Here is a 69,896-nt window from a genome sequence, read left to right as displayed (position 1 = left end):
TGAAAACACTCAGAATCTGTTTAGCTTAATGCAAGAACTTCCAGCTCGTCCCAGGGGAAAGGACTTGAAGGGCTTGACAGTTCAACATTCCAGATTTCATTCTGACCTGGTTACTGGGAGGTGAAGGAACAAGCACTGGGAGAATTGACTGTGCTTGTGTATTTAATTATATCATCAAAAGTAAGCTGCTGATTGGTAGCGCGCTTATTTATTTATTGTTTCTTTCCTGAAATTATTCATCACGGTGTGTAATGAAGGCTGTGACAGTATTTAGATCGTCTGGTGGAACTGAGCTCCAGATGTAGCCTGGCCAGATGGATGGGCGGTGCTGATGGCGTGGTGTGGGGACACGTTGGAGAGGTGGTGCTGCAAATATGACAAAGCTCTTTATAAAACACGCCAGGGCATCTTCAAACTATGAAGAGTGCAAAGATGACATAGTACAATGACCACTAAATTATGAATAACCCCAGCAGTGTAACAGCAAGCAGGGGTTTCATGCTTTCTACAGACTAATGCGGAGATTCAGGTTCTTGTATCTGATTTTTATTCTCACGCTGATGAAAAATGATATCTTCTGGTGAGATCTCACGTGTTCACAACTCAGTTTAAATAACACGTTGGGTAACTAAAAGTATCGCACGAGCGATCAGACTCAAAAAAGCCAATCAGGGGTCAGTCTCTTTAATGCATTTAAAAGGAGGAAACTTTGAGGGCGTTTCCTTCTGCTGAAAGTGAAAAGTTTCTCAAAGTCTGAGAGGCGTGCTTTGTGACATCACGCTTCAGCCAGAGGCTATGTGGAAAGCCTGTATTCACATACAGTGCGGATAGTCTGTCAATGATGCAGAAGATTATAGTTAAATTTTCGAAACTAAAAAATATTTAGTTTAATATTTTAGAATATACAACAAATTATCGTTCAAAGGACGTATATCTGCGTTTGAATTACGCCAGGAGAAGATCATTAAAGGTATTTCTATGAGTCTGTGTTGAGTTATTTGAACGCAACACTCGCAAATATGAGTTAAGGCCACATGCTCTTCGCAACCAAGTCTGAAAGTCAAAGTTTGCCCGGGTCGAGAAGTCCTTGGCTGTTTTAATCTGTGTAATGTATAAGAACCTGCCAGTGTGGTAATGGATGCCTGCCACGGTGGTGCTAAATTATTCACAGTCTGGGGAACCAGAGAGGCAGCAGGATCGGATAGACTAGGCTGTGTCATCGGGAGCCTCTGCCAACCTGGCTCCTCTTTCGGACCGTCCAGGCCGGCTTCGTGAGTTTTATCCAGGCAGCCACATGAGAAGACCGTGAAACAGCCCGAGGACTGGCGTTCACAGTGGATGGGACAAAGCCAAGGCCGTTGGGTCGACCGGTCAACCAGCAGGCCTTAGATACAGTTTGGAGCACGCAGGACCAAATCCATCCATAAAGTCATCCAAACATATCCATCCACGGTTTAATACACACTCAGTACTACTACTCAAAATGCTGCGCTGTCCTCGGTGCTGAAATGATTGAAACGGTCTTTGTGCTGCATAATAATTGCTACATTGCAGCCTGCTGTAAGCCTTTCACTCTGCTTGTCACCTATGACCTCATCGTTGGCAATGGTGGGGAGCTCGGAGGTATCCTGCATGAACTTAACACTGGATTTATAGAAATAACATAGGCTGTAAATGTCGGTGTGATAATACACATCTATATCTCAGGGGAAAGGAAATTACAAGACTCCAAATATCAAGGATGCCGTCGATAAATAGCCTTTTAATTAAAGAATTGTGGGGCTTTTTGGTTTTGCTTATTCTTAGACGCTTGCGCACAGAGTCCACGATTCTGCAACCTGTAAGTTGAGCAGAAGAGAGGGTGGGTGGGAGGAGGGAGACTGAAAGAGGAGGAGGGGAGAGGGAGGAAGCGGGAGAGGGGAATGCCGGGAGGCGCTGCTGATGTTAACTGTTCAGTCTGGTGAAGGAGAGCAAAGGAGCCGTGTAGCTGTCCGTGCCCCAACTTTTATGTCAGGGGCCACACTGCTAGCGAGGTGCTTGCAGGGAGGATGATGATGACCATGAACGGCAAGCAGCACTTCTCCATGCACCCGGCTCTGCACGAGCCCAAGTATCCCGGCCTGCACTCAGGCTCGGAGGGCATGCGCAGAGTCTGTCTGCCCGCCCCACAGGTACGTTCAGGTCAGGGGAGAATGACTGGAGTATACTGGGTGAGAGAAAGGGGAAAATATCACACTGGAAATGTCTGTAAAGTTGATTTGACAGGACTTTGTTCTATCCGCTATCTCTCCCTCTCTCTTCTGTCTGTACCCCCCTCCCCCTCCCAACCCCATCCTCCCCATCTCATCCACATGTCTATTCAAGCAATGCTCTTGCTTTCATATTAATTTTTATGACCTGCGCTTTGAGGAGGGTTCTCTTCTCTCCTCGGCGCTGCTTGCCTTTGGAAAATGTTTTTTAGATCCTGAGAGCTGCCTGACAGAATTCCCCACTGACTCCAGTATGCGCACTCTTGCTTGCAGCTGCAGGGCAATATATTCGGAGGCTTTGATGAGAGCCTGCTGGCACGGGCAGAGGCTCTGGCGGCTGCTGACAGCATTGTCTCTCACGGCAAAAGTCACCCGTTCAAACCAGACGTGACTTACCATACCATGAACAGTGTCCCCTGCACCTCAGCTTCATCTTCTTCCTCTACTACCGTGCCCATCTCCCACGTTCCTTCCACCATCGCCTCTCATCACCACCACCACCTCGGACAGACCCTGGAGGCCGGAGACCTCCTGGACCACCTCTCCACCAGCCTGGCTGTGACCGGGATGGGTGCCCCAGAGCCTCCAGGGATGACCACGCCGGCGCACCACCACCAGCACCCTCATCACCACCTGCAGACTATGGGGCAGCTGCACCAGGCGATGGCCACTATGGCCCACCCTCACTCCCTGTCCGTTCACGGCGGTATGGCTTGTGTCAACGACGTAGAGTCGGATCCCAGGGAGCTGGAAGCCTTCGCCGAGCGGTTCAAACAGAGGAGGATCAAACTCGGGGTGACCCAGGCGGACGTCGGGTCAGCTCTGGCCAACCTCAAGATCCCAGGAGTGGGGTCTTTGAGCCAGAGCACCATCTGCAGGTTCGAGTCCCTCACCTTGTCCCACAACAACATGATCGCGCTCAAGCCGGTTCTCCAGGCCTGGCTGGAGGAAGCCGAGGCTGCCTACCGGGAGAAAAGCAGCAAGCCGGACCTTTTCAACGGGAACGAGAGGAAAAGAAAGCGCACGTCCATCGCCGCGCCGGAGAAGCGCTCTTTGGAAGCGTACTTTGCCATTCAGCCCCGACCCTCCTCGGAAAAAATTGCGGCGATCGCCGAAAAACTGGACCTGAAAAAGAACGTGGTTCGAGTGTGGTTTTGCAACCAGCGGCAAAAACAGAAACGAATGAAATACTCTGCGGTGCACTGAGTTACACAGATCATGAATAAAATAGCCTACTACATTTTTGATCGAGTGATTAATAATAGCCTAAGTAACCTAACTAACAGGGATTTTGCAACGTGTCTCATTTTGGATTGCTCCCAGAAAGACTTTTACTTCATCCCCATTTCGTGTCACGCACTCTTCATTGTTGCACTTTTTCGATTTTGTTATTAATACGGGACTGATAAATGTGTTATAGATCTGTAAGGAGGATGACTTTGATGTTGTTTGTCTTGTATCTTGCACACTCTAAATGTGGATTTTTAGGAAATTCACCCTGACAATTTGTCACATTCAGGGATTATTAACTCACTTTTTATAAACCATTACTTGGAGTTCATGGAGGCTGAATTTATGGGCTGTTTAAATGTTAAACTGATGTTATCTGAAGAGACAGACAGAGTCTTCAGGAATTCGAGAAGAAAAGAAAAAATACGATTTTGTAAGATAATTGGTTGAGACCTGAGTTTGTCCTCCACATCACTGGCTCATATACACTGAACTATATGTCGTTTTCACCGCTTTCTTTTTCACCTCTTTTCTTTTTGAAAACTTCAGTGGAATGTGTCCTCAGTGTGTTCACCTTTTTAAATCACTATTTTTTCTCGGTATTTTTCTTTTTTGCGAACTAATCAGCTCTCTTCGTGAACTGTGTGAAGGTAATTTACGCACAAGCAACAGTGACTCTTTCACAAGGTATATGACACTGTGAGTCTGGCTATCTTTAATTATTTAGAAATGAAAATGACACCGTCTTATATATATATGAGGCACAGACGTGTGGCTTTGGCTGCTGCTATATTTTAATATTTTGATGTGAACGTGTTTTGGACCATTACAGGTGAGCTGTATATTTATCATATTGGTGAGATATATCCAGTATACAGGCCTCCATCACCTGATCTAACTATTTATTTTTTCTCACTCTTGATTTCATTTGGAAAAAACATGTGTGAATTTTAAACTTAATAAATTATCAGTTATTTTTTAAAATCCCACTGGGGCGACTTTATTTCTGTGACTTATGAAGCTGCATTCATTTACTCTTGAAGTTACAGCGCGAGAGCCGTTACCGTGACGAACAAATCGCAGGCCGAACCAATGGGCCATAACTTCATTGTAAACAGTTTGTTTTTATGGGACCTCGCGAGACTGTGTTATTTATAAATCCCCAGACCTCTGCTGGAATTAAATATGTATCGTTGTATATGATAGCCGACAAGGACCAAAGAAAGAGACGGGCCTCCGTTTCTACAGCGATGTTCACACCGCAGAGCGCTGACTGTGTACACGCTACTTATGGCCCCTTTCTCTAATTAGCACGGTTTTAATTATGGATGCCCTCATGTCACCGTGCATGGGCTTTGAAATTATTAAGTAATGACGATGCAATATTAATTATATATTGGTATAAAACGAAGTAATGTGGAAGAGTTGGAAGTAGAAGCCTGACTGGGAACTCTGGGAACTCTAGGGAGACATTGGCTGTACCACAGTTTAACGCAGGAAAGATGGGAATGGTTTTTATGATTTTCTTTTCTGTTTATCTAAGTAAGTATTTAATTTTATTTTTTGCTATTTACATATTTTGTGTAGTTTAAAACAAATATTTTAATATTTTGATATAATTATTTGGGGGAAGCGCGGAATAGCCTATCGCACCCAGCGATTATTATTATTATTATTATTATTATTATTATTATTATTAATATTATTATTATTATTATTATTATTATTGTTGTTGTTGTTGTTGTTGTTGTTGTCATATTTCTATATGGAAAATATCCCAGTGCTTTTAAAAATAGGCCCAACCAGTTTGTTTTAGTTTTAACAATAGTATTATTAAATTAAATTAAAATAAAATACATTTGTTAATAGTTTCGGATCAATTTACAAATACACGGAAACGTTTTGGGGTTTGTTGATGAGAAGTGAATACTCACAGTGTAATTTACGGGGAACAAAAAGAACTTGAGAGAAGACGGTAAAATAAAATGCAAATTCTCGCCCAGTTGATTTTTGACCTGTAAACGTTAATTTCATTTAATTAAGTGTTATTTTATTGGCCTGTAAGAAAACATTTCACTTTAATTGTTATTAAAAATACTCCATTAGCGTGAAACTCTTTTCAAGACCAGAGCCAAATTTCTCTCTAACGGCCGGCACGTTTGTGGCATAAAAATGAAGATAAAACAAGAGCTTGGCGGTGTGAATAATTCATTTTTGGAATACCTGCATTGATATCATAACGTTGTCCCTATGCGGTAAGTTGAGCTGAAGGCTTGTGCGTTAGCGACATGTGGCGACTGAGGGCACCTCAATTATTCAGCAGCAGCTGAAAGGTATATTGCGTTTTCTCGTGCAATAACAGAGACGTGATCAGGGGCAAATTCATGCGTCATCTGCAAGGCTATATATATGTGTGTGTGTGCGTGTGTGTGTGTGTGTGTGTGTGTGTGTAAACTCACAGCTAAAATAGTGACGGGTGAAGGACTTGAGACTAGTAATAATAATGATGATGATGATGATGATGATAACAGTGGTAAAAAGAAACAGGGCTAACACTGCGATAAAGGGAGCAGAGCTCTGTGAAGATATAGTGAAGATGTTTTCATGCTGGGATGACTATTTTCAGAGGTGGCTGTACTTAAGTAAAATTTTCAGGTTTTTGTACTTTACCTGTGTATTTATTTTTGTGACAGCTCTTTACTTTTACTCACTACATTTCTAAACAAATATATGTCCTTTCTACTGCTTACATATTCAAAACAGGCTCGTTACTTTGGTTTAACACATTTGAGTGGAGTTATTAGTTCACGTCACTGTGGGTCTTCAAACATCAAACTGATCTGAGTCTAAACAGTAACACATGACAGGCAGTCCCGTTTGTGTGTTAGTTACCACGGAATGAAAGGTGCAAGGCCGTGTGCGTGTGCCATAGTTAAAGGGGTTAAAGGTTGTTTTCGTTTTGTTTTTTGGCACCGGAAGAACTGCAAGTGTACATAAGTTGCATTATCGTGATACTTCAGCATCTTCAGCACTTCAGCCCTAGGAAGAGGAGCCAGCATAAACATACAAACATTTTTTAAGCGGCAGGTCATTTCAAATCCAACGTTTCCATCAGCTTAACAAACATTAGTAGTTTGTCTCACAGTGTGTTGCTAGCTAAAAGTCCAGCTGCTGTATTTTACAGGGAGGGAAAAGAAAAAGAGCTAACTTCACTCAGAGATGGAGAAAGATAAGAAAGACAGGACAGGAGAGGAAGAGAGGTTAGGTTCAAAGGTAAGGCTGCACATTTAAAGCGTACATTAAGTCCTCATGATTTTAAATCCGATGTATGTTTTTATGTTATGTTTTTTCATATTGTGAAACGTGCTGTAAAACAAATTGAGGCAGACTGGATGGAAATCCGCTGCAGGTTAGTGCAGGGTAAACAGGTTAGTTTGCTGTACTGTGATGAATTTAAAGTAAAGAACAGCGTGAGACTGGTGCACAGCTGCTGTGGGTTAATGCTCAGAGAAACGTTACTCTAAGTGCCTCAGAGATGAGTTTGAAGTTGATGATTAGATTCATTGACTGAATTCCACCTTCATACCAACTGTATACTGTCTAATATAAAGACAGCATATAGTACAGTTTACTGTCAGTGTAGAGGATGGAACTCAGCCAGGGCAATTCATGAAACATCTGTATGACATCTGGTTGAATATATATATATATATATATATATATATATATATATATATATATATATATATATATATTAAAAATTGTTTTTATTGTTTGTTTGCCTAAGCCTAGGCTGCTGCCCTGGCGACCCGGCCTCGGATAAAGCGGATGAGGATGGATGGATTGTTTGTTTGTATTGTTTAAGTGAATATATTTACGAGAATCCAAATTTAGACTCATATAAAGTTTGTAATTCCATCTACTAATATAAATTAATTATTACATTAATATAATATAAATAGGTTCAGTTAGCTTTGCACAAAAACAGGTGGTAGAAACTTCAACTTTTACCTGAGTACTTTTCTAACATTAGTATATGTACTTCTACTTAAGTACAAACTGTCTGACTATTTTTGACAGAATGAAGATGAAAGCTCTGTTTAATTGCTCAAGAATAGGTGCACATATATGTACCCCCTCTCTCTTTGTCTCTCAGTTTGCTTTAAAATACGCACTCTCACAGGGTGGCTGTCATCCGTGGGAGCACACTAAGGGAATGTGAAGGGAGGGTAAAGCCAAGACACCCCAAACTCAATAATTCATCCCATGCCAGTAGCAACAAATGAGAATGTGACCAGAGCGAGGGAAGACAGCTACCTCTGGGCTCTCTATTAGTCACCTTCTATTATCATCAGAAGCCAAACCGCTGCTACACACACACACACAGAAATATACACACACCTGTGTGCAGCACAGACCTGGATACACATGCTCACAGGCACACAATGAGATTGTGTTACTCTCTAGAAACTTGAAGCCAAGATGATGGATGAATGTCTTTTAAAGGTACAGCAGGTGATGCTCTCTGCAGTTTCTGTCGCTTTTTCCATGGTTGGATCCACATTCTTTCTGTTTCGCTAATGCTACATTCTTTCAAATAACTCATTGCATTAGTGCAGTTCTGAAGTCCTTTTGTAATTAATTGTTTATTTACAGGGTAAGAAAAATCTACAGATTTTATAGTATAATATACTAAAGTCCATTTTTTGTTATAAAGCAAATTAAAGTATTTGCATTTCTGCAGTACTGTGCAAAGGTTTTTTGGCACTTCAGATTTAGATTCTTATTCATTCCATTAGGGACACAACTGACAGTCATGTATCATTGCAGTATTTTTAGCAACAACAATAAGAGTCCTGCAACAGATGTAATGTCCTCCACAGAGACCTTATCTCAACATTATGGAGTCAGTCTGAAATCACATAAAGAGACAAGACACTGAAGTGATGTAAATCCACAGACACATGGCAGTCATGTTGTGTGTGTGTGTTTACTGTACTTCATATAAAAGTAATAGATAAATAAACAGAAAATAAATCATTAATAATGGGGATAATCTTTTAATTCCACTGCCTGATGTGAGAGTGCTGCCTTTATTTTCTCTTTTTTGAGAATGTTTTGTACTGCTGGTCAGGCAGTTTGTGAGAATGGCTGACAGGTTTCCAAAATAACGGAATAATAATATTAATGGAGACAAAGTTATAGAGGGTAGGCTGAAACTAAAATGAACTTGCTTATAGCACTTCCTGTAATTATAGTAGTCTCTTGTTCCAAAGGAACTCAAATCAGTAATTTGACTTTAAAATACAAATATTCTGAAGCACCAGCAAACTGTCATTGCTTCCACAGAGAAAATTAGAAATGTAGGATAGAAAGAAATTTAGACTCTAACACCCTGTGCTTGAGGCCAATCGTATGCAGATACGATTCAGTTGTGGAAACATGTCTGAATAGTCTGTGTAGAAATGGCAACACTGGAGGCTGCAGGCGAGAGATCCTTCCTGCCTGATGACAGATGAGAAGCAATTAAGAAAAAAAAAAGAAATAGCAAAAATTAAAAAACATTTCTAGCAATTTCATTTCTTTCACAGAAGAGCACATTCATGTTCCAGCTCCAAAAATAGAAATAGAAATGTAGGGGTGTATATTAGAGGCACTCACAGAAACTCACTTATATGCACTTGCTAAATTCATTCAGCGGGTCTGAAGAACAGTATTATATACCCCATTCATTATTCAAATCCTCTCCATTATCAAAGTGCCCAGAGAAATAAAACTAACCCAGCCAGAAATAATTCACTGTGGCGTGATTTTTTTTTCCTCTACAAAGCACTTAGCTGGTCAGAAGATGAGCTACACACAAACCCAGATTAGAGTGTAAGAACGCATAATCACAATAAGGTCTTCTGAACATAATCAAACTCCATAACTCCACTCACATGTGGCTGTAGTGTGGCAAGACAAAGGAAAGGAAACGGGAGAAAAGGACTTGTGGGAGGCATAAGTTAAGAAACAGACTAAGGAAAGAGAAGATGGAGGAACAAAAGACAGAACATACTCAGAGAAAATGAAATTAGGATAAAATGAACGGTAAGAGGAAAATAAGGTAAAAAGAAAAAAATGGAATCAGCAGAGAGAGTAAAGGAAGGTTGGCAATGTGCAAATGAAAAAGGAATGTAAAGAGAAATAATGTAAAGCGAAAGTGAGGAAGAGCAAGAGTGAAAAGTCAGGAACGAGCAAAAATATGAGAGAAGGAAGGAAAAAATCCCTAATGGCTGACATGTCTGTTACCCTGACTGTCTGGATTTAGTTCTTTTCATTTCAAGGTTGATCACGTCAAGGTAAGCGCGTCCCTGCTGGCCACGGACAGTTTGACACTAAACACCTGTGACAGCAGGAGCACCAAGAGGGTCCACTATGAACAGGAGGACGGGAGGCGGGGCATGAGGAGCGTATACCAGCCAGCAGAGTACTGTAAATGCAAAAATAAAGCTAGGGGGAAGCTATAGTATGTGACTGACCTAGAGCTATAAAAAAGAAGAAATGAGTAGAAGCATGCACTACATTATCTATTTATTTGATTAATGATGCAGCTAATTAATATTCCTCAGATGTACAACCTCTCAAATGCTGCAAAAGTGTATTTTAAAGTTGATAACTGTGAAACCAAAATGAATCATTTGCAGTGTATGAATGATAATCATGCCACAATTAAAGTATACATGCCATAGATAGATAGAGAAGTGAAAAGCAGCTCAGAGTTGACATGCTCCATCATCCACATATTGTGTATTAACAGAGGGCACATGGGAAACTAACAATGGCAGTGCCACTGCCGATGTACTGTCTTCTCTCTGTTTCTCACCACAGGGCTGTGCCTTTGAAGACAGACATGAAAACTGAGCCAGGCCACTGCGGGGCCCCTGAAGGAGGTCCCCTAGCAGATGCAGCCACCCGCCCTCCCCCTGTCTGCTCCCACCGGCCCCAGGCCCTGAAGACAGCCCTGAGGCTAATCGACCAGGAACACAATAAAGAAGCAGCAGAGGCAGGCAGTGCTGAGCATGTATGTCTGTGTGTGTACAGATGAAGGGGAAGAACATAAAACGACATCCATCAAGCCCCTCTAAAGACAAGTAATGATCCAGAATCAGCATGGTTGTCGCACACTTAAAGAGTTTTATGTTTACACGAGCCTGGTCAATGAACAAAGAAGTCCTATTGTTCGCTATGAAGCAGAGAGGATTCTTTGAATGACAGCACGGTATCTCCTACATCCCATCAGATCTGCCAGGAAAAAAGCCGGTTTGTATCGTAGCAGAATAACAGGTTATGTTGCCTTAGGCTAAATCAAGCTTATTTGCATGCCTGCAATGATTCCCACATGGAGTTTTTAATTTGTAGTCCTGATAATGTTTTCTTTAACCCAAACTAATAATAGTCAATAGGCTTAAAAATCGTATTTTATTCTTTGATGACGATATAATAGCAGTATCACAGATTGCTTAAAAATATGGATTTTCCAATATTTCCGAACCTTTTTTATTGTGATTTTTTTACAGTATGAAATATTGTAATAAAGATTTATGTAAAGCTTCTACAGAAACATGATAAATCTGGAGAGAGAGTAAGTAAATAGATAAGCCATTAATAAAGATGAATAGTCTTAGACTAATAACCAGAGTTGGTTAGAAAAAGGCAATATATTGGAAAAAAAGAGAGAAATATCTAGACATTTAATTCATTTTTCCAATTTAAGGCATTTTTCATGAGATAATATGAAATAAAAAATAAACTTAAAAAACAAACCATACAACTAATGGCCACATACAAGCCTCAGCTCTGTGGCTACATATGTTTTAAGTTTATTTGGTTAGTTTGTTTGTAGTATCCAAATCTAACATAAAATATAGAACACATTACACAATGATTGTTGAAGGGAATTAATGCAAATGAAATCAAACACATTCAAAAATATTTTTAAAGCTTGCTCTAACATATATACACACATGTTTACAAAAAATAGCCCTAATATTAAACAATGTATGCATGGATTTTTAAAGACAATTATATACCTCATAAAGCAAATCCTGGTTATTTAATACTTACGAATCAACACCTCTTGAATGTGGATCTGTTGTTTACAGTGGATAAAATATACTAATTTCCTACTCAAGTTCTGCATCTCACATGGATTTGAAACTTTACCTTTTGGTCCAGGGGCAGTCTCCATATAAAAAAATCCACTACTTTACAAAAACATTTAACATAAAAGAGAATAAATCACCAACAGAATTGTCCAGAATGCAGTGGAGTGAATTTAGCCTTTTCTTACTTTACATAAATACTTAAACTGGGCTCCTCTTGACCTGCAAAAACATGAAATAATATTTAAATAATATAATGCTTTCAAAATTTAGTAATTTTAAGTGTCGCATTAAAATGGTAAAATACTGTAGAAAGGATTGCATTCTTGGCAGCATTTTCTGTTTCTAGTAAAATACTAAAATACACCCATAATGTTTTTTTTTCTTGTTTTTTGCTTTATAATGGAAAGCAGTAATTTAACTGGTTTCTCACAGCACTTTGTCAAACATTTTTTGTTATTTATGTAACACTGCGATTGCTGGACTTGTGCTTATGCGTCTTGTACTTAATCAAAAATGGTATTTATTCCACTAAAGGTTAGTTGGGTTAGTTTATATCTTATAAGAAAGTTATCACGCAGTGTATTGCCTCTGTTTATTCTCTTTACACAATGTTAAATGAATATTAGAGCTGATCTGTCCTTCAAGAAAAAATGGGTTACACATAGTTTTGGGAATATTTCAACAGTTCTATAAAAAGAACTGGAAAAGAAGAGTCTCTTTATAATTAAGTAATGAGGGAGCCATGGTTCAGTAGCGCACATACACACAGCTGAAAGCCACAAAGAGACCCAACCACCACCAACGGCAAGCCTCCCCATAGCTCTCACATTGCATCAAGTCACTGAGTGATGGGTAATTGTGTAAGGCAAGAGGGAAAAGAGTGGTGAAACGTGTTTCTTTCAGAGAGGGTACCAGCATTTGCACAAATGTATTTCTGGGGTGCCCCGATTAGTTGAGTGCATTCTACTAAAAAAAGAGGGTTCTTTAGAAGTTCTGTGGGCTGAATGATTTACAGAATCATTAATATTTGAGCAATCATTTGAACTTCTAAACGCTTCTGCAACGCTTCTTCAAGACCCATCACGGCTAGTGCACACAAATAAATGACATGTAGACTCATTATAGTTCCTCCTATTAAAAAAGTAAATAATTAAAAAATGTAGTTTCACATTTTAAAGTGCAGTTGAAAGTTGTCTTGGTCTTATTTTGAATTAACACCTCTAGACTTTTTAGGTACACTGCTGTGACTGTGAGTTCGGCAGCTTCAACCAGCTGCTTTGGGAGGGGCAGCCAATCAGAAGAAAGTCTGCTTAAAGGGAGCCATTTCAGACAGTGGATGACCTCAGGGTCTGCACCATGTTCTGGTGTGAGGGAATCCTGCAAAGTTACTCTGATAGAGAACAAGAATTAGACCATAACCAAGAACTGCTGAAAATGAAATTAATATGTTCCCTTAAAAGGACAGAATGAGAAACGATGGCATGCCAAAAGTTCAGCATTATGAAAATACAACCAGAAGCCATCAGAAAATGGGTACACTGTGGTCATCAGAAGGATAGACATGATCAGCAACAGTACTAAGGCGTTTACAGTTTAATGATGCTCAGTAGGTACAAAGGAACCCAAAGTGTGCCAAGAAGATATCAATTATCATTGTGCCATCACCACCACCACCACTAGCTTAGACTGTTGATACAATGTAGGATGGGTCCATGCTTTTATGTTATTTATGTCAAATTCCGAACCTGCCTGTGTGAATGTTGTAGCAGAAATAAAGTCATCAGACCACACAACATTTTTGAAACTTTCCAGTCTCTAACTTTGGTGGCACTGTGTGACTTGTAGCCTCAGTTTCCTTTCCTTAGGTGCCAGCAGTGCGACCTGGTGTGGTCTGCTGCTTGTCGATCGGCAGGGAACAGCACCCCAACACAGGAAGCCTGGATTGGCCTTCTGCTAAAAAAAATTGTTAACATCTGATCCTATTGATCTTACCCAGTAGGCAGTGCAAAGCTGATGAAGCCTGAGAAGTGAGGGGGCATGCCCAGCTGTAACTACCTCAAAGGCTAGACGTCTTCACTGCCTCCACTGATAATGTCTTGGTTAGATCATGTTTAATAAATTAGTTTATATTTAAGTGAACTTCTTGTCTGAACTCCCTTCCTGTCACCTATTTTAAGCCTTGGGGACTGCACATTGCCAGACTATAATATTGCACCTGTCCCAGTTGACATAAAGACAAACCCAGTAAAAGAACAGAATGCTGTTTAAAATACGGCCTTTAATGTAAAATCAACCAGGGAAGAAAAAAAATGACAAGAGGAAAGAAAAAAACCAGTGACACTATCACGCTTTCAGCCTGTCCTTCAACTCACTGATATGCTTGCTGTCCTCTTAACCATTACTTGAATCTCTGCTTAAAGGCAGTATAATCACAGCGTGCTTAAATGGCAACTAGATCTTCTCAACATACTCTCTTTTCACACATCTTCTGAAATTATATCTCTTCTCACCCATAGAGACATCCAATCACATTATTAATATCTAATCACCAAATATCCAGCCACACCTCAACATCCTCTCTCTATCCATCTGACCTTTCCACATACATGATTTAATATAGGATTTAAGCTTAAATTGCAAACTCACGTCATTGCATTTCTTCCATATTTGTTATATTGGTTAAACTTAAATGTACTTATTTTTTAAAATATTTGATTATATTCTGGTAAGTATTAAGCATCATTTACTATCAGCAAAAATCACATATAAATTATGCTCAGTTTGCCATTTTTATTTATTTATTTATGTTTACTTTTGCTGCTGTGTGATGTCATGGTTATCTCAAGTACACAGCTCTGACTGCCAGTATTGCACTTCCACCCACCTGCAGTTCAAACCTTCTTTTAGGGATGGGCAGCCAATCAGAAGAATGTTGGCTTAAAGGGAGTACAGATATGAACTGAAAATGAAGGCTTGAACAAAGTATATAAAACCCCCCAAAAACTGTGTGTATGAATGTTAATAGTTAACAGTCAAGAAAACATTTGTGCTTATAAGATGAGCCCTTACTTTAGTGAGAGTTTCATTGTATTGTTCAAAGATATGTTTAGAATGTCATGATAGACAGGATTTCCAGTACAAGGATGGATTGCCATGACCACAGCAGACACCAGCATAAACATCATCATCTCATAAACAATTTCAAGAAACTGGCCTTGAAGACCTTGTTTCTGTTGTGTTGCTCAGCTTGTAAGCTGTTGCGATGTCTTGGCTGAGAGCAGATTATTTGTATTTGCTTTGCCCATACCTTCATCACATTCACCAGTTACAAAAAAATCCAAATGCAGACAGTAAGATGAAATGTGTAATTAATTTGTGATCAATGAATAGAATCAATGTTTCTCCAAAGAACAACCTATAGACAGTAGAGAAAAAAAGTGGTACTTTCAGAAGAAAGTTGATAACAGAATCCACAAAGTAGTAAACATGTTTTCAAGCAGAAGCCCTTAAAGTGGTTGTTTTGCTCAGTTGGCAGGTTGTTGTGAGATGTTGGTTCAGATCAGATTACTTATACTTGCTTTGCCTACGTCTTTGGCATGTTTGTCGGTTACAAATGCAATCTGAGGTGACTGTGAGATAAGGCTTAGATGAAGTTGCGGTCAATAAGGAACTGTTTCTCTAAAATGAACGTATATGTTTGTTTGCATTACATTTCCCCCCTCATTATCATGTTGAATAAACCACTTTGAGATTACTTGAGCTTTACTTGAGTCATTCTGCGCTCCAGATGGGTTAATTGCTTTAATCGTGTTAATTGTGATGATGGATTGATATGCGTTAACATTGACAGCCCTAATTTATTCATGTCTTACTTGAATCAATGTGTCAGTTTACACAATTGTGACCTCTCTATGATATTCAAAACTTGTATTGCATTACCTTCTGGGCAATTCTTCCCAGACATTTTTACAGTTAGTTTGAGAGGTATATGGCTCAGGTTAGCATTTCTACAACTGTAAACCAGTTTGTACTGGCAAATATAGGCTATAAATTTCACCAATTATGGAATTCTACAACTTTGGACTGTTTGTGCTATCAAAGCGACCCATACTTCAAAAATAACCAATTTTCTACCCACCATATGTCACAAACCTGTCAAAATAGAACACAAAACTGTCAAAGTTACCCATTATTAGATCTCTAAATAAGTTTCACTTTAATAGGTATTAGAATTGACCTAAGTATGTGGGTAATAAACAATTTGAATAGATGATTAAACTGCTCAACGTTTTAATGACAATATATCCATTCATCTCTTTAGCTTAAGGGTCATGGGGGGCTGGAGCCTATCCCAGCTGCCATAGGGCAAGAGGCAGGGTACATCTTGGACAGGTCATTTGTCTAAAAGGATGATAAAGGCATAAAAAAGAAAAGAAAATACTAATAGCTTACTAAACTATACTATAAGCTAAAACAAATGTCCAGTTTCACAACCATTGTTCTTTTTGTTGTATTCCAAAAAGGAATTTGTATTTCTGGCCAGAATTGAATCGGAAACTTATGCTTGGCAAACAAATGGGCTAACCCGTACACTTTATGAATTATGAAAAACATTCAAGTGATCACATATCAGACAGTTCAAATATCTCTCTAACATGGTATTTTCTTGAAACAAAAGTAAAAGTCTGAAAAAGACTTGTCTGTGGAATCCATTTCAAATGGATTATACCTCCTTATAATACATTTGTTGAGGTTTCCCAGCAAATCAGGTAGTGGCTGTTCTTTTTCTGACGGCCGTACTTTCTTTAGTACATCTTTGCAGTCCATCTGAAAGACAGGAATCTGTGTTCAGTATATATGCTCAGTTTTGCAGATGTATTTGTCTACCTAAAGTGAGATTAGCACATTGTCTCTAAATATTTACAACACAGACTGACGCTTTTCTTTCCAAACTCCTTAGACTATGATGACCTGGATGACTGAGAACCTTCACAGACTACACAGATTTGTTGTTCTTAAGTTAGAGATGTGTCAAAATAGATAACTTACATCTGATTTCTTAATGAATATTTCCAGGTTTCTCACAATTTCTTTCTCGTTGTCATTTTTGGCATGCTTTTGTAGGATGTCATTCACTTTGCAGAAGAAGTTATTCTGTACGGAACACAAGGACGGATTTATAAGCTTTTAAAAACACATGCATTTACAATTATATAAGTTGGCTAGTGTTTTTTCTGCAGTTTGTAAAAAAAAAAAAAAAAAAGACAACTCAAACTTCCAATCAGCAGAACAATTCAAGAAAACTGAATGAATTAAAAGGAACATTGTTTCAAAGACATGAAAAAATGTCTCCTCACCCCACATCCATTGTCAGCCAGGTCAGACACATCCTCCACAAAGAACCTCTGTAAGATCCAAGAAAAAATTACTTTGTCAGGTAACACTTTTAACATATTGAATCAGATAAGGCACCAAAAAATTTAATAGAAAAAATATTTGTAACTGAACATTGCAAACACTTTTTAAAGGTTTTAACAAGTTAGGGCACCAAAAAAATGTTACAACAATTTCAAGCTAAGTGTCACTCAAACAATTGTGCTTATGCGATGAACCCTTACCTCATTCAGATCTCTGTTGTATTTCTCAGTCAGGTCAATGATATGGTTTAGGTTGTCGTTACTGACAGGATTTGCAGCATATGGATTGATCAGCATGGCCACAGCAGACACCAGCATAAACATCATCATCTCCATACTTGTTGTTCGTTGGCTGAAAAGCAGAAGTCCTTGAAGTTGTTGTGAAGTGCTGGCTGAGAGCAGGTTATTTATACCTGGTCTGTCTACGCCTTCATCACATTTGCCAGTTACAAAAAACCAAAAAACAGTCTGCAGCTCCTTGGCGATAAGATCCATGATTAGTTTGTGGTCAATGAGCAGAAACGAAACTATTTTTCTCAGAATAACCAATAGACTTGGTTGCATTACAGAAAAGATGAAAAAAAAAAATGGTACTTTCAAAAGAAACTTCATTACAGACTGTGATCCACGCAAAGTGATACTGCTGAGAAAAATGGGGGAAGACTCAAACAATCTTAACTTTGATTTGAGGTGTGATTTTAAATCTGGCCAAAGGGGGGAGTCCGGTGACGTAGGCTGTCAAGATGGCAGCTTGAATGGGGAAGCTCCGTCGCAGTGGCAGCTAATTTGCGTTAGACTTAGAACATTGCGCTACACAACACTTACAAAATATCACCCCAGGGCTGTGGGAAGCTTGAAGACTCTTTGTGAAAGCTCATAATGCAGAGTCACTAACAAAAACTTACGCTTCAACGGCAAGAAGGCGCTAGCAAGGAAACCTCGGCGAAAGCTAATGATGTGCGCCCGCCCTCACCTTCAATGTCGGATACTATCCAGGCTGCTACAACTGAACAAATGGCCAAGGACATTGCAAGTCCATTGCAACCGAGACACAAGAGAGCAAACTCAATTCTATCCAAATTGCTACGAGGGCAGTGGAGGCTAAGCTAGAGGATATGGCTACTCGAATAAGCAACGCTGAGTCTCACCTGGATTTCCTTGAGGATGCTAGCAGAGTGCTAAAGGAAAATCCTCCTGCTACTAGTGACGAGGTAAACGCTCTACGACAGAAATTAGATGATCTTGAAAACAGAGGATAGAGAAAAATGCTGCACTTTGCTGGCTTTCCCGAGGGCTGTGAGGGTTCGGACGCTCTGACACTCGTGCACAACACAATTCCACAACTCTTTACAACTTCCTGGGCGGGCTGGAGATTGACTGCGCACACCGCAGCCTAGTGAGACGCAAAACTGACAGTCATCCCCCAAAGATCATCATCGCCTGATTTCTACGGTTCCAGGACAGGGAACGGATCGTGGAAGCTGCGCCGAGGCTGGGGCAGCTGAGCTGGAATAACCACCACATCATGATCTTCCCCGACTACTCCAAACTTGTCATGGACAAACGAGCAGCATTTAATCCCTGTAAACGGTTGCTGCACGAAAGGAAAATGAAGTTCTCCCCACTTTTCCCAGCAGTGCTGGTGCTGAAAATGACGGCGGGCAGACGTGAGTTTACCAACCCAAAAAAAGCCCAGGACTACATTCTGTCTTTACCTTAAGGGAGTTATTTACAGTCATGGGCTTGGATTTAAACACAACCTTTTTTTTTTTGCCCTAGTGTTAATTAACACGCTATACACGATATACTTTGTACAAACTGTTTAGTTTCAATATTATAGGGCTTCGTGGTTTGATTTCTTGATCAATCAGCTTGATCATCAGCTTGATCAATTGCGATTGCAAAATTCTGGCCAAGGTACTAGCAACCAGATTAGATAAGGTCAAGACTTACCTAATACACCCCGACCAAGTCGGTTTTATTTGGACTCGCAGCTCTGCCGATAACATTAGATGCCTAATTGATATTATGTGGGCAACCCAGAATAAATCCCCTACGGGGGACTCTTCTCCAGCTATAGCCCTCTCCCTAGATGCAGAGAAAGCATTTGACAGGGTAGAGTGGTGTTTCCTATTTTGTGTAATGGCTCAAAATTCACAAGGTGGATCAAACTTCTCTACAACAATCTAAGAGCATTACTACTAATGAACCGTATTATATCACAGTCCTTCGACCTCCACAGAGGTACAAGACAGGGCTGCCCACAGAGTCCTCTGCTTTTTGTTCTAGCTTTAGAGCCTCTGGCAGCGACAATACGTAGAGACCCTAATTTTCCAGGTATCCAGGTCCACAATAATAATCACAAATTGATGCTCTATGCTGACAATGCTCTGGTCCTGATATTGTAGCCAGAACACTCTCTACCTGCTCTCTAAAGAATTATTAACCGGTTCTCTAATATATCAGGATATAGAGTAAATTGGTCAAAGTCTGAAGCGCCCCCTGTGACAGCCTTCTGCCCCAAAACCCTGTTCCAGCCAGGGGATTTCAGCTGGCCTCAGACTGGTATTAAATACTTGGGCATTACGTTCCCCCCTTTGTTATCTAACATAGTTCAGGTTAATTTTGAACCTCTATTGAACACGTTCAGAACCAACATAATTAGATGGTCCCCTTTGTTTCTCACCCTTTGGGGCAAAGTTAACATCATCAAAATGAATTGTGCTCCAAAATCTAATTACCTACTACAAACACTCCCGCTAAAAATCCCATGGTTTAGTCTTGAGAGTACTTTGTGGTCACCACTCCCTCCGATGCACATTTTAACCACCAAGCTCTCACCAGATATACAAACCCACCCCATTCTTTCGTTCCTGTAGACAGTCTGGAAGAAGGTGGCCTTGCTATTAAATTTTAACTCCTACCTTCATACTAAGGCCTCCATATGGCTCAATCCCAAACTCTGCATAATAAGTCTCCGTTCTTCTGGAGACTGTGGGTCCAGAGAGGGATACTTGTTCTTGGAGACCTGTATCAGGGGAGAATTCTCAAGTCCTTCAACGACCTTAAAGCACAGTTTCAGGTGCCACAGAGTCAGTTTTGGAGATACTTGCAGCTCCGGCACTTATTGCTCAAAACCTTTGGTTCTTCCTCCTCACCACCTCCAATTATTGAATATCTCAGCTACATCAAAAAAATCTTTGGGGGAAGTCATGAAGTCTCTAAATATTACTCAATGCTTGTTAAGGGCACGAGTAAAGGGCTACCTGGCCTCCGATTAGCTTGGGAAGCTGACCTTGGTGTGGTTTTTACAGATCAGGAATGGACTACAATTTTGCAGAATAGTAAAAAGGTGTCCAGGGAACTTAGAACGAGACTAATCCAATTCAAATTACTACACCAGATTTACTGGTCGCCACACAGACTGTACAGGGAAAACCTCATACAGTCCCCTGAATGCTGGGGATGTCAGACTGGGGTGGGCACATTGACCCATATGATTTGAAGCTGTCCTAAAACCCAAATCTTTTGGACTGAGATACATGACTTTATCAAATCAACCATACGATGGGATATTCCTTTTTCACCAAGACTACTCGTTTTGGGGGACCCATCACTCCTTAAACATGCTCTGCCTAAGGCTGCTGAGTGGGTACAGACTGCATTGATGCTGGGGCGTAAACTCATTATCTCCCAGTGGAAGGCCCCTTCCACCCCACCTGTCTCTGTATGGCATGTTCAACTAGGGAGACTTGCTGCACTAGAACAACTCTCATACAGGCTTCTGAATAAAGTGGAAAGCTTCCACCTGAAGTGGGATCCATATCTGTTCAGAGTAAAAGGATCAGACTAGAACTTAGAGTGGCACAGACATTGGGATTCTGACGAAGCACTCTCAGGGATGACAGAGTGTGGCATGCAGCAAGACCCACGTAGTCAAAGGATGGCTGTGTTTTTGTTTGTTTTTTTGCTTGTTTGTTTATCTCTTGTTTTGTTTGTCCCCCTTCATTTTGGGTTTGTATTCTCTACTGTTCTGCTGATGCTTTTTTCATGTGACGTAATCTGTATCTACAGTGGACCGTAGTGTTCTAAAATTACAATAGAATATTAATCACAAAAAAATCTGGCCAAAGGGCCAATGATTTTGGTTTCCACGGAAAATTGTTACATCACTTCCTACTCTACAAATTACAGTGAATGGTAGTAAAGATTTTTGACTTGAGACTTTGACTCTGAAAGGGTCTACATGATCGTTCACATTTCAAAAAATGAAAAAAAAAAAAAGCAAGTTATTAACAGACTGCCATCCACTCAAAGTGGTTAACCTGGAAATATACTGTTCAAAGAAATTAGCAAATGTGATTTATTGTTTTGTAAACACTTGTTACAATGCGGCGTGAGAGAATTACAATAAAAATATCACACAAATATATTACAACAACCAGAATTTATGACTTTCACTTAAAAAAGAAGCAAATTTGCAGTTGTACAATAACACATCAAGTTGGTTTCTTAAACTTTGTAATGATCAAAGACAGCTACAGATATATTTCTGCTTTTGCAGTTAAAACATAGTTCAACCAAAATAAATCTTTGTCTTGTACTGAATTTAGTATTAATAAATAATAAAAACTGCATAAAAAAAAGAGAAAAATCAGTGATAACTTACCAAACTAATAAAAAAAACAACTAGAATATGAAAAAAATCTTAAATTATAAAAACCCATGACTTTTGAAATACACTTAAAAGAGTTATCACGTTAGCCAGTTCAATGATCTTGAAGGTATTCAGGCAGCTTGTGTTACGTTTCCCATGAAATTTCTTCTCTGAATACATTTGGTGAGGTTTCCCAGCAAATCAGGTAGTAGCTGTTCTTTTTCTGACGGCCGTACTTTCTTTAGTACTTCTTTGCAGTTTATCTGAAAGACAAGAATCTGTGTTCAGTATATCTCTCACTGTTTTGCAGATGTATTTGTATACCTAAAGTGAGGTTAGCACATTGTCTCTAAATATTTACAACACAGATTGACGCATTTCTTTCCAAGCTCCTTAAACTATGATCATGGTTGACTGAGAACCTTCACAGACTACACAGATTTGTTGTTCTTAAGTTGGAGATGTGTCAAAAAAGATAACTTACATCTGAGAAAACCCAAAAAAAACTTACATGTGATTTCTTAATGAATATTTCCAGGTTTCTCAAAATATCTTTCTCTTCGTCATTTTTGGGATGCTTTTGTAGGATGTCATGCACTTTGCAGAAGAAGTTATTCTGTATGAAGCATAAATAAGTAAACTAAGCTTTACAAATAAACATAAATAAAATGTAAAAAAGAGACCACTGTTCTTGTTGTAGTCTCTCAAAAAAAAAAACCTGAATGGAAAACTTGCAAACTGTTTCAAAGACAAGAAGTTTTCTCACCCCACATCCAGATTCAACCAAATGTGTCACATCCTCCACATAGAAACTCTGCAACATTGGTGAGACAAATTGTCACAAACAAGTTTTATGCACCAAAAACGTGAACAAAGCAGAAAAAACACGAGTTAACTAACAACAACAACAACAAAAAGCTCTATGAGTGTTAGGAGTCCAGAAAACAGTTGTGCTTATAAGATGAGCTCCTACCTTAGTGAGATTTTCACTGTATTGTTCAACAAGGTCAATGATACTGTTAAGACTATCGCTGAGAGTAAGATTACGGACAGGATTTGCAGCACATGGACTGATCAGCATGGCCACAGCAGACACCAGCATGAGCATCGTCATCTCCACACTTGTTGATTGTTGGCTGAAAACCTCTAGAAGACGTGTCTTCAAGCAGAAGCCCTTAAAGTGTTTCTGTTGCTCAGATGTCAACTGGCAGGTTGTTGTGAGGTCTTAGATGAGAACAGATTATTTATACTTGCTTTGCCCATGCCTTCGCCCTAATTGTTGGTTACAAAAAACAGCCTAGATACAATCTGAGGTGAATGTCAGATAAGGGACATGAGGATGTTATGGCCAGTAAGCAGAAAAGCAAGCGTTTCTCTGAATTAAAAAAAATGAAAAAGCAACTTATTAACAGATTGTCATCCACTCGAAGTGGTTACCTGGAAATGTACTGTTCAAAGAAATTAAGGGAAGACTTGAACAATCTTATGTTTGAATTAATGGGCTGATTTTTTTTTTGGTTTCCACTGACTGTTGTCACGTCATTTTTTACTCAACAAATTACGCAGAATATGGCACTAAAGATTTCCAACAAGAATATTTCATTCAGCAAAATCAGATGTTTGAAGTGTTTGTTTGTTGTTAACTTTGTGAGCATATATTGAGTGTAACTGGCAATTTTGCCTCACTTTCGTGTTCAAGAAACCAGTCTGAGATGATTTGAGCTGTGAGACATGTTCCCTTGTCCTGCTGGAGGCAGACATCAGAAGATGGGTACACTGTGATCCTACAGGGAGAAATGGACATGAACAGCAACAATACTCAATCAGGCTTTTATGATTTAATGATGCTCAGTTAGTACAAAGTAGTGGTGTGCGACATTGCATATTTTGGTATCGATTCAATACCAAGTAAATACAGGCCAGTATCGCCGATACTGATACTTTTCAATAAATAAGGTGGATGCACCATTGAATTGCTAAATCTCAATTAATTTTCATGAACTTAAGTTTTTTTTATGATGTTTCCTTTTTTAGTATGAAATAGTTAAAACCTAGGACATAATTAGGACAAAATTTATAATTAATTAGAAAATACTTATAGAAAACCAATATTATCAATTTTTTTTGACAAAACCTAAAATGAAAAGTGCACGCAAACCAGTAAACAAATTAAAACAAACAAGTACTGTTGAGAAACTGTAACACAAAAATGACATCTAAAATTCTCAACAAAAAAACAACTGGTGAAAATATAAATAATATGTAAACAATTTAACAACCCCCAAAGCATCTGAGTCACGTCACATGATGGCGCAACATCTAAACACAAGAGGAGGAGGGGGAGTAAAGTGTGCCTGCTCTGTGCTGACACAGGAGCGGCGAGTCCGGCGACCTGGCTGTTTCGTCTTTTCCGAAACCACAGCACTGCAAACAAGAGCGGAACTTAAAGTAAAGAATCAATCTCACCAGGCTAGTATTGATCCGATATCGATGCTGACTTGGTATCGATACAATCGATATTTGGATCGAACCGCCCACCACTAGTACAAAGTGTGCCAAGAAAATATCACTCACATTGCATCACCACCGCCAGCAGCCTAGAGCGTTCATACACGGCAGCATGGATCCATGCTTTAATGTCATTTACACCAAATTCTGAAGCTACTGTCTGAATGTCACAGCAGAAACTAAATCATCAGACCAAACCACATTGTTCACATCCTCTATTTCCCAACTTTGGTGAGCCTGCATGATCTGCAGCCTCAGTTTCGTGTTCCGAGATGTCAGGAGTGTGACCTGGTGCAGTCTTCTGCTACTGTACTCAATTTGATTCAAGGTTCAACATCTTGTTGCAGTTGTGTACCTGACAAAATGCTGGTGATTATATATATATATAACTGATAGACGTTTTTCTGTCAGGTTCGGTGGCTTTTCATCCACATCTACACCCCTTACATGTGGGGTCCCTCAAGGATCTATCCTTGGCCTAGTCCTCTTTTCTCTTTACATGCTCCCATTGGGCTCTATTTTCAGGAAAGATGGAATCTCATTTCACTGCCGATAATCCTCAAATCTACTTTCCTCTTAAAAGAATTCTACAGACTCTCTAAAAGTTTTGCTAGACTTCTTTGATGACATTAATTCATGGTTTGCTTTCAATTTTTTGAATATAAACGATCAAAAAACTGAGATTGTACTATTTGGACTTTCTAACCCTTGTTTTTCTTTTAAGGGTACGGTGGCCCTGAAAGACCAAACGAACTGCAATTTAAGAAAACACCAGCAATAAGAAAAACGCTGCAAAAGCACACAAAATGCAACAGAAATAGGAAAAACGACAACGGAAAAAGGAAAAAACTAAACAGAAATAGGAAAAATGACTACGGAACTAGGGAAAACGAAAACAGAAATAGGAAAAAACATATTTCCAAAAGCACAAGGAAAGTGTTTCTGTGGAGACAATAACCCGTCGGACCAGTTGCAGGAACCAAAATATGCTAAGAATTGCGCTGGGAGACTCTTAAAAGAAGTGGAGGATCTATCAGTTTTGTGAGGAAAGAAAAGGTGAGAGGTAAGTTTGTTAGCCTAACTATTAGCCTAAAAATCCGTCATCAGTTTTATATGAATCATGATAAAACACACCTCCCATGTTTTGGGTTCTCAGGGCCACCATATAAGGGTGACCTTGGGCCTCTGGAAAAGTCTAGAACTCCCATTGCAAAAAATCTGGTAGTGTTCTTTAATAGCAATTTTTGATTTGAGAAACAAATAAATTCTGTTGTAAAAGCCAGCTTCTTCCAGCTCAGGGCCTTTGCAAAAATTAAGAACATTTTGTCATCTGCCCACTTCGAGAAAGTAATTCATGCATTCATTTCATCCAGGCTTGACTCCTGTAAAAGTCTTTATTTTGGTATCAGCCAGGCTCTGCTCTCTCGTCTTCAGCTTGTTCAGAATGCTACAGCCCGACACTTGACAGGCACTCGTAAACATGACCATATTTCCCCAGTCTTGGCTCATTTACAGTGGCTTCCAGTACTTTACAGTACAGTAGAAATGATTTTAAGATTTTACTGTTTGTTTTTAAGTCTCTAAATGGATTAGCTCCATCAGACCTCTCTGCTCTTTTAACTAAAACTATTCCAAATAGGTCAGCTGATAAGTTGCTTCTAGTTGTCCCTTGAAGCAGGCTAAAAAAACAGTGGAGACCAGGCCTTTGCAATTTCTGCTCCCAAACTTTGTAATAGTGTCTCTTCAAATTAGGATCTGATCCGTCTGAAAACACATTTTTAATCACTAGCTTTTAATTGTGACTGAGTTTTTGTTTTGTTCTTTGTGTGTGTTTGTTAGACTTATAGTCAAGACCGCCTAAACCAAGACCAGGGCAATACCAAGACCAGAGGGCATCAAGACCAAGACAAGACCAAGACAGACCAAGTCAAGACAAAGATAAAGTCGAGACAAGACAGAGACCGAGACAAAAAAAAAGTCTTTATACTGCAGCCAGATGCTGCTTCGTTTATGGGTGTCAGGCATATTTATGTGTTTTTGCGATGCACCTGCACAGCCCTTCTCACCGCTGTCTACTGTCTCACTCACTTACTGAGAGGACAGATGCACGCTCCACTTGACTGTCGCGTATCTCACCCTCTCTGTTTTTCACATAATGATATTATCCTATATCCTCGCATGTGATTGGCCACAATATGGAGGAACTGGAGCATAGCTGAGCCACTGTGTGAGAGCTGAGCAGTGAAAGGAAATTAAGTGAGGAGGTGGCTCTCGCTCAATGGGAATCGACTCTTCTGATTCACTACAAAGCACTCTCTAAGCACGGCTTTTAGAGCTGATGCTTTTGCGCATGACACATTATCGAACGTTGTGTATCATGGATACTGATTAATATTAATACTGTTACATATTAAACCTAGCCATATTTTCAAATTATGAGGAAAGTTTATATATACGTGATACTGAAAGCTTCAAACCACTATGAATGCTCAGTTTGCGAGTTCTTTTCTATTTACAGAGCTGTGGGATGTCACAGCTGTGGCTGTGAGTTAGCAGCTCCACCCACCTGCTTTGGGTGGAGCTTGTGGTTGTTTTGATTGGACTGCCAATCACAAGGAAGCTGACTTGAAATGCATGCAGTATCAAAGCCAAAGGTTCACTCCAGAGCATGGATGGCATGGGGAACTCTGACAGAGACCAAGAACTGCTGCAAATGAATATAATATCTCCCTATTAAGATGTTGAAAGGGCAGAATGACATGAAATGGTCTGCGAAAGGTTCAGTTTTATAAAAATTCAGGTTTAAAATAAAGAAAATGAAATGTTTCTTACAGTAGATTGACACAAAGCATTTCCACACAAATTCCACTTATGGGCAAGTGTGATTTATTGTTCTGTAAACACTTGTTACAATGCGGTGTGAGAGAGTTACAATAAAAATATCACACAAATATATTACAACAACCAGAATTACTTTTACTTAAAAAAAGAAGCTAATTTGCAGTTGTACAAAAACACATTAAGTTGCTTTCTTAAACTTTGTAATGATCAAAGACAGCTACAGATATATTTCTGCTTTTGCAGTTTAAACATAGTTCAACCAAACAAAATCTTTGAGCTGTACTGAATTTAGTATTAATAAATAATAAAAACTGCATTAAAAAAGACAGAGAAAAATCAGTAATAACTTACCAAACTATATAAAAAAAACTAAAATATGAAAAAAATGCTTGAATTATGAAAACCCATGACTTTTGAAATACACTTAAAAGAATTATCATGTTAACCAGTTCAACGATCTTGAAGGTATTCAGGCAGCTTGTGTTACGTTTCCCATGAAATTTCTTCTCTGAATACATTTGGTGAGGTTTCCCAGCAAATCAGGTAGTGGCTGTTCTTTTTCTGACGGCCGTACTTTCTTTAGTACTTCTTTGCAGTCCATCTGAAAGACAGGAATCTGTGTTCAGTATATATGCTCAGTTTTGCAGATGTATTTGTCTACCTAAAGTGAGATTAGCACATTGTCTCTAAATATTTACAACACAGACTGACGCTTTTCTTTCCAAACTCCTTAGACTATGATGACCTGGATGACTGAGAACCTTCACAGACTACACAGATTTGTTGTTCTTAAGTTAGAGATGTGTCAAAATAGATAACTTACATCTGATTTCTTAATGAATATTTCCAGGTTTCTCACAATTTCTTTCTCGTTGTCATTTTTGGCATGCTTTTGTAGGATGTCATTCACTTTGCAGAAGAAGTTATTCTGTACGGAACACAAGGACGGATTTATAAGCTTTTAAAAACACATGCATTTACAATTATATAAGTTGGCTAGTGTTTTTTCTGCAGTTTGTAAAAAAAAAAAAAAAAAGACAACTCAAACTTCCAATCAGCAGAACAATTCAAGAAAACTGAATGAATTAAAAGGAACATTGTTTCAAAGACATGAAAAAATGTCTCCTCACCCCACATCCATTGTCAGCCAGGTCAGACACATCCTCCACAAAGAACCTCTGTAAGATCCAAGAAAAAATTACTTTGTCAGGTAACACTTTTAACATATTGAATCAGATAAGGCACCAAAAAATTTAATAGAAAAAATATTTGTAACTGAACATTGCAAACACTTTTTAAAGGTTTTAACAAGTTAGGGCACCAAAAAAATGTTACAAAAATTTCAAGCTAAGTGTCACTCAAACAATTTTGCTTATACGATGAACCCTTACCTCATTCAGATCTCTGTTGTATTTCTCAGTCAGGTCAATGATACGGTTTAGGTTGTCGTTAGGGACAGGATTTGCAGCATATGGATTGATCAGCATGGCCACAGCAGACACCAGCACAAACATCATCATCTCCATACTTGTTGTTCGTTTGTTGAAAACCAGAAGTCCTTGAAGTTGTTGTGAAGTGCTGGCTGAGAGCAGATTATTTATACCTGCTCTGTCTACGCCTTCATTACGTTTGCCAATTACAAAAAAACCAAAAAGCAGTCTGCAGCGCCTTGGCGATAAGATCCATGATTAGTTTGTGGTCAATGAGCAGAAAAGAAACTATTTTCTCAGAATAACCAGACTTGGTTGCATTACAGAAAAGATTAAAAAAAAATGGTACTTTCAAAAGAAACTTCATTACAGACTGTGATCCACGCAAAGTGATTTCTTGGAAGTATACTGCTGAAAAAAATGGGGGAAGACTCAACCAATCTTAACTTCGATTTGCGGTGCGATTTTAAATCTGGCCAAAGGGCCGATGATTTTGGTTTCCACTGAAAATTGTTACATCATTTCCTACTGTACAAATTACAGTGAATGGTAGTGAAGATTTTTGACTTGAGTATTTCATTCACAATCTGATACGTTAATTAAATGTTTCCTTAATCCCTTGGATGGATTCTTACTTCAATGTTGTTATACTAAATTCTGGTTCTACCATCTAAATATTGCAGCAGAAATCGAGACTCAACATACTTGGCGATGATTTAAATGGTTTCTATTGTAGAATTGTAAACTGTAGCCTCACTATGTTATTCTTAGCAAAGAGGAGTGGCACCTTATGTGTCTTCTGAGGATGTACCCTTTCTGCGTCGAAGTTCAGTGCAATTGGGCTACAGTATAAGATGTGTTGTGCATTCAGAGATGCTCTTCTGCATACGATCAATCTAACAATTGGCTATTTGACTTAGAGTGTTCTTCCTATTAGCTTAAAGCAGGGGTGGGCAACTCCATGCCTCGAGGGCTGGTGTCCTGCAGATTTTAGAAGTGTTCTTGATCCAACATAGCTGATTCAAATGGCTAAATTACCTCCTCAACATGTCCTTTAGTTCTCCAGAGGCCTGGTAATGATCTAATCATTTGATTCAGGTGTGTTGACCCAGGGTGAGATCTAAAACCTGCAGGACACCTGCCCTCGAGGCATGGAGTTGCCCACCCCTGGCTTAAAGCAGTCTGGCCATTCTCCCCTGATCTCTGCTATCATGAAAGTATTTTCACACAGATAATTCTGTTTTACTTTTTCGGTTCATTCTCTGTAAACCTTAGATTGTTGTGTGGGTAAATCCCAGTAGATCAGCAGTTAATGAAATACTCATCTGGAACCAAGAAACTCGTCACGCTCAAAGTCACTTAAATCACTTGTGGTCCTGATTCTGATGCTGTGTTTAAACTTTAGCAGGGCATCATTACCATGGCTACATGTATAAATATTTGCTTTCCGCCATGTGATTAACTGCTTAGATATTTTTGTTAATGAGCAGTAGAAGAGATATACATACAAAAGTGGCCAGTAAGTGTATATGCATACACACAATGTTAGACTGAGAGGTGGTGGTATCCTTAATATTGTTATCTCAGGTACACAGCTCTGTCAGTCAGTACAGCAGCTCCACCCACCTGCAGGTTAAACCTTCCGTTAGGGATGAGCAACCAATGAGAAAAGTAGCTTAGGGAGTGTAGTTTTCAAGCAAAAGGCTAATTTCAGACAGTGGATGGACTGAGAGTCTGCAGCTCGGTCAGTATAAATGAATCATGCAAAGTTATGCTAACAGAAGCCAAGAACTAAAATACTGAGCCACAAATGACGCCATCATCAAAATGTGATCTTAACAGCCAAATGTGTGTAAAAGTTAATTGTCTTGCTATAAAGCCCAAAGCATTTCCATACAAACTGGGACTTGTGGATAAAAGTGATTTATTATTGTTCTGTAAACACTTGGTTCAATGCAATGTGAGACAATTGCAATAAATATGTAATACAAATATATTAAAAATCCTTAACTTAAATAAAAAATAAATACGCAGTTGTACAATAACATGTCAAGTTGATCTGTTGTGCTGTTTGACGACAGCTACACATACATTTTTAAAAATGCAATTAAACACAGCTCAGTCAGATATGTCTTTGCTAATGTACCGAATATAGCTACTATTAAATAACATCAACTGCATAAAAAGGAAGAAAAATACTGTCTTAAACTATAGAATGAAATAAATATCCAATGCTTGAATTGTGATAAATTACAAAAAGAAAAAAAAAAAGAACAAAGAAAATGACTTGGAAGCATTATGGCAGACAGTCCACAGATCTGGAAGGTATCCAGGCGTGTTTTTATTTTCCACTGAAGTTTCTCTTCTGAATGCATATCTTGAGGTTTTCCAGCAAAGCCGGTATTGGCTTTTCAGTTCTTGCCTTCGGCACAGTCTTCAGTACTTCAGTGCAGTTCACCTGAATGACAAGAAATCAGCTGAGCTCAGTACAATATGTTTTATTGTTTTGCAGATTCTTTGTCTCACCAAAGACACAACCGGTAGATTTAGTACATTGTCTCTAAAGGTGCTTATATTCTTATATAGGAAATATGTCAGAGAAGATATCTTACATTTGTGCCGTTAATAAACACTTCCAAGTTTCTCACGATCTCCTTCTCTTTATATTTCTGCTGCTTTGTGGCATGGTTTTCCAGGATCTCGTGCACTTTGCAGATGAAATTATTCTGTATGAAACATAAACAAGTATTAGCGTTACAAATAAACACAATTAAAATGTTAAAAAGAGATCACTGTTCTTATTGCAGTCTCTCAAAAAAGAAACCTGAATGGAAAGCTTGCAAACTGTTTCAAAGACATGAAAAGTAGTCTTCTCACCCCACATCCAGATTCAACCAAGTGTGTCACATCCTCCACATAGATACTCTGCAACGTTGGAGAGACAAATTGTCACAATCAAGTTTTAAAAACTTGAACAAAGCAGAAAAAATAAAAGTAAACTAACAACAAGAACAACAAAAAGCTCTATGAATGCTAAGAGGCAGTTAAATGTATAAGATACGGTCTTACCTCATTCAAAGTTTTACTGTATTCTTGAACAAGGTCAATGATATTGTTTAAGTTCATATTGTAGATGGGATTTGCAGCACATGGACTGATAAGCAGGGCCACAGTAGACACCAGCACAAACGTCATCATCTCCATACTTGTTATTAGTTGGCTGAAAAGCTGAAAAGCCTTTAAAGTATTTCTGCTCAATTGTCAGCTTGCAGGTTGCTGTGAGGTCTTGGCTGATGAACAGATTATTTATACTTGCTTTGCCCACGCCTTCACCACAATTGTCAATTACAAAAAAAACCCCAAATGCAGTCTGCAGCGATGGAGAGATAAGACTCATGATTAAGTTGTGGTCAATACGCAGCTTGAGAAAGGAGAACAGTTTCTCTGAAATGAGTCTATACGGTGGGCTGCATTACAAAAAAGGAGAAGAAGAAAACAACAACAGACATCTATTTACAATGGTTACTTGAAAATATTCTCATAAAGTTGAGAAGACTTGACTAGTCTGAAGTTTGATTTCTAATGTGGTTTTCAATCCCGCCCTCATACAGGTGCTGGTTTTTGTTTAGACTGATTACTATTTCATCCGTTTCTACTGTACAGATTACACAGAGTTTGGCAGTAAACATTTTTCGACTTGATTATTTAATTCATGAACATCTGATGTTTTAGCCGTTTCCTCAATCGTTTGGTCAAACAGTAACTGTAATCTGCAGTTTTGCCCTAATTTTCTTACCAAGAAACAAGTCTGAGATGATTTGAGCTTCGTGATTTATGATCACTATTTTTTTTTTATTAGTCCTTTATCTATCCACGTAAAAATCTCATTGAGATTAAAAAAAAGAGAGACCTGGCATCATGGCAACAAAAGTCAAAAATGCATGTACCTCATAAGTATATAACATTTAAAACAAATACAATATCCCCGTACGAACATGTGAAAAATATACAATAACAGATCAAATTAAGAGCGATATTAAAAACAATCACACTGAGTAAAAGAGTTATTCCCTCGTTCCTTTAAGATGGACTTAAACTCCCCCAAGGTAACCAATTCTAATAATTTTAGTTCCTTCTGCAGATTATTCCAGGAAGCAGGGGCAGCGTATTTAAATGCCCTTTCCCCCAATTCTGTTCTGATTTTTGGGACAGATATTGTGAAAATTAAGGCTGTACTGGTTGTGGTTTTTACACATATAAACACATAAATAAGAGGGAACCAGCCCAAGGAGAGATTTATAGGTAATATGGTGCATTATCCTGATGGAAATGCACCATATCATGCTGAATGCAGTGCATCCACTGCTAACCTTTGTATATTGTATATTTTATTTTATACATATGTACACACACACACACACACACACACACTTGTATATATACATATTTGGTATGCATATTCAACATTAATGAATCAATGGTACGGAAATGGAGAAAGTAAGGAGAATGAGTTGAGCAAAGTTTGACTTATCTGGCTGTTCTGTTTCACTTAATGCGCCTTATGGTCTGAAAAACACAGTAAGCATATTCCTACGAGAATCCACCCTTGTGTATATGCAACTACCAGCCATTTTGTTAGGTACACCTGTTCAGCTATAGCATCATGTTGACCTTTGAATCAAACAGACTAGCAGCAGATTCTGCTTTTGACATCTAAGAACAGGAAACTCAGTCTACAGTCCACAGAGGCTCACCAAAATGAAACAAGGGGACTGGAAATCGATTTTTTGGTCTGATAACATTCAGACAGTGTTGTGTGGCAGGTGTTTTGTTGCCAGACTTGGGAACGCTTGCGGGGTGGCTCTAGCTCAAGAGACACCGCAGACATTCTTATATTTGTTCTTAGAATTCTCATTCTTATATTTTGCTTTGTTCTTATGTCATTGTATTTTGCACACCTCTGTTGCTTGTGAAGCTTGCACACAAGAATTTCACTTACATGTGCTGTACCAGTGTACCTGCACATGTGATGTGACAATACAAGTGATTTGATTTGAAGTGGTAAATGGACCGATTCTGCTTTTCTACTCCCAGAACATTCAAAGTGCTTAATCCAACATGCCTCATTCACCCATTCACACCTGCACTTTCTTCTATGCTTAAATGCTTTCCATCTACCAATCGCACACATTAATGCTCCAATGGATGCAGGTTAGTATTTTGCATAAGCATATTTGCCATGCAGATCAAAGCAGCCAGGACTCAAACCACCAATCCTCTGATCAGCAGATGAGTAGATGATCTGTGGTGTCTCTTGCGCTAGAGCCACCCCACAAGCGTTAAAAAGTCTGGCAACAAAACACCTGCCACACAACACAGTCTCAATGTTATCAGAACAAAAAAAAAAATCGATTTCCAGTCTCCTTGTTTCATTTTGGTGAGCCTCTGTGGACTGTAGCCTGAGTTTCCTGTTCTTAGATGTCAAAAGCTGAATCTGCTGCTAGTCTGTTTGATTCAAAGGTCAACATGATGCTGTAGCTGAACAGGTGTACCTAACAAAATGGCTGGTAGTTGTATATACACAAGAGTGGTTTCTCTTAGGAATATGCTTACCGTATTTTTTCAGACCGCCAATCTCTCAGTCAGAACATGCTATATCATGTTTAGGTAGAAACTAGTGAACTAACGTCCTGCTAATTTCCTACTCCATTAAATGTAATAAATTCTGTTTTCATGGATGCCTGGATGTTAAACTTAATTGTTACACCTGGTGAAGCAGCAACACTCATCATTTTATTAAAGATGAAAACATTTAGACAGTTTTTAACTCTCAGTGATGCTGCAGTATTTGTCTGACTTTGGGACCTAAAGCGGACGGAGTTTTGGACCCAGATTATTCCATGAGGCTCCTGACTACAGTAGCCGTAATGCTCCAACAATCCATCAAGTGGTGCGGCTTCGTAGCTTGCCAAAGTTGTACTGAAACATTTTTTGACAGATTTTTAACCGCCTTGTACCACATAAAATTGGTTTGAGGTCAGTAAGCACACTACATATGATTTTTGAGAAAACTTGAAGGATTTTAAGTGTGCCTTATAGTCCGAAAAATACGGTACATGAATCTAAGGTACACAGTTGTGGCTGTGAGTACAACCAGCTACTCCTAAACCTTCTATGTAGGAGGAGCTACCAATCAGAAGACAGCTGGCTTACAGGGAGTGTAGCATTGAACCAATCATGCAAAGTAATTATAACAGAAGTCAAGATACTGAACTGAAAATATTGACAAGTATGTCCTCTTTTCAGACAATAGGGACTGAAGGACTGAATAATACGAGACAGCTTGTCAGAAGTAAGGCGTCATCAAAATTTAATATAAAAATAAAACAGGATCAAAATGTCTGTTAAAGCTGACTGTCTTAACATAAAGTACAAAGCATTTCCATACAAATGCAGCTTGTGAGAAAAACGACTTCTTGTTCTGTAAACACTTGTTTCAATGTGGAGTGAAAGAACTACAACAAACATCCAAACATATCAAAATGTGAACTGAACTTGTTTTAAATAAAATATAAATATGCAGTTTACAATAATGTGCAGTTGCTGCCTTAACTGTTGTAAAGTTTAATGCCAGCGACGGATGCATTTTTACTTATGCAGCTTAAAAATAACTCAACCAAAAACGTCCCTGTGAAAGCACTGAATGTAGTTGCTATTAAATAACAAATAAACTGCATAAAAGAGAAAACTATACCAGAAAATAAATATCCAGTACTTTAACTGTATCAAACTGTGACTATGAAAAACATTTGAAGACGTTACCAGATGTCAGACAGTTCACGGATCACGAAGCTAATCAGGCATTTTTGTTTTTAGATTCCCATGAAGTTTCTCCGGCGAATGCAGTTTGCAAGGTTTTCCAGCAGAAACGGTATTGGCTTTTCGGTTGTTGCATGAGGCACGTTAATTAGTTCTTCTGTGCAGTTCACCTAAAAGATAAGAAAACACCTGGGTTCAGTATGATCTCGCTCACTGTATTGCAAATGCCATTAGTACATAATCCTTACATATTTGTAACATAGATGGGACATTTTCATTTGGCAAAAAGATATCTTACATTTCCTTCTTTAAAAAACACGTCCAGGTTTCTCACAATCTTCTTATCCTCCGTTCTGTCATGCTTTTTCAGGATGTCATGCACTCTGCAGAAAAACTTATTCTGTATGCAACAGGAGCGAGAACATATTCACTTCAGACGTGTTTAAAATGAATGACATTTAAAAATGTAATCCAATAAAACTGAATGCTCTACAGGGAACACAGTTTCAAAGAGATGGAAAAGGATCCTCTCACCCTACATCCAGATTTAACCAAGTGTGTCACATCCTCAACATAGAACTTCTTCCACATTAAATAGAAAAAATATTTGTCAACATTTAAAATTTTAACAAGTCAAGGCACCAAAAACGTTATAAAATGTTCAAGCTAAGAGTCAAAAAAAACACTCGTTCTTATGAGATGAGCCCTTACCTCATACATAGTTTTATTGTATTGGTCAGCCAAGTCAATGATATGGTCTAGGTTGAGACTCCGGACGGGATTTGCAGCACATGGACTCATCAGCGCAGCAGACACTAGCACAAGCATCATCATCATCATTTCCATACTTGTACTTAGAGTGAAAACCTTTAGAAGATGCGTCCTCAAAAAAAGCCCTTGAAGTGGTTGTTTGGCTGTAGTCAGATTCAAGTTTGTTCTGAAGTCTTGGCAGATAACAGATTACTTATACTTGCTTTGCCCACGCCTTATCACATTTGCCAATTGCAAGAAAAAAAAATGTACGAATTGTGTGACAAAATTCTTGATTAAGTTGTGGTCAATGAGCAACTTTGAGATAAAGGCGCTGTGTTTCTCTGAAATAAATCTACAGCAATTAAATAATCTTACCTTTGATTTGTGGTGTGATAATAGGTTAATAACTTTGGTTTCCACTGAATGTTCTGTAATTTTATTCTCAGCTAATGACAAATGTACACCAGCTAAGATTTTCAAGTTGAATATTCCATTCATCACAATCTGATATGTGACTTATGTGTTCTTTAGGGTTTTTGTTTTTTTTTTTTAGCTATATATGAATTTCAATGTGTAATTTCCCCCTATTTTTTTAAGCAAAGCATGTGCTGTTGCTGAAAATGCCATCTGATGGCTGCTGGTCACTAGTCAGAGCAGTATTTCAATAAATATGTAGAAAAGTTTCGACAGTTTTTAGCAGTTTTATTTTTCCCCCAAAACAAATCCAAACAGCTCTTTTCCTCACGCTGGATTCCAGCACAACAAGCAAATTCTTCATGGATTAGAATCAAGCTTTTTGTCCTTAAATATTTCTGATGTTAACAGAAGCCTATTGCTTTTGTTTTGGCACTTCTTCTAACAGTTTCTTAAGGATAATTACGGTTATAATATGTTTATATAAGGTTATTGACGACTGACTTCAAAAACAAACACTATCAACCAAACATGCCTTTGCATATCAGTTAAATTATAGTCAGTTATTAAACAAATGATGTGCGAATGAGTTTTCTTCATGCCTCCTGAAAAGCAAACCTGAACGTGGTCTTTGCCCAAATAAAATCAAAGCAAAGAGATAAAGCATTAGTTTACATTTCCAAAGCAGCTTTTCGAATCACTTCAGTGCTCAGTGAAGATAGGATGAGAGGGAATTGATGCTGCACTTTGTGATTTCAGAGTTCTGATCCTGGTTCTTACGGATACGATAGAAATGTTCAATGTAGCTGGATCGCCCGAGCAGCTCCACAAAGTCCTCGTCGTGAGTGATGATCAGCAGCTGGAAGTTGCGCTGGCGAGAGCGACTCTTAATGATTCTGAAGAAAACAGCAGGAGATAAAGAGTTACATCCCACTGCAAGGAAGACAGTGGCTGCCAAGGTATACAACTAGAAGTCTGTGTTTAATGTTTTGACAGGTCGGATGCTGGTTTCTCTGTCCGATACATTACACGGTCTGCTCCAGTAAAGCCAAAATAGTTCAACTTTTACAGAGGAATGGGCATGACAACCTATACATCCTGTAACACTTCAGTGGGCACTGTGTAGGGACACAGTATGAGGCTTGAAGGATAGCACCAATCTACATTAAAACAGAGGAGTCTGTTTTTTACTACTGCAATAATTAAACAGTTCTTTTTAATTCAGTATCACCAGCTGTGCACTTCTTTTTATTTCCTGGTTTGAAGCCCATCTACTCCTCAGTATCTATAGCAACATATCTACATCAAAGGGGCCTTTTTGGTACAAAGTTAACTTGGATTTAATGACAGCTTTTAAGCCCAAGTGAGGTTCCAGATGTGATGAGGCGGCTTATAAATGGGACCGAGCACATTAGACATTCCCTAAGTGTGTACTTTGACACTTTGCTACTTAAACTATTTAAAGGATTTGGTTTTGGGGCTAAAGAGACAGCTGTCAGTTAATGTTAGGAGCTGTTGCATCCTATTAATGAGGGTTTTCACAAGTATAGCAGTAAGAATACTGAATCCGTATATACGCACTCTACAAGGGCATGTGCCAGTGACTCGATGTTCTCTCGGTCCAGGTTGGTTGTGGGCTCATCCAGAGCTAGGATCCCACAGTTCAGACAGAACGTCTCTGCCAGAGCTAGACGGATTATCAGCGATGCCAGTACCTAGACACACACAATCATATTTTTAAAGAGGAAGACAACAAAATGGTCACATCATGTTTGATTCACTGAGAAGTTTGACCTTTTTACTGCATGTCACATGCAGGTTTCATGCGATGTAACCACAAAACCGAAAAAAAAAAATCATTTTTTTACCTTTTGGCCAGCGCTGCAGCGTCCTCTCATATCCAGAGCTGTGTCTCCTTTCACCATAACTACTCTGTAGTTGTAAACCCTCCGCCTCACTCCAGCAGATGAATTCTCATCCACATCAGATCTGATCTCCACATACTCAATATCTGGAGAGAGAAGAGAATAGATAAATGACAGTAAGGAGGGGGAAAAACAGTATTTCTGAAAATACCACAAATTAATAATAGCGCTCTCTTGTTAATGTGAGACACACCTTGACCCCTGTAGGTGCTGCGCCATAGGTCTCGTATGATCTTATTGATTTCATCCATCTTCATACTGTGGAATTTCATGATGGTTCTGTGGAAAACAAATAAAATTAAAAATTAATATACTGCTCAAAAAATTAAAGGAAAGGATCACAATGGGGAAAGAAATATTATACTGGATATATCTACTGATATGGACGTTATGGGAGTAGTTAGTATTGGCACCACATGCCTGCCTGACAATGTCAGGGCTCCTAATGAGATGACAGATGATGTCCTGGGGGACAGATGATGACCAGATCTGGACCAGGGCATCGCTGAGCTCCTGGACAGTATGAGGTGCAACCTGGTGGGGTTGGAAACACAATGTCCCAGATGTGTTTTTCTGATTTAGGTCAGACGAGTGTGGAGGCCAGTCAGTGGTATCAATTGTTTCACTCTCCAGGAACTCCCTACATACTCTGGCTACATGAGGGCAGGCATTGTTGTGTACAAGGAGCAAACGAGGACCCATTGCACCAGCGTAGCGTCTGACAATGGGTCCAAGGATTTCATCCCGGTGCCTCATGACAGTCAGGCGGCCGTTGCCTAGCCTGTAGAGGTCAGTGCATCCCTCCATGGATATGGCTCCACAGATCATCACTGACCCACCACTAAACTGAACAGTGTGACAGGGACCATAATGTTCTCCATGGCTTCTCCAGACCTTTTCACATTATCAAATGTGTTTAGGGTGAACCAGCTCTCATTTTGAAAAGCACAGGGTGTCAGTGGTCGATCTATCAGTTCTGATATTCTGTGCCAAATGCCATTCACGCCTAACAGTGCCCGGCAGTGAGCACACTAGAGTAGGCCCACTAAAGGATGCCGGGCCCTCAAGCCACCCTGATTGTTTGTTCAGAGGCACTCACACGAGTGGCCTGCCAGAGTTCATTTTGTAGGATTCTGGCAGTGCTCATCTGGTTCCTCTTTGCACAAAAGTAGCAGATTATGATCCTACTGATGTGTTAAGAACCTCTAACAGCCCTGTCCAGCTGTCCTGGAGTAATTACCTGTCTCCTGGAATTACCTTCATGCTTTAGATATTGTCCTGGAAGACACAGGAAATCTTCTTGCAATGGCAACTACTGATGTGCCATCCTGGAGGAGTTGGGTCAATATCCCAAAGTTTATTTGGCTTGATGCTATACTCTGATTAAAAAGTGTTCTTTTAATTTTTGAGCAATATATAAAGGATAAACCTAATTAAAGATAGATGTATTTATCTACCAAAAAGCCACTTCTACTAGACATTGCTGCATGGGACATCTAAGTTTATTGAAGTGCTATTTCCCTATTCGCAATCAGGTAAAAAGGTTATAACAGGTCACATCCTACCATTATGTGTGAGGTAGTTATTAAGCAATCCCCGTGTCTGCACATCTCCAGATATTTATCATTTATTCGACAGTGGATAAATGCGAAAAAAAAACCCAACGTTTGCACAAAATTGAAACATTCAAAAAATAAGCATCTGATCAACTGATTACAAAAAATGAAAAACAACAGCAACGTTTTTTTAATCTTTCAATAAATGTATCTATAATATTGACAGGATATGAAATCATACATAAGATACACGCTCAGCTGGATTTTTTTTCACTTTCCGGAATACCAAGAAACTTTTGGTCTATAATCTAACAAACTGATTAGAAACATGAAATGTGGTTTGCAAAAAAAAAAAAACCTAGCGATAACAGTACAACTAACGGTATGTCTTCTGTAGACCATATATAGTGAATAAACCATAAAGTAAAAATAGAGATAGTAGGGCAAGTATCCGCCTGTCCAACCTATTACATCTTCTTTACAGAACTTCTCATGCAACAAAAGGAAGGTGTGACTAATGACTTCCATTATGTGAAGGTGGTGTAATATTTGTCCCTTTAAAAAGTAATCCCATTTTGAGTTTTATTATCTTGTAATATAATAATACAGCATTTCTTTATATGAAAATACTGCATTAGCATTAGGTAACATTTAGTCTCAAGATGTCTACTAATATCCTAGAATATAACAGAAGTAAGGCAGGGCACTGTCTATCATCCATTGACTTTAGTAGGCTGACTTAATCACACTAGGTTTCAAAAGTTCAGGATGTTTAGTGCAGAATTCTGCATTTTCTTGATGAACTTTGCTATAGAAATACTAAAACTGTTGTATTGTGATGATCTTCCAGTTCAGAAAAAAATCCCAAAAGGTTGATTCTGTTCACCTAGATTGCCAGGCCTCTGGAGAACATAAGAGGCCTGGCAATAAGACATGTCGAGGAGGTAATTTAGCCATTTGAATCAGCTGTGTTGGTTCGAGAACACATCTAAAACCTGCAGGACACCGGCGCTTGAGAGACGAAACATTTCAGTGGGAGAAATGTTTCGTCATTCATCCAAGTGACATCATCAGTATCAGTTCTCCCACTGAAAACGCTACGTCTAAGACGAACAGAATCAACCTTTTGGGATTTACTTACCTGGATGATTGAGCATGCATCAAGACTTTTACAACAAAATGTTATTAAGTATTCTTTGTAGAACCTATTGCACATATAGGAGAAACATGAAGAAAAGGCTTTACATTACGCCACTGTCAGTGCGCCCCAGGGCGGCTGTGGCTAGAATGTCGCTTGCCATCACCAGTCTCTGAATGTGTGTGTGAATGGGCGGATGACTGAACGTGTAAAGCGCTTTGGGGTCCTTAGGGAGTAAGTAAAGCGCTATACAAATACAGGCCATTTACCATTACATTGCTTCAACACAGGCATGTTTTCAGGGTTGGCAGCAGAGCATAAACTGGACAGACAACCAACTTTGACCAGGGGGGCATTCAACTCAAGTCATACTGCTAAAAACCCTTGCTATGCATATTTACAACAATATACACACAGTAAGTTCATAGAAGACTGTAGCCATTATTCTATTAATTTCTATGTATAAAAAGTGCCAAAATATCTGTCTTGGATTGCAGGAGAAAAAGAGGAGAGACATTTTCTCCAAGTCCAGAAGTGGACCAATCAACTCCCTGCACACTATGATAATGCAGTGATAGTGACTGTGAGCCCACAATATCCTCAACACATTCAATTAGTTTTGCAATTTTGAAGTAGGACCATGAATTAAAACTCTGAAGCTGAAGAACGACCTCATTTTAATTTGAGATACGTGAGGGGTACTTCCCAAAATCTGACGTGCATAGACTCGTCTGTTTAATGTCCGTCTCAATCAGGCTGAGTAACATGAGTTCTGCACACGCACTAAATTACTGTTGTGTATCATACAGACGCAGCAGAAGAGGTAATTGTTGTCACTCAGATCTCCTGAGACTTTGCTTTGGTAATGTAAAATGACATTCTGCACTCTCATTGGTAATCACTTCAAAAAGGGTTAAAGATCATTAGTGGTTACTTCACCCCCTTTCACTGGAAGTTGCTGACTCTCATTATACGGTAGCTGCAAGTCATTTCCTTTGTTGACGAACGTTTACATTCACAAATCTACAGAGCCCGCTCTACATCTGTGACCCAGTAAACCTGGTATCTCTTAGAGATGCCCTCGCTTTCCCAGATGTGTTTAAATACTGCTTGCAATGTATTCAAAACTGACGATCTAAGTTGAAAAGTATGAAGCGAGATGGGTCTGAAGGAATCAGATTTCCTTCTTATACAATGACTCACGCTCCTGTACCGACATTTACAAATTTAAATTATACTTGGATAACTTTTCGCTTTTAATGATTGCTAAAAGTTAGAGTGTGAGGCTTGAACTTTCATGGACTTCTGAAGAAGGGCATGAAAGAAAATGTTTAAGAACCGCTGAGCCAACACATATAGACTGTTATTTTGACCAGAATACAATGAAAGCTATGCTGACTCTTCAATAATTAGCAAACACAAACTCTTTAACTTTGACTTTCAACTACCTTCATTTTATTGAAAGTCACATTATCAGTGACTTCTAGCTTTTGCTCAGTTCTGCACAGACAATTTTTGCACACTGATTCATTTTTTTGCGTCCAAATCAAAACATCTTACCATAGAAACCATTTTCTCTGTATTCAAATAGAAACTGTGACCTGGATGTAATGTCTGATGGAAGGCTCTATGCCTTGCTTGCAATCTTGATAACACTGCAGGCTGTCATGCCTTTTCTAACCCACACTTATGGGTAAATGATGCTTCTGCTCTCTTCAGATACCGTACTCAGATGGTATCAGTGATGGTGAGCTCACACATCCTTACCAAGGCCTTTTATCCTTATTAAGTGTCTCTCAGAGTATCCTGATCTCCAAGAATAAACAGTTTGCAAACATGAATATATTTTTAATAGAAAGAAAGGATAATTTAAAAAAAAAAAAAGCCTGATACATTGACAAATAAACGTAACCTTCAGGTGCTTTTGATTTGCTATAACACAGTTGCATTTAAATAGAAAACCCAGACATATCTGTACAACTCACTGTGTACAATGTCATGCTTTGCTACCTTGCTGATAAATTTTCAATTATTTGCACATTTCAATCATGAAAATCAGCACTGCAAATGCTGAAGCCACATAAAAATGATGGCATTGATAGTTATGCGGTGATACAAAATAGGAAGTGAACTCTCTGCTCTATGAGATGTTTTTTTTCTGTGCTTGGAAGGCTTGCATGTCGAGCAGGATATTTTTCACCACAATAGCAAATTTAGGTTAATCTAATAAGTAAGTTTAAGTAAGTAAGTCTAAGTCTTTTTTTTAGGTCATTTAAAACCTGTTGGAAAAAAACGTCATCATTAGATAAGACTTCTTTTGAACCTTCAGAGTAAATGGATTAGCAGATAATACTAGTGATTCATCTACTATCCATTAACTGCTTAGTATGCAGCACTAAAACAGACATGTACAATCTTTGTTTTTTGCATTAATTCTTGATAAGATCTTACTTCGCCATTACTCAAGTCACAGGTATTTAACTGTGCTTAACACAAAAATAATACACATGTTAAATATTTTGTGCACTCTGAGAAAAATAAGTCAACTCTTGTATCTCAACAGTATTCCTACTAGACTCTGGCTGGGCCACTCTGAAAGATGGATTCTGCTGTCTTTCCTTTGATGTTTACATTCACTGTCCTGCTGCATTACCCGGCTTGAGATAGTAAACCTAACATTATGTTTTAGGATTTTAGGCGGTCATTTCAAAAAGCATAAATAGTGGTGAGTGCTCTTTGGAAGTAAATCAAAATCAGTTCTATTAATCCAGAAAAAAACCCTGCCCTGGTAGTGGTAGACGCACATCAGGTACAAAGCTACACAGTTAACAACTCTGTTGTGACCTGCCACATTTATTCCGGTACAGCTTTAACTCTTGCTGTGGGGGGTTGATCTAATCGTTTTTATACTGTAACAGTTTCTGTGGGGGGTTGTTTTTGAGTTTTATAGTCATCTTTGCTGGAAAGTCTTTACACAATGACGTATGAGAAAACATGGAAGCATAACTCGGCATTAAGTCGAGATGCTTTTCAAAACACTCGGAAAAAACAGGCTCTGCAATTATTTAGCATTTGTTCCTGAAAAGTTATTCAAACGATTAACTGTGGATTTAAATTCTGTTTATTTTTTTCATCAATCTTACAATCCATTAGGATACAGTGAACTGGAAAGGTGAGAAAGTAAGTGTATTGTGAAAGTTCACAATATGCCAGGTCTGGGGTATCAGATACAATTTGTTATGGGAGCTTACTTAAGGTTAGCCATGTAAATGAAGATAACATAGAATAACACATAACTGAAGATAACACAGAAAGATAATATATCATCTTAGCACCCTAACATAAACTACCTATATCTGTAATAATCTATGGGCCTACAATTAAAAGTCAAAAGCCTGTATTGGCTTCTATTTATAAAAGGCTTTAGCGACCTGAACTCAAAACAAGTGCTCGCATCTGCACTCTGCACACGCAAACATGCTTTCAAACTGCTGACTGCACCGAATAGTTGAACTCTTTGCACACAACAAAGTGTACTGTTTCATACCTAACTCTAAGTCAGAAAAAGTTTTTTCGCCATGAAATGTAGTGGGAGATGAGTATGTGGCAAGCAGAACATATAGGTCAAGAGCCAGATAATTCCGAAAACTTAACTTTTGCAAGTGTTGCATTATGTAAATCGGGCTGCTAATTAGTCTGCAAATTGTAATTATAGGTGTAATTTAGCATTATTAGGCAGGTCAATATATATATTTTTCTAAAGATAAAAAGCATGCAGTAGCAAAGTGTCAGAACTAAAAACCAATGACCTTTCATTGAAACTGATGAAACATTATTAAAGTTTAAAATAAAATGTGCAAATGATTCATTCATTTTATTTATAGAATGACTAAAGGCCACCTACTTCGTGCAAGACAGTGAAGTAATCTTTTTTTTTTTCCCTTCACTGAGGCGTCAACAAGACCACCACAGGAGGCAATACGTTCAGTCAACGTCAAAAAACAGAGGTTATCTGGACAAGCTGATGTGATGTAACACATCAAGTGGAAAACTGCCCTGTGATCTAGTTGAAATTCTTGGAAGCACCATCCTCTGGGGTAAAGCGAGCCCTGCTTGTTATTAATAGGCTGTACAATTAGACATTTTGCTTCCCACAATTAACTCATTCACTGCCATTGACGTCTATAGCCGTCACTTGCAGTGAATGAGTCAATGGGTTTAACTCATTCACTGCCAATGGCTGGCAGTGAATGAGTTAAATGAACATGATCAAATAATATTTCAAATGTGTGCTATGCCAACAAAGCGCAAAGCAAAAGCACTCAAGCGCTCTTCAAATCACCGCTTGATGGCGTGCCAATCACAGCTGTTTGCTGGCCTGCGAGACATGATGCTTCCTGAATGCACTTGACTGAAGTGATATACTACGGATAACAGACCTGCATATCTGCACATGTATTGAGCCCACAAAGACGCACTGAAATCACCAACACAAGTGCATTCCATTTGGCATGCTGTCCACTAAGCAAAAGAAGTACTTTCAGACCTCACAGAAATGATCAACCCCATGGACAAAAAATAATGTGATTATTTTTCCAAAGTCCCAATAGCTGTCATGTATGCAAAACAAGGCAGATGAAAAAGAGAAGGATCTCTCAGTTGTAGCTTTACTACAAGTTTTATTCACATCCATCATAAAGCAAACTTTAAAGCTTGCTTCTAGGAAAGGCAAACAAAATAAACACCTTATTTGACTGCAAAGATTAATTAACAGGAATGCAACACAATGTAAAAGTGTAAGCAATGCCCTGTTGATTTAATTTAGTTAGAATTCTTTTAAAACATTTTTCTTCCAAAAATTTTGATGAATTTAGGTTAATAAGGAATACTTAGATAAAGATTTTTCCAAAACAGTAAAAAAAAGATAAAGTTAATAAAAACGTCACTATGCAATACCAGTTAAACTGTATCAGATTTCAGCCTGCACTCGGCCACCAACTCAAAGTACTGGAAGACACTGACATCACTTCCCACCCTGTCAATGCTGCTGACGTTCCAGCTATGAAGCTAAAAACTCTGCGGTAGTTCTGGTGACCTAAATTCAAAGAGCCTCATCAGGAAGACAAGCACAAGATGTGTCATTACAGTAAAACTACAAAAGCTTTTTAGGACAGAAGACGTGCATAAAACTTACCAATATTTCTTCATGTAGGCAGGAAAGTGGTAATATTTACACATGTATACATTTTTTGAGCTGTGTAAAAATATAAATCAGAATAGTATGTATAAATTTGTGATTACATCAACTAGGATTGGTAAGATTGACTTTGCACGCCCTTAGATGAAATCGTGACATGTTTTAATTTAATCTGGATGACCTGCTCTACATTTGCTATGTCAGATACCAACTTATACAACCAGTCAAAAGTTTGGACACATGTCATTTTATCGTTTTTTTTCTTATTTTCATGACTATTTACATTGTAGATTCTCACTGAAGGCATCAAAACTACGAATGAACACATAGAATTATGAAGTAAACAAAAAGTGTGAAAACATGCTCAATATTTTAGATTCTTCAAAACAGCCACCCTTTGATTGCTGCTCTGCACACTCTTGGGATTCTCTCCATGACTTTCATGAGGTAGTCACCTGAAATGGTTTTCCAACAGTCTTTAAGGAGTTCCTAGACATGCTGAGCACTTGTTGACCCTTTTGCCTTCACTCTGCAGTCCATCTCATCCCAAACCATCTGAATTTGCCACAGGTGACTGTGGAATGTTGCAGGATGCTTTTGTAGCCATGCTGATTCAGTGTGCCTTCAATTTTGAACAAATTCCCAACAGTATCACCAGCAAAGCACCCCCAACCATCACACCTCCATGCTTCACGGTAGGAACCATGCACGTAGTGACCATCCGTTCACCTTTTCTGAGTCGCACAAAGACATCGGGGGTGGAACAAAAAGATCTCAAATGTGGACTCATCAGACCAAAGCACAGATTTCCACTGGTCTAATGTCCATTCCTTGTTTTTCTTGGTCCAAGCAAATCTCTTTTGCTTGTTGCTTTTCCTTAGAAGTGGTTTATTAGCAGCTATTTGACTATAAAGGCCGGATTTGCGCAGTCTCCTCTGCACATTTGATGTTTAGAGGAGACTGCTACTAGGACTCTATTTATCCTCAGCAGCAGAGGTAACTCTTGGTCTTCCTTTCCTGGGCTGGTCCTCGTGTGAACTAGTTTTGTCGTAGCATTTGATGGTTTTTGTGACTACACTTGGGGACACATTCAAAGTTTTAGCAATTCCCTGGACTGACTGACCTTCAGTTTTTAAAAGTAATGATGGGCAGTCTTTTTACTTAGCTGATTGGTTCTTGCCATAATACGAAATCTAACATGCCTTGACACATGCTCAATCATCCAGATAAGTAAATGTCAAAAGGTTGCTTCTGTTTGTCTGGATGGAACGTTTTCATTCGGAGAAACAATCCATCACTCATCCAAGTGACTTATTTAGTCTCAGCTGACTGCAGGTTTCCCCAACCTTATAAACAGTACATTTATACAATGACTGAAACTGAATGGACAAATGGCTGTGAGGTCAGTTCCTTGATCATTAGTTTGCAAATTGTCAAGACCACTGATCAACAACCACAATGACAAAACATTTCTCCCACTGTAAATGCTACATCCAGATGAAAATAATCAACCTTTTGGGATGAATTCTAACAATTGTCAAATAGGGCTATTGTGTACCAACCTGACTTCTGCACAACACAACTGATGCTCCCAACCCCATTAAGAAGGCAAGAAATTCCAATAATGAACCCTGACAAGGCTCACCTGTGAAGTGAAACCATTTCAGGTGACTACATCATGAAGCTCACTGACAGAAGGCTAAGGCTGTCAACAAACCAAGGAGTGGCTACTTTGAGGAATCTAAAAAATAAAACCTATTTAGAGCTTCTTCTTTTTTTGCTACACAACTCCATATCTTGCTTCATATATTTAGTGTCTTCAGTATGTATCTACAATGTAGAAAGTAATTAACTTACAGAAAATCCATTAAATGAGAAAGTGTGTCCAAACTTTTGACTGGTCGTGTATGTTACTAGGTCACATTGAGGTTCTCCCCCCCCCCCCCTTCTTTCATTTAAACCATCTTGTGACATAAAAAAAATTAATAGACTTGGAAAGTTGGTTTGCACTTTCTAACCAGCAGCCATGAATCCAACATTTTATAAAATGAAATTTTTAGTGTAGATGTTAAGTGTGACTGAAGAAGAACACATCTCAGCAGATATTAATAAAACTATACTTTGATGTGGAAATGAACCTCCCTCTAAGCGAAGTTTGAAATTGAAGCAAGTGAATTTTTTCCCTCAGATATGCATAGACGTCCAATTAAGGCCTAACTAGTTAATGATGTTCTGACACAAGACCTACTAGTACTGTTCAAACTGCAACAATGCAAACAGTACATCAACTCAGAAAGAAAGGTTCCATGTAATGTCTGAAGTTTACAACACCCTGCTTAACTCAACTTTTACAGCCCTGTAGTCCTACCAGAGCCCTGATGTCTACAAGCCAACAGCTCTTGGACATTTCTAGAGAGAGGCTAATAAGCAGAGGTGATAGGGCCTGTTTATCTGTGAAACAATCTGCTTTCTCACATTAAAGCTGCGCAATCTCTCAGTCATTTTGAAAACGCTGAAAAAACCTATTTATTTTTACTTGCTTTATCCTGGCTTTTTATTGTGCAAACACAGACACATTTACTTCTATAATTTTTTTTTATTTAATGATTTTTGTTTTTTTAAACTGAGGTTTGTATATTTATAATTGAGGTTTATGGTTTTTATTGCGTATATCTGTTTATATTTATTGTAGACTCACTCATAGATATGTATTATGTATATTTTGTGTAGCATGTATAGCACTTCTTGATCTCTGATGAAGACTCACAAGTCTCACATTAACAAGTTACTGTTCTAATACAAGGGAATGTGTCAAAAACTCTGAACTCCTGACACACATTTCACTATGCATTTCATGTTATTTATCTGTGGTTTTACCCTGAAACTAATCAATCTCATCTGTTTCAGTATGTGTCACCATACACTTCCATTTTCCCAAGCTGAGTAAATAGCTGACTAAACTGCTTAGCCATGTTTCTGCAAGTGACACTCTCTTATACGTGAGGGAAAAGCACAAAAATCTGCACAAGATAGAACTGCGATAATTTGCATCAGTTGACACCGTCATTTCCTGTTGACATTGCAAAGTATCACAAAATATGGTAGAAATCTTTCTTTATTCAACAAAGCTGTCAAATGAAAACTATTTACAGAATTTTAAAAGAAGACCATAAATCAGATGTTATGTATGGAGAACTATTTTTTGTTAATAACCACAAGCTGTATATATGCATATGTTAGGACAAAACTTACTGATCAAGAGCCTTGTAGTAGAGATCCAGGTCCTTGATGACCAGTTCTGTGGTCCTCATTGTAATCATCTTGTTTCTGTAGCGCTCATCAGCTTTGTCATACTGATCCTCTCGCAGCTCTTTCCTGTAAGCAATATTTTCAAATTGCACTTTTAGTTTAATGATAAATCGTTGAATAATAGAGAATGACATGGTTTTCTGTTACTGTTTCTCAACACTACCCAGGGCTTTGATAACTTAACTTTAACTTAAACCATTTTTAGTACACTAGGACACATCAGTACTACAGTATTAGTGCATTAGATGTCAGTCGTCTAACGCAGCGGTCCCCAACCCCTGGTCATTTAGTACCGGGCCGCGAGAGTTGAGGCGCAGGTGCGAAATTTGTGGTTTTCAGGGTTTTTATCGTTAACTCTGTTTCCCTGGGTCTTTTCCCGTGTGTTATGAATAAATTTTCTTTTTTTGGTACCGGCCACACAGAAAAAATAAATAACTTCCTCATGCACGATCACCTGTCTTTGCCTTTAAAAGAGTTCGAGTGCTACTTCCTAATCACAAAAGACCCACGAACTGACACGGAATGGATCTGCGACCCATTTGTCAATAAACCGGGTGAATCCAGCATGTCTGTGCAAGAAGAAGATCAACTGTTGGAGATCACAACAGGCCTTAAAAGTATGTTCGAGACATCAACTTTGCCGGTATTCTGGATAAAAGTTGTGGCAGAATACCCCAAGATTGCCACAACAGCACTAAAAACTATGTTTCCATTTCCAACATCATATCTGTGTGAAGCGGAGTTTTCTGCAGTTACAGCTACCAAAACAAAATCGCGGAGCAGACTAAGCATAAGCAACACACTTCAGGTGTCACTGTCCCCCATTACGCCCAGGTGGGATCGTCTCGTTGCAGAGAAACAGGGCTCTCGTTGATTTAGCATTATGGCGAATTAGATATTTTCAAGTACTTTATATTTGTTTTGTAGTTGTGTGTCTTATTTTGAAAGAAATATTTAACTGTTACCATAGCGACCAGAGAGCGTTAAGGTTACTCTAAATGTTGTTGGTGTATTTCACACACTCAGACAATGTTTGCCAACATCAAGTGTAAAATGAAAAATTGGTATGCAAGATTTTGTTCAATCAAATATACACTGAGACGATAAAAGATGATCTTAACTTACCTCTTATTTTATGTTTGCATATTTATGTGCCTTATGGTTTACCTACACATGTCAAATTACATGCTTGAAAAGTGGATTTTGTAAGCTGGACTAATTCACATAGCTTAACATCCCATTGCCTTTGAGTACATTTTTACAATTATTTCATGTTTGATACAGCCCTTAAATACAGCAAAATATTAGTCCAGTTATGCTCCACCACATTCATGTCATTAGAGTCAAATGCCAGATCCTTCCCAGTAGGGCTGGGCCATATTATACCGTTAAAGGTAATACCGCTGTAATGTTAGGCAATGACAAGAAAATGAAAATTCACGATAGAATGTGGATAAAACGCGCATGCGGAGTGCCTTTGTATTCATACACACATACGGAGAATGAGAAAGGCTAAAACAGATTGTTGAATGAAACAGATGAACCAGAATTGGTTTGTAAAAATGGTGCAACTTCAGTGACGTGGAACTGGTTTGGTTTTTGTCCATCAGATAGCTCCAAAGCACATTTTTTTGTAGAACATGCAAGCAGGCCGTCGTTATTACCGTATTTTTCGGACTATAAGGCACTCTTAAAAGCCTTTAATTTTCTCAAAACTTGACAGTGCACCTTATAATCCGACGTTACAATTGTGGAAAATGACATGTTGCAGGCTCAGAAATGGTAAAAATGGGTTGGTGGCTAAGAAGCTCTGGGGTCCTAAGATGTACCTGTGTGCCTTGGTTACTGAACACCTGATCATAGAGGAGAAACTCTTGGACAAACAGACAGAGGTGTATCATAATAGGATGACTTCACACACTCGGCTGTACACTCTATGGTACACATAAGTATTGGTATTAATATTCTGACAGGGATCTGAACAATACACAGTATTTATAAATGAAAACAAATAAAGTTCTAATTCACAGCAGTCTAATCCAGAATATATACAGATATAGCAGAGGTGTTATTGCTGCGAAAAACATCAACAATAATGGTTAATCATGCTGTGTTTTTATTATATGATAACATTTATTTCTACTGAATTAGCTCAACGTCTCTCGGGATGGAAGATCTATTGGAGATTCACTTCTTGTCATCCTCATTTGTTTTACACAGAACCTGAATGGACAGCTGCTTTTGGGATATCATGTTTTTCCACAATTTTCCAATCAGTTTTCTTATCTGTATTATTTCCTCATTTTCTGCATGACCATATGTGTATAGAGTAAGCTCTGTATGTGTAAGTGCTGCATATCTGCATGTTTCACCTATAATGCAGTATCTCCTCCTCAAAGCCATTCTGTCGGCCCAATGCAATACTGCGGTTTCTTTTCAAATCCTCCAGCTTGCGCTCTGCTTCACGCCGTTCTCTGGAAAACCACAGAAAGAGATGAAGGGAAGGAATTTAAAATACTACAAACAGCTCTGTAACATTTACAAGTGTTAAGTGTGGCATTTCTGATGTGATGGAGCCTGAAACTATTTTAATTGCTTGGTTGCTTCACCAATCATGTGGAAAATTGATAATGGGTGTGGTGCTCTTACTTGCGTAGCTGCATGACTTGCATGTTGCCCATGTCCTTCATAAGAGCCTCACGTTTACCCAGAACTTCTTTCAACTCCTCAACACGTTTTCTCAATGTCAGGTTGTCCTGTAACCAGCGCTCCTGGACCTAGGATTCATTAAGAAGGTTTAAACTTTTAAAAAGTGCTTGCCGTACTCATGTAGCTAGAGTTAGGCGAATCTAAAATAAAGTTTCTTAACTTCGTTTTAAAGTTACGAAACGTGAAACAGTGTTTGCTCTGTTGTCCTGTACCTTTTGAGTGTCTATGTCCTGACGGATGTTTCCCATTTCCTTATTAATTTTCTCCTTGTGCTTCTCAGCTTCATGGAGCTGAGTGTTAGTTTCATGGAGCTCAGACTCTTTTTGCTGCAATGATAGGGTCCGTGAAAGGGTTAAACACATTCAGAAATAATAAAATCAACACATTTACAGTCAAGCTTCTACAGCTAATCTCACAAGAAACAATGCTAAAGTGTTAAAATGAAAAAGTTGGTGTTTCAAAGTTATATAAAATATATGCGTACCTTTTACTCCGAGGCTACAATTCAATATATGTCACAGAATAAATCACTGGGGGTGGGGGTTGTGATGCATCTTGTACAACAATGCCAAACATGTTACCTCTTTATATTCATCTTTGCCCTCATCGACATATTTAGTGATGTCTTTTTCCAAAGTGGTGATCGCCTTTAATTTCTCTTTAATGGAGCTGATCTGTCAGAAACACAGTCAGAATTCAGACTTAGATGAACAGATATTCACAGTTTATTTGTGGCAGAACAAAGGTCTTACAAAAACATAATGCTCTGTCATTATCTATTAATATGTGTATGTGTGTGTGTGTGTGTGTGTGTGTGTGTGTGTGTGTGTATACAATACAAAAAACTATGACATGACATGCACAGCAAATTAAATGGAAAAAAAACTTTAAATGAAAACTGATAACAAGTAATTGCTCCGTAAATGTAAAGTTCTGTGCTGTTTTTTCATTATAGAGAAAGCACGTTCCAAAAGAGACAAAAGTGAGACTGTGCCCACCTTCTCCTGCCCTTCTTCCTGCTTCTGCCTCTTGCGCTCCAGCAACTCTTGTTTCTCCTGCTGTAGCTTCTCCAGAGTGGCAGACAGAGGGGACAGCTGTTCCTTTGCCTCCTGGTAAACCACAAAGTGGAACAGGAAAAAAAACCCACACACAAAAAAGGGACAACATAGAAAATTTATAGAATTTTTTTTTAAACCATGCAACTAAAAATAAACAATGTTCACCAAACATCTGGTAGCCATATATAATGAATATATAAGACTTGATTGTATGATTATGGTACATTTCTGTTATTTTGTATTAAGAGTATGAGAATAAAGTGTGAAACATTTTAATCTTCATGTGAATATAAAATATGTAAGCACAAAAAATAAAAATCAAAAAAAATACCCTGATGTCTCTGGTCAAGGATTGGATCTCAGTGGTGAACTCGGCACACTGCTCCTCCAGCTGCTGCTGTTTCTGCATGTCACTGCTCAGCTGGAGCTTTTCTGCTCGTGTCTCATTCACTGCACTTCTAAGCATCTGTATCTGTTCCTGCTGGTCCTGGATCAGCTTACGTTTCAACTCCATCTTGCTGGAAGCTGAAAATATACAAAGAGGTAAAGAGAAAGAAAAAACAACTAGCAACTAGAGACACATCAACAAACCAGCCAGGGACTCATATCACACGATTTCCAGCATCTTTGGTCACTGATGACCGGCAGGGTCAATGCATACCATTTTATTCATGAACAACATGCATACAGCGGTGCAAGCGATCAGTTATATGAGAGTAAATCGCAGGTGGAACAAAAATGTTTTTAACAATAAATCCAATCAGTAACTTAGATGATCGTCAACAGGCTGAACGAGGACATCTTAAAGAAGCTAACAAATGGCTAGCAGCCTCGGTATGAGCAAAGAATCAAAGCAGTAAAACTGTTTAAGCTGTTTCAGTGAGAAAAGTAATCTAGTGTTTGAGCGAAATCAATAAAACAGCCCTTCTCGAATAACTGCTTCTATATCTTCATACCCCCCTCCCAGTCACACTCCTTATGTAGGTCCTCAGAGCATGATAATTGAGCCAAATTCTTAAATAAAAAAAAAGAAAGAAATAAAAGATTTTGAGTGCCAAAGTTAGAAAATTAAGAATGTAAGAGACACAATTTCCCCGTGAATGGATGTGCTTGCTTTGTGTCATCTTACTGGTGTCTAACTTGTGCTGAGTTTCTTGTTTCTCCTGACTGACTTGTTGTGTGGTTCTGGTCAGGTCTACTCCTTGGAGTTTTGCTGCATGCTGAGCGATTTTCCTCTCCACGTCCTTAAGGTCCATCTGAAAAGCAAAAGAAAATCCAAAAAAGGACATTGCTTAAATGGAACTCTAATAACAACATCAATCAACAAGAATAATTTATAGCCAATTAAATATCAGGAAAATAAAGAAGAGAATGAAGAAAGGTGAGAAAACAAAGGCCCACAAAGGTTTAAGCTGGGTAAAGAGAGATCAGGAAAGATATAAGTGCAAGTCCAGAACGACAGGCAGGAGGTTAATACCAGATATCTGTCCATGAGAGAAATGTCCTGCAAGCAGGCCTTGGCAGTTTCTTCCTCAGACATCAGCGTGCCAAGCAGAGTCTCCTGCTCCTCCACGTCACCCTTCAACCTCTCAATTTCTCTATTCACAGTCTGTAGACGGTTTTTCAACTCCGGTAGCTCCTTTTCCTGAAGCTGTACAATGGACTGTCTGAGAGACATGACAATGAAAAGTAAATATACTTTGAAAGTGTGACACTTATTAAAAACCTGTATGTACAACAATGTCTCCTTTTGACACCTTGTTATTAAAGTCTACAAGCATATTTGGAGGCACATTTTCAAATATCTGTCACAAAACTATGAAAGAAGAGTTTTGGAGTCATGTTGTACGTACACTTGAGTTATTATAATATACAACTGCAGAACACAACAGAATTATTATTCAACATTATTAATAGTTAAAAGACGTCAATCTCCACCCCAAAAAACCAAACCAAACCAAAATAAACCTTAAGGGCATTTGAGCGGATGGTGGGGGTGCGGGGAAAAAAGAAAACTCTTAAACCCCCACAGTTCTCACGATTCATCTTGTGAAAAACCACCTTTTCATCAGTCTCTGTCATAGAAATGGCTGTTAATATACTAATTTATAAACCAATAGTCAACCTTTTGTTATCTGACAAAGTTGAATTCATGTAAAAAGAAAAACGCTTTAAAAAGGTGTACTACATCCCACAAAAAGGTAAGTGTTCTCAGACTAACAATTCTGATAAGGTTGCTAACCTCATTTCACTTGAATAAAGGCAGCCTTTGAGAGACTGTGTAATCGCTGGGTAGATTTTTCAGATAACGTTCCTGAATGGCTCAAATCACGTATCACTGACAGGAAATTCTTCATCTTTGGCGGAGATTGAATATCACTCTGTGATGTTCTACACGGCAGTTGTCATTGAAGTTGACAGTAGTTACATTTCTCACATTACTGTACATGTTGCTATTTACCACCCTTATCAGACAGCATAACATTTGTTACCATGACAATGATGTACTGAACTATCTGGCCATACATTTAAATGGTAAATGGTAAATGGCCTGCATTTGTATAGCGCTTTTCTAGTCCCTAAGGACCCCAAAGCGCTTCACACTACATTCAGTCATTCACCCATTCACACACACATTCACACACTGGCGATGGCAAGCTACATTGTAGCCACAGCTGCCCTGGGGCGCACTGACAGAGGTGAGGCTGCCGGACACTGGCGCCACCGGGCCCTCTGACCACCACCAGTAGGCAAACACGGGGTTAGTATCTTGCCCAAGGATATTTGGCATGCAGGCAGGAGGCAGCCTGGGATCGAACCACCGACCTTCTGATTAGTGGCTGACCTGCTCTGCCACCTGAGCTACAGCCACCCCCATTAACAAAAAGACATTAACAAAAAGATTACTGCATTTTATCTTCATAAATAGATTTTCAGAAGTTTGCTACTACAGTTTTTGACTTTTATGTCCCAAACTGTGGAATAGCCCACCTGAAAACATTAGGAAAACAAACCGCTGATAACTTTGTGAAACTCTTGAAAGCAAACTGTTGTGTCTATAATGTCTGTTTTCTGAAGGAGAGGAGAGGAGAGAGATAACACACATATAATATAAGATATCCTGTCCCACGACACACAGTGACCATACTATATGTGCTGAAAGGGGACACCTCTTAAACTAGTGTTTCTACTTAACTTAAGTGGAAACACTCATCAGAGTTAACTAATTTAACTTTATCTAGTGTTTCCACTGTAAAGCTGCACCTACTAATGAGTTTAGCTACATTTAGCTGAGCATTTAATCATCTTATTGCTTCCAAGTTAAAGAGACCTAATAAAAACAAACATCCCTTTTGAGAGACACTTGGCCTACTTCAATGTCCTGAATTTGAACCACAGGCAGCCAAGACATTTGGTGCATTGCAGGGTCACTGAAGACAGGCTGTGCCTCATATGATAATACAATCAAACGAAAAAGTAATGGCATATCAGATGACTCAGAGGCTCGACTCAGACTCTGGTTGTAGAGATCACAGCTATATAAGGTGAATTAATTAAGTATGCACACATAAAATCAGCTCACATGAACTCATTGGATACATTGTCACACGGCCCTGTAGCAGAATATTCACACCCTTTGAAAGATGGCAGCTGAGAAAAGTTTTTCCATCTCCATTAATAAAACGAAGCAAACATAATGTACAGGCAGCCACAAGGTGGGGCTGAAAACCCTCGAAAAATTTAAGTACGTGACTATTTACATAAGATTATTTGTAAATATGACACTGAAATGTTTTCGTTTTTTGTATACATGTTTCTCTGACTATCATCACACTCACTATAAAAGTTAACATGAAAGGTTGTCCTGACAACAACAAAAAAGTGTCTGTTGGCTTACTAAACTATGTTCATCTCAGAGATTTAACACACACTGTATGTGTGTGTGTGTGTGTGTGTGTGTGTGTGTGTGTGTGTGTGTGTGTGTGTGTGTGTGTGTGTGTGTCCAGAATTTAGAACTATGACACTCTAGCTCCATCTACTGGAAAGGAAAGAGAACAAGAGACTGTCCACAGGCTAATTTATTTCCTTGTTAGGAAGAAAAATGGTAACTCTGTAAATTTTGGAAAAATCAATTAAAGATATTTACTTTTATGGTCATTTATTTATTTAAAAAATCAAACTCAGTATAGGAACCTTATGCTACACAGTCCTATAGACTGGTGTTTATCAGTCTATATGCAGTGCTGCTTATTACAACTGGGTGACTACAGAAAAGACATCAGGGATTTGTTCTTTGCACTGTTTTATGGTAGAGTTTTAAATTACTATGATGCTAAACAACAACAGTTCTGGTCTTCTATTTTTTATTACTCTTTATTTTTTCAATTTTTTTCTAGTTCTAATATTGTTGAGGGTATCACCTGACATTTGTTTTTACTTGAGTTTAGAAGCAGAAAAAAAAACACTCAGATCAGAGACCCCTCTGGTTCAGTACCTCACAGGTTTGAGAGCCATCATCTCATCTTTCTTCCTCTCCTTCCTCTTCAGGTCCTGCTCTGTATTTTTCAGTTTGTCCGGCACCAGGCGTAACTTCGACTGCATGTCGTTGATAACCTCCTGCAGATCAGACTCAGAGGGGAACGTCCGCTGGCACACTGGGCAGCAGGGCTCCCTGTCCTCTGTCAGCTGACTGATGAATTGGGTGTACACTGCTGTGGCTCCAGCTAGCATGGCTATACCAGGACAGGTGCAGAAAGAGAAAATTTATTAATCATTTGCCAATTATTACTAGAAAAGACGCCAACCAACCACACTGTACATTAGGCTTTTAGTTAAAATGGGCATACACACTAAAGTCAAGTAATCACTTCCTTGGTTAACTTACTGCATACCCAGAGAATACATATATAGTTATATTCAATAGGAAATACTTTTCTTGATTGTGTGATGCTTTTGAATATGTCAACCAATTTTAACAAAGTTGATTCACTCGAGATTATAGCGCAGATGGAAAGATGTTGTTACATTAATTTATAATGTAGTCAAACGCACAGAAGATGCGACACACTGAACCTGTTAAATCCACCCAGCAACACAAAGGATTCTGTATTTCTTTAGAATGAACCTCATCAACCTCTGTAACATCTTATCTACATAAAAGATAAAATGTATATTAATGATGGACATGTTCATCACCTGTTGATCTGCCAAGTTTTAAAGAATAAGTCTGGCACTTTGGCTGTGGCCATCTTGGGTTTTTTTGTTTTTTGTTTTTTTAGACAAGACATGATGATCAAGGACTAATCAATAAGTAGCTACTCTGCTTTATCCTCATTTTTACACTACATTGGGTTATTACAATGAACACCACTATATAAAACGGGAATAACAACTAGCAACTTATTGGGAAAGTAATTATGACAAAGTAAGTTCTATACAACTGGACATTTTGCAGCCAGAGCACTAGTGAAAAAGAGGCATTTTTATAGTTTACAGTTAAGGTCCACACTGCAATTAAGGATCTTGTCAACTCCAAGGTGCCAATTCTAGTTAATTTTTTGGGCCATTAACCTCTTTGTTTGGATATCTTCTCCAGATCTTCTTGCAGTTTGCCCAGGTCCTGGTCTAGATCTTGACTACCACACACATTGAAGAACTTCTCTTCGTCACTGGTTAACTGCTGCTCCTTCTTACGCAGCTCAGCAGAAATGTGACTTTTGTTCTGCTCACTTGAAGCCAAGTCCTTACTGAAATGTAGGAAAAAACAGCAATATAACACCAATCAGTCCCTCTGAAAAACGTCTTTTTAAAAGCATTTTCTTTCATCGTGTGTGTGCTTCAACGTAAATGCATTTTGCTAACTTGAGTTTTGCAAGTCTGTTCCTGGTGCTGTTAATTTCCTTGGACTTGGAATAGATCCAGTCCTCCAGCTCTCTCTTGTTGGGAAAGTGGCCCAGTAAGGACACCAGATCCTCACTGTGACGGGACTTGAACTTGCGTACCTGCTCCTCCTTTTCGCCCTAAAAGATTAAAAGAGCAAACGGAGAAATGAGAGTCTACAGAGAAAGGAAACATGATGTGGCAGCTGGCATAAAAGGGAACGACGAAGAAGGGAGGTTAGAGGTTAGAAAGAAGGTTAGATTACCATGCAGGGTTACTTGGTTTTACTACCACTACAGTACAGTTGGATGAGTTTCTGCAACATTTTTTTAACATCACCTTCGAGGGGGTCAACTCTAAGAAAGGCTGCAGTAATCAACGTTGACTCTTTTTCTTTAACTGTAGATGACACATTACCTTATTCTTTTTCAGCATGTCCATCTCCGTGCGTGCAGTCATGTGTGTGTTGAGCGTCTCCATCTCTTGATCTAGCCGTCTCTGTTTGCGGTCAAGTTCAGCTTTTTCTCTCTGGAGCTCCGAAACCTCAGCCTTCAGCTCTTCCACGTTGGAGTTCTGGATTGCACTCTGCAGCTCACGCTCCTGAACAGGAAAACAAACATTGAAAAAAATGGCATCAATTATACAACAAAAGACCACAGTGTGTCAGCAGTATAGTTCCAGTTAAACTTTCTATGGCAGAAATTTTAAAACTTCATTCACAAAAATGATAATAACAAATCGCAGGAATAATGCACAACTGTTTGACAAAAACATTTCTGAACATTATGCAAACAATCTCTTCGAGAAAGCTCAGGAAATGTATATCTCTCTGTCTTACTCCCTTTCTGTGTGTCCTCTCTGTTATCTGTTATTCGAGTGTAGAGCAGGGCGATATGACCAAAAATATTTATCACTATATACATTTGAAAATTTGCGATAACGATATAACTGACGATATAATTGACACTAGACAAAATACTTTACGACTCCACAATTTTATTAGTGCAAAAAAACCCCAAAACATCAATATATTTTTACTTAAACAAGCAGCTGTTTTTTTATGTGCATTAAAGTTATATAAATATTTAACAGTACAAATGCAAATTCCTTAAATTGGCCGACATATCCTCAGCATAACCATGTAGAATATCCACAAAACTTAAAAAGAGGTTATACACACGCACACACACACAATACGGTAATATTATGTTGAAGCACAGTACGTATCACTCCGCGAGGCTCCTGCCTACGATAGCCGTAATGTTCTGACAACCCATCAAGCGGTGCGGGTTCGTAGCTTAGCAAAGTTGTACTAAAACATTTGACAGATTTTCGAGCACCGTGTATGACATAAAATCGTTTCGAGGTCAGTAAACACAACCAGAAGTCATACATAAGGCACATGGGATAATAAGGGGCACTGTCAATTTTCAGAAAAATCAAAGGATTGATTTTAAGTGTGCTGTATTTTCCAAAAAACACGGTAATAACGACGGCCTGCTAGCATGCTCTACCAAAAATAGCGCTTTGTGGTGTATCTGACGGACGAAAGCCAAACCAGTTCCACACCACTGAAGTTGCAGCATTTTTACAAACCAATTCTGGTTCATCCGTTTCATTCAATGATCTGCTTTCGGCCTTCTCATTCTCCGTCGCCGAAATGCTTTTTCCGCCATGTGCGTATGAAAACAAAGGCACTGCCCTATTCGAGTGTTATCACCATTACTGACAAAACATCAAGTTACAACCTGAGCATTGTTACTTCTTTGTCTGGTGTGAATAAAGAGTCAAACATGCTACAAATTAAAAACATTTTTTGAGGGAATGTGTAGGGAGGGCACCAACATCTTTTTCCAGAATAACTGTGTGTAGGTTCACATGCTCTGTGTGCCCCAAACAAAGTGTAATCCTTAATATGGAATTCTGCAAATTAACCAAAAAACAACCACCTTTTAAAATTCACAGCAAAACAAAATACTCTCACCACTTTAGCCAATTCATTTTCCAGATCCTGCAGTCGAGTAGACGAACCCTCCAGCCTCTGCAGCTCTGCTCTGACACTCCTCAGTTCTTGCTGCTTCTTTCCCTGCATGTCTCTCTTCAGCTCCACTGTTCTCTCCAGGCCAGTTTTCTTATCCCTCATTTCATCAATAGACTGCTGCTTCTGCTGCTCCTTTTCCTGCAGATCGACCTTATGACACAAAAGCAAACGCAGGAATAAGGCACCATGAACATGACCTGCATATTTATTTTTAATTGCACAGTCCAAAATTCACGAGTGATGTAAAAACTTCTGTGAATATAGTAAGAGTGGAATTTTCAGTGGCTTCTTGTGTTCAGTAGTTAAAATCTTTCACAAAAGAGAAAACTGCACATGAAATGTCAACATCGTCTTAACAGTTTCTGTCTATATTACTGAATGTTTTATGGAAAAACCTTCTAAGACACTAGTGAATAATAAAGATATATTTATGTATTAAGAGTCTCTGCAGATGATCAGACAGAGAGAAAACAATAGCACTGCTTAACAGCATTAACCAGAAATGAAAAAATGAAAATATTTAAAAGAATTCTTGTCCATTTTGTTTTTCAACTCTGTTTGTAAATAACATGAATTCAGGAAAACTCTTGGTTTTTTATTTCAACTGAGAATTTCTTACCATAACTTGGCCAAGTGTCCCTTTTTCCTGCTCCAGTCTCTGCGTTACGTGACGATGAAAGCTCTCAAGCTGAAGAGCAGTGAAGGGTGGTCGGTCATAGCCCTCCATCTCCAGGTAGGTTGACAGAGAGCGAACCTGTGTGGGAAAGGGGAGGAAAAGGGAGGAAAAATATACCAACATGTGTGATTTGTTCAAGGAACAACCTAACATTCGCTTGACACTGCTGTGATGAAATTTTCCTAGTCTCTGTCACTCGATTATATTCATTTAAAGCCTCCATTACAACAACTGCAACTGTGCCCCCATTACCTGAGTGTCACGTTTCCTGATGTTTTGTGTATGGTGGTCAGCTTCCGACTGTAGACGACCTGGGAAGAAGGAAAAACAAAAGCAAAATAGGTGTAAGAAGCTAGTCTTGTACTAAAGAAAAATAAAGTTTATGCTGAAAAAAATAGCCTTAATAATACGAATATTTTCAGCTTAATCATTTATTTAGCATTGAGTGTGATATTCTGCCAGAATGCTGGAATATATTCAATCGTGCGTGTGCTTTCACATTCAGATACAGATGTTTAGCTACCCTGGTAGCACCAGGTGTACAGCTGTGGGTACCTTGTTCACCCAGAAGTTCAGCTTTGATTCTGTTGAGTCTCTGACACTCTCTGCCAGCTCTCTCCAGCTCCTTCTGGCACTCGGTCAGCCTTCGCTCCTTCTCCCTCACTGTCCCCTGGTGGTTCTGGTAAATGTCCTGCAGCTCCTCATCTGAACCCTGAAACACCTGCCACACACAGTAAACTGGTTTCAGAGTGGCTCACCGAGTGTAATTAATATAGACATTTGGACCTGCTTTTATAAATGCTTTAAAATAAAAACAGTATATAGTGGTAATAAATTTGGTCTTTCAGTCATAAATCTGCCCCAATTGCTCTGGTTCCATATAGTTCAAAGTCCTGATACTGTTAACTATAGGAATAGATCCCATCACCCAACAAACAGAAGTGAAAAGATAGAGTAGTCATGCTAGCCAAAGGTTAACTGGCTCATTGTTAAGTTAAACAATCTCATTCACCCTCTGTAGCTTTTTTTTAAAATTTTTATTAGTTCCTCACTGAAGATAATGACACATCATACAAAGTGGACTCTAGAGTACAATGAGGCAACTGCTAAGCTTTTCCTGCAGAAGAAAATTAGCCTGTGTGGCAAAGTCTGGCATATTTACATGAATACATAAATATAATTAAGCCTATTATAAGGGAGAAAAACATTAATAATACAACCTCATTAACTTTGATCATGCATTTTATTATTTATCTCATACTTAATTTTTCAGTCTTTTTCATCCCGGCATTCCTCCTTTACGAAAAGTTGTCATTCCTAATTGTTCTTCTGCTTTAGGTTTTTCATCACAAAATAAAATAAAAAAATATATATATACTACGTATATTATCAAATTACCTGCTCCATTGTTTCCTCCAGCTCCTTATTGTCCTCCTCCATCTGTTTCTTCCTGCTGTCTAAAGCCTTGATCTCATTATCTAGCTTCATCACTTTCCCGAGTTTAAGGTCAATATCCATCAGTCGATTCTGAAAAAGACGATTACCATTATACCTTAAATATTATTGTGCTATAAGCTTTATTCAGCTGATTCAGTGAATGAAGTTACTTAAAGCATTACTGGTTGTTCATTTGCAGTGAAATACAATAAACTTGTAACAGACTCCTACAGGGATGTATTTGCAGTGAAATATAAAAAATATATTTGGTCAGTTGATTTAATAAGAATAAGATATTTAAGTTATTTTATATATTTTATCCCCTTCCAAGGTGCTCATTGCACCCATATGCTTTGACACAGGATTAAAAAACAAAACAAAAAAACTTTTAATCATAGCACACCCAAATAATTTATCCGTGTTCCTCAACTTCTTCCACTCAAGAAGAAATACTTGCAAGGTTTGAAATCTGCTTGCACCACAATATGTATGCATGTATACATACACTTCATTAGGTAAACCTCTTGCACTGCTCAGTGGCACAAGTATGTAACCAGCAAATCGCATGGCAGCAATGCATTTAGACTTAGACACATTCATTGCAGACACAGTCAAAACAGCCTGGTGAAATTTAAACTGAGCTTCAGAATGGGGAAGAAAGGTGATGATGATGGTCTGAAAAAGAGAAAATCTCCAGAGATCGGCAGTTCTCTGGCTTAAAATGCCTTTTGATGTAAGCGGACAGAGGAGAATGACTGGATTGCTTCCAGACAACAATAACTTAAATAACCACTCGCCAAGATTTTCTTGGCACATTTTGGACTCCATTGTAACAATTGAGCATCGTTTAAACACCACCGCCTCTCTGAGTGCTGATCATATCCATCCTTTTATGACCACAGCGTGCCCATCTTCTGATGGCTGCTTCCGGCAGGATAACACACACTGTCACAAAGCTCAGATCTTCTCAAACTGGCTTACTGAACATGGCAATGAGTTCAGTGCAGTCAAATGGCCTCCACCGTCATCAAATCTCAACCCAACAGAGCACCTTTGGAATGTGATGGGATGGAAGCTTGGCCTCATGGATATGCAGCCAACAAATAAATAAATACACAAAACACACATACACCAGCCCACCTCAAGCGGCTCAATCTGGTTCTCTATCTGCTGGACGCTGGCTTTTGAGGCCATCAGTTGGGCTTCCTTGGTGTCCACAGTTTCTCGAATTTGCTGGGCCTTCTCCTTGTTCTGCTTCAGGTAGCGCAGCTCCACCTGACACTCTTTGACTGTCTGACTCTGTTTGAGTCGCAGCTGACGCATTGTCTCTAGAGCTTTGATATACCTGATCAGGAGAGAGAAATTGACATTAACAGAAATTCCTTTTAGGCTAAAACTGGGTAATGCAACACTTGTGTCGTCCATTTACTTGGTTGCAGCAAAAATGGAGTCAAATTTGTCTTTGAGTGCTTTTCCCTCACTAAGGGGCCAGTTAGACTCTTCTTGGTGGCAGAAGATGACATGATTTAGGACAGGCTTCGACACACCCAATGCAGAAATCATCTCCCGGTCCAGCTCACCACACTTAGAAGACAAGCTGACTTTCTCACCATCTCTGGATGAATTATAATAGACAGTCGCATAAGAAAAAGGTCAGGAAACCTTAGTATACAATCCACAAATATTTCTCTTTTTTTTTACTTTAAACAAAACTTTACATAAGAAACATAAGATTTTGGCTTACTTCCATCTGGTAATGACCTGCTCTAAGCTTTTGAAGGTGTAGCTTTTTGCCTTCTGAGTGCATGACATAGAGCGTTGGATGGTCACTTTCTCTCCATTGACATCTGAGAATAAGAGGCGAATTTGAGCACGCACATCCGTCTCATGGGCATCCTGGAATCATATGAACATCGCTATACGTGAATAAAGGTGAAAAAATCATCCAACAAGGACCTGAAGAAGATGTAAAGGCTAAGACTGAATTTTAACATGTTCAGAAAATGCTAAATTTGAGAAATCATAACAATTCTTAAGGTATGAAGACAAACTAAACCTGATAAAGATATTTAGCACCAAGCAGTTAGGAGTTTTATTGTCATTTTCACAAGTGACTTAAATCAGGCTTTTTCACACACTTCATCCCTGTCTTATGTTTTCTAGTATTAAATTTGCATTTAAAACATATAAAATATTACAAATACACAAACAAATCTGTTGCAAAAAGTAATTTCAGATGCATGCCACACATTATGAGTCTTAAGTGTACCACTGCAGTCAGAAATAGAGAAATGTACTTTTAGTTCAACACAAACAAACCTTTGGATCATGAACAAATGCACCTCCTTTAGATCCAGGGGGAAGTTCTCCAGATGTTGCATACTTTAGGCATTCAATAATAGTCTGAAAGCATCAAAAAGAAATGAATACATGACAGCAGCATTTATCATTCTGGAATATTATTCTTCAACTTCCTGTAAGCCTTTGGAAAATACAAAAAGTGCTATGTCGACCCTTGTGTTCGCTGTCATGTTTCGATAAGTCAAGTATTGCTTTTGTCAGAAATGCTTTCGTACTGTTTTCCCTGCTCCATTGGGTCCGACCAGAACAGTCAGAGGAGTGAAGAAAGAGATGACTTGTTTGTCTTTATCCTCAATCCCAAAGCTCCTCACCCCCAGGATGCTCATCTTGTCGATCTTTGACATTTTTGCTTTCTGAAAGAGAAAAGAAGGAGAGGTGATGAAAATAAGACACACAGGGATTCTCTTCCCTGTGAGTCAACGAAATATAGTAGGAGTGACAGATTATTGGTTTCTTATTGGCAGTAGCCACATTAACAAACAGGTCTTATCAAAAGAATAACTAACATCAGATGATGTGCTCGCTGCAGCGTTTGTGGTTTTCAACTGTTATCAGTTTGTGCTGCGTAACCACTAATCTACACTGACAAGTCTTTCAGCAAAACAAACCTTCCGCTATAATATTTGATGACTTAAAAAGACCTGAGCTGAAAACTGGAATCTTTACCTGTTATGCTAATTAATTTCTTCAACAACAGACTATAATAAAGCTTAACTACAGAGTTAGCGGTGATTAATTATTTCAAAGGTGCTTCGGCGTTCAATAAACTGAAATAAATATTCTTTTAGGATACATTTAAATAAAGTAGCTATCTTAGTAACATGTACCCGACGTTCAGTATATTGGGTATATCTGGAAAGCTGGCAGAACAAAGTACTTACTAAGTGTTGGTTAACTCAGGAGGCTAGCTTTCATGCTACGTCGCAGTGTTTTTAGCAGTTAGCGCCACACTGACCCACAGCAGCGTGACACAGGGTTTAATTTCGTTCACAACAGTAGTGTACAGCCACAGATACGACGTGAATTCAACTCACAACAGACAATTTTTACCCCCGTGCAACTCGGACATGTAACTACAGTTTTCGCGCTGCTTGGGAAGGAGGCAGCGTGAGAGAGGCAGAGGCTGACTTCCGGGAGGAGGAACGTCAATATAGAATATGAACATAGAGCGGCAAGCTTACGCCATAGATCTGTCCATCTGTAGCCCGTGTTTGTGTTTTATTCTGCAAGTTACAGTATGGTCGAAAGTTCTTAAAGTTAGTTATTAGTTTCATTAGTTAGAATATGTTTGTTTCTTTTGCAAACGTTTCACCCTTTTTAAAGTAGTTTCCCTTTTGCAGTTATTTTTTTTATTGTGCAAATGTTTAATTTCATTGTATTTTTTGTAGTTTTTAATTATCATTTAAGTAATAACTTTTTTTACTCGTTTTATCACAACATGGGGGTATTTGTTCGATTCTAATATCTGGAACGGATGTAATATCTGGAACAGAGGTGTCAAACATAAGGCCCAAGGGCCAGAATCGGCCAAAACAAAGACTCCAATCCTGCCCGCTGGAGTGCTTTGGAAAATGTGACTTTTAACTGTAGGTCTTACACCTTTTCATGCTGATAGGCCTCTCCCACAGCCATACTACACTAAAGTAATTAAGTAATAGATCAAAAATTACATTACAGAAAATAAATTGTTTTCACTATATAAATATAGACTTTTTTTTTCAATGTGTCCACAGTAAAAATAAAAATGTAATTGTACATATTTATTTCTTAATTTAAGCTTTTTGCTGACAGATTTCTTTCATTTTGTACGTCAGCATTTCTTCATTGTGTAGAAAAACAAGCTGCTGTAGCAGTTGCACTTGCTTTTCTTTAACTAAGATATCTCTAAGATTAAATATGCAATGAAATTTCTATACAGTGACAGAAAGGAAAGTTTCACTTTTCTGGTCATCTTAAGATTAAAATGGGCTGCATGTGGCCCATCATGTAAAATGAGTTTGATATCCACGACCTAGAACAAGGCTGAAAACACTTTTTTAAACGTTTGTTTTATATCTGTGCAGTGTAGTTTTAGTTACTTTTCCAAACCGTGTTTGTTTTCAGTTAACTAGTTTTATTTGATTACTCGGAATATAAAAACATTGCTATACACTGAATGAGTTCATCCTTTCTCCACACAGGACATAACTTTCTCTTCTTCTTTCAGCTGCTCGCTTTAGAGATCGCCACAGCAGACCATCTGCCTCCATCTCACCTTTTCTTTAGCATCCTCCACTTTCAAACTAACCCTCCTTCACATTTACATCCATAAACCTGGCTGCTACATGTTTTCCATTACATCTGCTTTCACTCCAGTGCACATGTCCAGACCATCTCAGCCTTGCCTCTCTAACTTTGTCTCCAAACAGCTCAACCTGAGCTTTCCCTCTGATCTACTCATGTCCATTTTGGTCACTCCCATTAAAAATTTTAGCATATTAGCAGCTCTGCCTTCTTTTTTTTTTTGTAGGTGTTACCATCTTCAAACCATATATCACAGCAGGCCTCACTGCTATCTTGTAAAACATTCCTTTCACTCTTGCTGTTGTCCTTCTGTCAGAAATCACCCCTGACACTAATCTCCACACACTCCACCCTGCACTCTCTTCTTCACCTCTCTTGTGCACAGTCTGTTGCTTTTGGATGGTTGACCCCAATTATTTAAACAAAATGACAAAATGACAAAATGCCAGCCTTTTCTGTGCCACTTTCAGTGTTTGTGTTATCTACCATCTAGTATCTGTTTGAATGTTGAAAACATTTTACACCTGCATGGAAACTTTTCTGCAGCTATAACCCCATTCCCACACGTCGCCCTCAGATTCAGAATGAGTAGCTCCAGTCATGTGAATGTATACGTTTTGTCACAATATGTTGAGAGCAGCGTTTCTCCTGGCCCCATTGTGGTGATGTTATCAAAGGATGGAACAATGTTCACTCTTAAAAATAATTTAAAAAAAATCAAGCAAACAATTTAAAAAAAGCTTAGATGTGATATTTATCATTTTGTGGTTATAACTGATTATCCTTAACTGATTATAATTATATTATATTATATTATTGAAAAATCCTGGACCGAAATACTTACTATTCCCTGTGACTAAGCTCGATCTGTTCTTCTTCACTAGATATACCACAGGAGGGCAGTGTTAAGTTGCGGAAATTTAAGTGCTGCCCAAGGTTCTCTCTTCTCCTTCTCCCCTCGTCACAGCTTGGCAACCATTTCTTTCAGTATTCCTGTGACAAGATAAAACATAAGACAAACGTAAGATAAATTTGCAGTGAGGAGGTTGGTCACTAGTATCCCAGCCAGTTTGATCAGTTAGGATGCCGATGGTGTTTATTTCTAACATGCTAACATTTCTACATTTAACATCACAAATTAAAATCAGCTGTAATGTAATGTAAAAGCTAAAAGACACATTTTTCCATATTGTAGTCTGGAAGTAAAACTGGACAGAAAACAGATGGCTTCAGAAAAAGAGGGAGAGAAGGAATCTAATTGGAATAAAGGGAGAGGAGTTATTTTCAGCATGTGTTTGGGGTTGAAGAACAGTTTGAAGACATCCGCAGGGACCTGCAGGACTGGTGTTCCCCACCTGCAGCTAACCCCTAAAACCCAAGAACATCATCTCTCTGATGTCCTCTCATTTCCCTCCCCTCTGAAAAACTGCAGCAGACACACACACACACACACACACACACACACACACACACACACACACACACACACACACACACACACACACACACACACACACACACACACACAGACACACACTTACTTCCGCGAACTGCCTTCTGCTTTCAGCCCACTGATTCAGTCCGTCTGTGTTATCAGACTGACTCATTGTGCCTCAATCTGTCCAGCTCCTGGTCTTCTTTCTATTTTCATCCTGTCCTGACATAAAATGCCATGACCTTGTGCCTTCCACTGAACCACTGGAGATCTATCTATCTATCTATCTATCTATCTATCTATATATATATATCGTAGTGGTTAGACTACACGCCTTTGGAACAGAGGATCGCAAGTTCGATTCCTGCCTGGGGCGTCTGTATCCAGTAAGGGTCCTAAGGCTAGACCCCCTATGCTAAGCAAGCC

General features: G+C 38.7%; 7 protein-coding genes and 1 long non-coding RNA gene across 10 annotated transcripts; 1 reads left to right on the top strand and 7 right to left on the bottom strand.

Annotated features, from left to right (window-relative positions):
- The first annotated feature begins 1,935 nt into the window (after positions 1-1,935).
- On the top strand, positions 1,936-4,468 carry pou4f3 (POU class 4 homeobox 3). Its single transcript, XM_026183251.2, has 2 exons — positions 1,936-2,171; positions 2,523-4,468. Exons 1-2 carry the CDS (start codon positions 2,049-2,051, stop codon positions 3,453-3,455), a joined length of 1,056 nt encoding a protein of 351 aa, XP_026039036.1. The 5' UTR covers positions 1,936-2,048; the 3' UTR covers positions 3,456-4,468.
- Positions 4,469-15,899: 11,431 nt separating this feature from the next.
- On the bottom strand, positions 15,900-18,390 carry LOC145431440 (uncharacterized). 2 transcript variants are annotated; one of them, XM_080307223.1, is made up of 5 exons: positions 18,192-18,390; positions 17,245-17,395; positions 16,984-17,031; positions 16,676-16,780; positions 15,900-16,453 (listed from the first exon to the last, which is right to left on the bottom strand). In XM_080307223.1, exons 2-5 carry the CDS (start codon positions 17,377-17,379, stop codon positions 16,277-16,279), a joined length of 465 nt encoding a protein of 154 aa, XP_080163349.1. In that variant the 5' UTR covers positions 17,380-17,395; positions 18,192-18,390; the 3' UTR covers positions 15,900-16,276. The 2 variants fall into 2 exon arrangements, with proteins under 2 accessions (XP_080163349.1, XP_080163348.1); XM_080307222.1 differs by lacking the exon at positions 18,192-18,390 and having other exon boundaries at positions 17,245-17,904.
- A 3,297-nt stretch (positions 18,391-21,687) lies between these two features.
- On the bottom strand, positions 21,688-22,960 carry LOC145431320 (uncharacterized). Its single transcript, XM_080306931.1, has 4 exons — positions 22,597-22,960; positions 22,467-22,512; positions 22,212-22,316; positions 21,688-21,963 (listed from the first exon to the last, which is right to left on the bottom strand). Exons 1-4 carry the CDS (start codon positions 22,812-22,814, stop codon positions 21,832-21,834), a joined length of 501 nt encoding a protein of 166 aa, XP_080163057.1. The 5' UTR covers positions 22,815-22,960; the 3' UTR covers positions 21,688-21,831.
- Positions 22,961-27,071: 4,111 nt separating this feature from the next.
- LOC145431441 (uncharacterized) lies at positions 27,072-28,679 on the bottom strand. The gene is made up of 4 exons (XM_080307225.1): positions 28,441-28,679; positions 28,180-28,227; positions 27,873-27,977; positions 27,072-27,650 (listed from the first exon to the last, which is right to left on the bottom strand). Exons 1-4 carry the CDS (start codon positions 28,573-28,575, stop codon positions 27,519-27,521), a joined length of 420 nt encoding a protein of 139 aa, XP_080163351.1. The 5' UTR covers positions 28,576-28,679; the 3' UTR covers positions 27,072-27,518.
- Positions 28,680-30,386: 1,707 nt separating this feature from the next.
- On the bottom strand, positions 30,387-31,835 carry LOC145431442 (uncharacterized). Its single transcript, XM_080307226.1, has 4 exons — positions 31,549-31,835; positions 31,357-31,404; positions 31,092-31,205; positions 30,387-30,937 (listed from the first exon to the last, which is right to left on the bottom strand). Exons 1-4 carry the CDS (start codon positions 31,681-31,683, stop codon positions 30,821-30,823), a joined length of 414 nt encoding a protein of 137 aa, XP_080163352.1. The 5' UTR covers positions 31,684-31,835; the 3' UTR covers positions 30,387-30,820.
- Positions 31,836-34,832: 2,997 nt separating this feature from the next.
- On the bottom strand, positions 34,833-36,281 carry LOC145431438 (uncharacterized). Of its 2 annotated transcripts, none has more exons than XM_080307218.1 (4): positions 36,010-36,281; positions 35,833-35,880; positions 35,597-35,698; positions 34,833-35,468 (listed from the first exon to the last, which is right to left on the bottom strand). In XM_080307218.1, exons 1-4 carry the CDS (start codon positions 36,142-36,144, stop codon positions 35,352-35,354), a joined length of 402 nt encoding a protein of 133 aa, XP_080163344.1. In that variant the 5' UTR covers positions 36,145-36,281; the 3' UTR covers positions 34,833-35,351. The 2 variants fall into 2 exon arrangements, with proteins under 2 accessions (XP_080163344.1, XP_080163345.1); XM_080307219.1 differs by having other exon boundaries at positions 35,833-35,877.
- A 451-nt stretch (positions 36,282-36,732) lies between these two features.
- Positions 36,733-66,885, bottom strand: rad50 (RAD50 homolog, double strand break repair protein). Its single transcript, XM_026181638.2, has 28 exons — positions 66,634-66,885; positions 65,968-66,105; positions 65,711-65,794; positions 65,136-65,287; positions 64,821-65,006; positions 64,532-64,736; positions 63,353-63,481; positions 62,510-62,675; positions 62,207-62,265; positions 61,898-62,032; positions 61,222-61,428; positions 59,655-59,837; positions 59,220-59,377; positions 58,929-59,104; positions 57,853-58,090; positions 54,835-55,024; positions 54,487-54,613; positions 53,689-53,882; positions 53,298-53,408; positions 52,881-52,973; positions 52,512-52,625; positions 52,240-52,367; positions 51,963-52,064; positions 49,534-49,656; positions 38,584-38,669; positions 38,334-38,476; positions 38,047-38,180; positions 36,733-37,361 (listed from the first exon to the last, which is right to left on the bottom strand). The coding sequence occupies exons 2-28, from the start codon at positions 66,094-66,096 to the stop codon at positions 37,175-37,177; spliced, it is 3,939 nt and encodes a 1,312-aa protein (XP_026037423.2). The 5' UTR covers positions 66,097-66,105; positions 66,634-66,885; the 3' UTR covers positions 36,733-37,174.
- On the bottom strand, positions 45,738-47,163 carry LOC145431629 (uncharacterized). Its single transcript, XR_013911969.1, has 2 exons — positions 46,279-47,163; positions 45,738-46,179 (listed from the first exon to the last, which is right to left on the bottom strand). It is a non-coding gene; the product is annotated as an uncharacterized LOC145431629 (long non-coding RNA).
- Positions 66,886-69,896: the final 3,011 nt, after the last annotated feature.

This window comes from Astatotilapia calliptera, chromosome 10 (genome assembly GCF_964374335.1).
Source record: "Astatotilapia calliptera chromosome 10, fAstCal68.1, whole genome shotgun sequence".
Classification (NCBI taxonomy): domain Eukaryota; kingdom Metazoa; phylum Chordata; class Actinopteri; order Cichliformes; family Cichlidae; genus Astatotilapia; species Astatotilapia calliptera.
This window is presented reverse-complemented; position numbering and strand designations above follow the sequence as displayed.

Excerpts from the sequence above, each read along its gene's own strand:
- pou4f3 (XM_026183251.2), top strand. The coding sequence starts at position 2,049 with ATGATGATGACCATGAACGGCAAGCAGCACTTCTCCATGCACCCGGCT. Across the intron at positions 2,172-2,522 it reads TCTGTCTGCCCGCCCCACAG|CTGCAGGGCAATATATTCGG; the intron begins GTACGTTCAGGT and ends TCTTGCTTGCAG.
- LOC145431440 (XM_080307222.1), bottom strand. The coding sequence starts at position 17,655 with ATGAAGTTTCTTTTGAAAGTACCATTTTTTTTTTTCATCTTTTCTGTA. Across the intron at positions 16,781-16,983 it reads TGGCTGACAATGGATGTGGG|AATAACTTCTTCTGCAAAGT; the intron begins GTGAGGAGACAT and ends TGTTCCGTACAG. Across the intron at positions 16,454-16,675 it reads TATTCATTAAGAAATCAGAT|ATGGACTGCAAAGATGTACT; the intron begins GTAAGTTATCTA and ends CCTGTCTTTCAG.
- LOC145431320 (XM_080306931.1), bottom strand. The coding sequence starts at position 22,814 with ATGACGATGCTCATGCTGGTGTCTGCTGTGGCCATGCTGATCAGTCCA. Across the intron at positions 22,513-22,596 it reads TTTTGTTGTTGTTGTTGTTA|TTTCTATGTGGAGGATGTGA; the intron begins GTTAACTCGTGT and ends AATGTTGCAGAG. Across the intron at positions 22,317-22,466 it reads TGGTTGAATCTGGATGTGGG|AATAACTTCTTCTGCAAAGT; the intron begins GTGAGAAAACTT and ends TGCTTCATACAG.
- LOC145431441 (XM_080307225.1), bottom strand. The coding sequence starts at position 28,575 with ATGGAGATGATGATGTTTGTGCTGGTGTCTGCTGTGGCCATGCTGATC. Across the intron at positions 27,978-28,179 it reads TGGCTGACAATGGATGTGGG|AATAACTTCTTCTGCAAAGT; the intron begins GTGAGGAGACAT and ends TGTTCCGTACAG. Across the intron at positions 27,651-27,872 it reads TATTCATTAAGAAATCAGAT|ATGGACTGCAAAGAAGTACT; the intron begins GTAAGTTATCTA and ends CCTGTCTTTCAG.
- LOC145431442 (XM_080307226.1), bottom strand. The coding sequence starts at position 31,683 with ATGGAGATGATGACGTTTGTGCTGGTGTCTACTGTGGCCCTGCTTATC. Across the intron at positions 31,206-31,356 it reads TGGTTGAATCTGGATGTGGG|AATAATTTCATCTGCAAAGT; the intron begins GTGAGAAGACTA and ends TGTTTCATACAG. Across the intron at positions 30,938-31,091 it reads TGTTTATTAACGGCACAAAT|GTGAACTGCACTGAAGTACT; the intron begins GTAAGATATCTT and ends CTTGTCATTCAG.
- LOC145431438 (XM_080307218.1), bottom strand. The coding sequence starts at position 36,144 with ATGGAAATGATGATGATGATGCTTGTGCTAGTGTCTGCTGCGCTGATG. Across the intron at positions 35,881-36,009 it reads ACAATAAAACTATGTATGAG|AAGTTCTATGTTGAGGATGT; the intron begins GTAAGGGCTCAT and ends TTAATGTGGAAG. Across the intron at positions 35,699-35,832 it reads TGGTTAAATCTGGATGTAGG|AATAAGTTTTTCTGCAGAGT; the intron begins GTGAGAGGATCC and ends TGTTGCATACAG.
- rad50 (XM_026181638.2), bottom strand. The coding sequence starts at position 66,096 with ATGTCAAAGATCGACAAGATGAGCATCCTGGGGGTGAGGAGCTTTGGG. Across the intron at positions 62,033-62,206 it reads TCAGGAAACGTGACACTCAG|GTTCGCTCTCTGTCAACCTA; the intron begins GTAATGGGGGCA and ends TTTCCCACACAG. Across the intron at positions 52,065-52,239 it reads CAAGTCATGCAGCTACGCAA|AGAACGGCGTGAAGCAGAGC; the intron begins GTAAGAGCACCA and ends GTGGTTTTCCAG.